The 72,089-nt window shown below is 41.8% G+C and overlaps 1 protein-coding gene and 1 long non-coding RNA gene across 2 annotated transcripts; one reads left to right on the forward strand and one right to left on the reverse strand.

Annotated features, from left to right (window-relative positions):
* The first annotated feature begins 16,508 nt into the window (after positions 1-16,508).
* Positions 16,509-36,920, forward strand: LOC140128972 (uncharacterized). The gene is made up of 10 exons (XM_072150645.1): positions 16,509-16,667; positions 16,768-16,829; positions 17,356-17,421; positions 17,609-17,677; positions 18,951-19,004; positions 20,369-20,425; positions 21,849-21,923; positions 22,942-23,007; positions 32,008-32,232; positions 36,760-36,920. The coding sequence occupies exons 1-9, from the start codon at positions 16,619-16,621 to the stop codon at positions 32,203-32,205; spliced, it is 696 nt and encodes a 231-aa protein (XP_072006746.1). The 5' UTR covers positions 16,509-16,618; the 3' UTR covers positions 32,206-32,232; positions 36,760-36,920.
* LOC140128973 (uncharacterized) lies at positions 31,924-54,187 on the reverse strand. The gene is made up of 2 exons (XR_011855219.1): positions 54,126-54,187; positions 31,924-32,262 (listed from the first exon to the last, which is right to left on the reverse strand). It is a non-coding gene; the product is annotated as an uncharacterized lncRNA (long non-coding RNA).
* Between the last annotated feature and the right edge of the window lie 17,902 nt (positions 54,188-72,089).

Here is a 72,089-nt window from a genome sequence, read left to right on the forward strand (position 1 = left end):
GGCTACAGCTACTCACTGTGCTGTATATAGGGTACAGCTACTCACTGTGCTGTATATAGGGTACAGCTACTCACTGTGTTGTATATAGGGTACAGCTACTCACTGTGTTGTATATAGGGCTACAGCTACTCACTGTGCTGTATATAGGGCTACAGCTACTCACTGTGCTGTATATAGGGTACAGCTACTCACTGTGTTGTATATAGGGTACAGCTACTCACTGTGCTGTATATAGGGCTACAGCTACTCACTGTGCTGTATATAGGGCTACAGCTACTCACTGCTCTGCATATAGGGCTACAGCTACTCACTGTGCTGTATATAGAGCTACTGCTACTCACTGCTGTATATAGGGCTACAGCTACTCACTGTGCTGTATATAGGGCTACAGGTACTCACTGTGCTGTATATAGGGCTACAGCTACTCACTGTGCTGTATATAGGGCTACAGCTACTCACTGTGCTGTATATAGGGCTACAGCTACTCACTGTGCTATATATAGGGCTACAACTACTCACTGTGCTGTATATAGGGTACAGCTACTCACTGTGCTGTATATAGGGTACAGCTACTCACTGTGCTGTATATAGGGCTGCAGTTACTCACTGTGCTATATATAGGGCTACAGCTACTCACTGTGCTGTATATAGGGTACAGCTACTCACTGTGCTGTATATAGGGTACAGCTACTCACTGTGCTGTATATAGGGTACAGCTACTCACTGTGCTGTATATAGGGCTGCAGTTACTCACTGTGCTATATATAGGGCTACAGCTACTCACTGTGCTGTATATAGGGTACAGCTACTCACTGTGCTGTATATAGGGTACAGCTACTCACTGTGCTGTATATAGGGTACAGCTACTCACTGTGCTGTATATAGGGTACAGCTACTCACTGTGCTGTATATAGGGCTGCAGTTACTCACTGTGCTATATATAGGGCTACAGCTACTCACTGTGCTGTATATAGGGTACAGCTACTCACTGTGCTGTATATAGGGTACAGCTACTCACTGTGCTGTATATAGGGCTGCAGTTACTCACTGTGCTATATATATGGCTACAGCTACTCACTGTGCTGTATATAGGGTACAGCTACTCACTGTGCTGTATATAGGGTACAGCTACTCACTGTGCTGTATATAGGGTACAGCTACTCACTGTGCTGTATATAGGGCTGCAGTTACTCACTGTGCTATATATAGGGCTACAGCTACTCACTGTGCTGTATATAGGGTACAGCTACTCACTGTGCTGTATATAGGGTACAGCTACTCACTGTGTTGTATATAGGGTACAGCTACTCACTGTGTTGTATATAGGGCTACAGCTACTCACTGTGCTGTATATAGGGCTACAGCTACTCACTGTGCTGTATATAGGGTACAGCTACTCACTGTGTTGTATATAGGGTACAGCTACTCACTGTGCTGTATATAGGGCTACAGCTACTCACTGTGCTGTATATAGGGCTACAGCTACTCACTGCTCTGCATATAGGGCTACAGCTACTCACTGTGCTGTATATAGGGTACAGCTACTCACTGTGCTGTATATAGGGTACAGCTACTCACTGTGCTGTATATAGGGCTGCAGTTACTCACTGTGCTGTATATAGGGCTACAGCTACTCACTGTGCTGTATATAGGGTACAGCTACTCACTGTGCTGTATATAGGGCTACAGCTACTCACTGTGCTGTATATAGGGCTACAGCTACTCACTGTGCTGTATATAGGGCTACAGCTACTCACTGTGCTGTATATAGGGTACAGCTACTCACTGTGCTGTATATAGGGCTACAGCTACTCACTGTGCTGTATATAGGGCTACAGCTACTCACTGTGCTGTATATAGGCTTACAGTTACTCAATGTGCTGTATATAGGGCTACAGTTACTTACTGTGCTGTATATAGGGCTACACTCACTACTCAATGTGCTGCTTGGTTACATGGTGTGTACCACACTTAACACGGACCAGAGGAAGCGAAGGAAAGAGTTGTTTCAGGAGCTTAGAAAAACATATAGACAGACATGGTAAAGGTTATAAGACTATCTCCAAGCAGCTTGCTGTTCCTGTGACTACAGTTTCACATATTATTCAGAAATGTATGATCTGTATGACTGTAGCCAACCTCCCTGGACGTGGCCTCAGTGGGGAGATGACCAAGAAGGACACTATTGCTGAAAACAAACCCTAAAAATGCAAGACTGGAATTCATAAAACTACATGTTGACAGGCCACAAAGCTACAGAGAGAATGTTCTATGGACAGATGAGACCAAAATCGAACATTTTGGTAAGGCACATCAGCTCTATGTTCACACATGGATAAATGAGGCATATCTAGTCCCTGCTGTGCAATAGGATAATGACCCAAAACACACAGCTAAAAACAACCAAGAGGAAAACATTGGACTATTCTGAAGTGGCCTTATATGAGACTGACCTAAATCCTATTGAGCATCTTTGGAAGGAGCAAAAAACTGCCATCTGGAAAAGGCCCCCATCAAACCCTAGACAGCTGAAGCAGTTTGCTCATCATGAGTGGTCCAAAATACCTGCTTAGAGGTGCAGAAGTCTCATTGACAGGTACAGAAATTGTGTGATTGCAGTGATTGCCTCAAAAGGTGGTGCAACAAAATATTAAGATAAGGGACCCTTTCTTTTTTTCATTTTCATAGTAATTTTAATTATTTCTACTTTTTTCAAAATCCAATTTTGTTCCAAAATCCATTGTGGGTTTTTCTTTCATTAAACGAGGGGTCCCAACAATTTTCTCCACGTATGTATATCGGGACCGATTTATGTTTATAGAATTTTCTTATAATTTGCACCAACGGAAAAAAAAAGAACAGTCTGTGCTTTATTTAACAAAGGTGTATGATAGCATCTTAGGGAAATTTCGTCTGCTCAACTGCTGCCAGCTGGCTGTACCGAATAGGTTTTGGTGTCCCTTTAATGTCTTACTGAGAATTCATCCTCTTCAGTAGCTCAGCCAATTTACATAAACAAAGTCATTGTGCCAAAGTCAAATGTTTAACTTTGTACCCTGTAAAATGGTACCTTCCACGTCAGCACATAAGCCTCAACGGTGAAAATGTTCCAGGCGCTAAGAGACGGAACATTTCAAGATTATATGTTAACCTCAATCGGCCGGATCCACAGTATAGGGGACGATATACGGACCGTCTCATTTTGTAGATGAAGCCAGTTTCCATTTATCTTGTACCTCACTCTAGTCACAACTTCCTCCTATTGGCACTGGATTGTAGTCAACAGTTGCAAAAAAAATTCTCTACATGGAAATGAAACATATGGACATAAAAGCAATCTGAACCCTAAGTAATGCAGCACTATTGCCTCTTATTCTGCTGAGACCAGAGCATAATGTAGAGGCATCAGCATGCGTCCCTGAAGAGTTTGGCAGATGGCAAATGATTTTACATTTTTGTGGTGTCTCTGGCAGGTGTTGGTTGAGTATCTAAACAATTAGCATTTCTATGTGAAGAAAAGCTTCTCAGAGCTTGCTCCTGACCTTAGAGCTTTTTTATATATAGGTATAATTTCTGAAATACTAAATTGGTTATATTTGGCACCTCAGTTGTAATAAATAGCAGGGTAATCAGAGCTGTTTGATAACTCCTTGTGATATCACACGGCCAGGAACAGATATCTGTCCGGTGGAAGTAAACCTAGAAACTGAAATGGGAAATTTATCTGTACCTTATTCACTTATATGGTCTGCAAGGTAAATGCAGACAACTAATATCACTTTTAGTCACTGTATAGAAATATCGGTGTCTTGGTGTTGTTGTATTCGGTAGTGTTAGGCGCATTCACACTTGCGGTTGTACATATGTCACCCATAGACAGCAATGGCCGCATGGAGCGATACAGTGCTGCACACATGCGGTACCGAACTGCTCTGTACATGGGGAATAGATAGAACATGTCCTTTCTTTCCCCGTGAATGCCATGCATTTCTAGGAAGAGGGGAGGGGTCACCCCTCCTCCTCTCCAGCAGGGCGGTCGTATGCCCGCCCGGCCATAGCCGTGTGGGTATACGTTCATCTAAATGCAGCCTTAATCAGTCACATTGTGGTTGTATTGTTTGACTTTTATTGCTCAACTTGTCACAATGCATTTGTAAAAATATTTTAAACATATAATCATTTTTGTATTATAAACGTATTATAATTGTTTTTTTCAATTATTTTTATGGTTAAATTAACATAGGGATACAAATTCATTAACTCATTAAGTGGCTATTACCGTATTTTGCGGCTTATAAGCCGCACCGGACTATAAGGCGCATTAGTCCGATGCGCCTTATATATGTAATAATTACATATATAAGGCGCATCGGGCTATAAGGCGCGGGGTCCGGGGGCGTGGCGGAGGTCCGGGGGCGTGGCGGAGACCCGACGGGACGCGACGCGACGCCGAGACGCGACGGGGAACGCGGGGAAGGTGAGCGGGGAAGGGGAGGGGGAGGTGGAGGAGGGCAGCGGACCATACTTACATAGGTCCCCGCTACCGGAGACAGCAGATCTCCAGCGGGAACTGCAGACCACGCGGCAGAAGTTGTTCATGCCGCGTGGTCTGCAGTTCCCGCTGGAGATCTCCGGTCTCCGGTAGCGGGGACCTATGTAAGTATGGTCCGCTGCCCTGTGCCCAGCGCCATACATAGGGCGCACCGGACTATAAGGCGCACTTTGGATTTCCACGGAAATCCAAGGCTTTTAAGTGCGCCTTATAGTCCGGAAAATACGGTACATTTTTATAAAATTAGCTACAGCATGGAGGTGCTCTGGTATTGCCCCCATAACACTTCTGACTCACTAGCATGATTTTGAAATTTGATTTTGGAAGGAAGGAGGCCATGGATAACAATTATAAGAAGATCACCACAGTCATTCATTACCTGAATCTATGGGGCATAAGAAAGAGAGGCTGAGCCACATAGTAGACTTTTTTGCACACACAAGGGATCAACTCAAATAGCAAATTCAGTTATAGTTCAAGTAACTGTTTAATTTTCTTCCAAAAACTGATTAACAAAAAAAAAAATATAATATATATAAGAAAAAAACCCAGTCCATGTAACTCCATCCACCAGCATGGCCAGTCAATGTCACAATTACTAATCCCTGGCTGTGTAGCACCAATAAAAGCTGGCCTGGATCAACTGCAGGAAGCAGCTAAGTTATGTATAAAAAATGTCAGAAATCTAAGGTTTATGATCAAATACTAACCGTCTCACTGCACTGAGGCCAGTGCCTTCTCACATACCCCACCCCCCCACCCCTCTGCCAAGGTTTTGGTACCTTTAACCACCACACTGTGCGCTCAAAAAAGGGTGAACCGGCCATTTTTACCCTTTGTCTACTGCATCAATTTGCGTGGGGCATAGTCTGACATTAACCTAAAACTCCTTCCCAGTAAATACGGTAGTACCTGAGGTGGTCTAGCGCTCATTTTATGGACATTCTTTCTTAGTGATGGCTGGGGACAGTTTTCTGCTAAGACAAACTACTGGCTGCTCTTAACCATTCACTACTTAAAGGGAAAATGTCATCAGCAATTGGACTGATAAACCACTATAATATTGTCAAGCTGCAGAACAGCTTCTAGTTTTTGTTTTTTTTTCATTGTCTACTGTGTTGGCATCATTCAGAAAATCAACTTTGAAGTGAGGGGCAGCTTGGTGGCACAGTGGTTATCACTACAGCCTTGCAGCGCTGGGGTCCTAGGTTCAAGTCACATCCAGGTGAATATCTGCAATGAGTTTGTATGTTCTCACCATGTTTGCGTGGGTTTCTTACGGTTCCTCCAGTTTCTTACCACACTATAAAACATACTGGTAGGTTGATTAGATTGTGAGCAGTGGGTGCTGCAGAATTTGTAGGTGCTATATAAAATAAAAAGAAAGAAAAGAAGAAAAGCTGTAACTGGGTTGTATAAAATCAAAGGGGAGGAGAGTTGAACACTGAAGTCAGGGTGGGGAGTCCTAAACACCTACTCCTCTGGGATAGAAATCATTGGGCTTCAGGAGATCTGATCTGTGGTGTCTCTGGATGCAGGACCACCAATTGCTGTGAAGGCGGCCTTCTGAGGAAGAGAGAGCTTGACTTCAGTTAAAATCTCCACCTTCTTTACTTTATACAGGTGTGTGGCAGGATCTGATCTTACTTTAGCTTCTTATGCCCTGGCTTATTTATATATATAGAACAGCCCCCCAGGAATACATAGATATATACAGCAAACCGTCCCCTCCAGCTTTGCTTAGATACATATAGCACCCCCCTCCCAATGCATAGTAGATATATACAGCTCGGCCCCCTCCCCCAGGAATACACTGCATTGACAAATATATAATTTTTTTTTTTATTAATACACAGCCCCCTGTACAATAATCAAATTGTACTCACCTGATGCACACTGACCTCATTCCCCAGATACGCACCAACATCATCTTCTTTTGGGATGTCAGTGTCCGAGGGCAGACGGTGCATGATGTGACGTCACTGCACCACCAACTCCAGGGCACCAATATCTTGTGCACTTTCTGGTCTATAGTAGAGCAGGTAATGTATTCCTCGCTCTACCATAAATACAAGTCTCACCGTAAAATCCGGCCCTCATTAGAAATAACTCAGGGCCCATCACAATTGCATATGGTCTTACAATGGGTCTGAGGATCTCAACCCCATAGCCTTACTGAGCCACTGAGGTCGTGCTGGAGCATGTTGAAGAGAGCAGAACGTTCTTCATAGGTGCTCTATGTGAACCAGAGTAACAATATTGAATCAGTGTCCCTGTTCTCTGGCAAATGCCAATTGCCCTGCACAGTGTTTATCACAGCACAGCTTTTGGGTGCCGGGCCCTCATACCACACTCATGGAGTCTCTTTATGGCAGTTTGAGCAGCACATGTTTGCAGGGCTCTGGACACTGCTTGTCCTGTTCCTTTTACCCAAAAGAGGAGGTAGTTGTCCTGCTGGTAGTATTCACTCTGCTATAGATAAAACACTATTGCATATTGAACATTCTTGTTAAGAGAAAAGCTGGGGATCCAGACCCGGTTGTACTGTGGGTAATTTGGGCTGCCATGTGACCACCCGAATCGCCCACATTTGGATGGGGCCCCTTTAAGGGCAAATTTGTGGGGGCATCGGGTGGTGCGCCAGGTTGGGTGGCTGGGTCCCCTGACACTGCGGGCTATGTAGCAGCTGCTTTGGTTTCTACCCTGTAGTTACACTCCTGTAAGTGTTCCTAGTTTATCATGCTTGATTGTGATGGTAGATTGTTTTGAAAAGTAATTGACCATTTAAAACAAAATCTCACATAAATCAATGGTACCAGTAATATTACAAACATCTTATGAAATGAAAGTTCATCTTTCACCCAGTGTGTCCACTATCTGGGTTGGCTTTAGGCGAATCCCAAGGGCATCACCCAAGTGTCTAAGTCAGTTTACACTCTTTAAACCCTCTACAGAAATCTGACCTTTGCTGCAACAAGGATACAAAGCTGCGGCTTCTCAGAGTAGTTCTGATGTAGCTGAGGGCTGAGTATGTGAATGCTTTGTTACCTTACATTCCCAGATCCTGAGCAGATCCTTCTTGGAGGTAACAATTATTAACCTGAAATTATTTGTATGATGGGAAATCCTGGGTCTCTCTTATACATTTCTGCAAGTGATATTCAGATAAATGGAACAGTCCTGGAAATTTATGGATCTGTCTCAATATTTCCCCAGAGTCTAACTCCATTTCTGGAGATTCTATATTGTGCCTGTGGCAAAGTGTAACAGATCATTAGCAAAATACCACTGTATTGCAGTATATATTAGGAATTATATGTATTTGTTCACTGGGGCCAATGTATTGAGACTGGTGGGTAGTGTGCCATTCTCTGTCATCAGCTGTCACTATTGCTACAGCTAAATAATGCAGAGATTATTTGTACTTTTGTGAGTGGGGGAGCTTTATATTTGGGGGCTTTATACGCTGGAAACTTTAAGTAGCACACAGGTGCAGTAAACATTAGCAGTTGCATAAGAGGAAGAATATTTTGGCTGCAAACGATGTTCTCTTAATGTCATATGTCAATATTTGGAACTGCCGATGGCACTTCTGTGAATATTTTCTGTTTGATGTGACTTTAAGAAGAACCTGTTTCCTCTGCTGATGTCTGCTAGAGTACATCCTTATATTCTGTGTAAAATAACACAGAATCTGAATAATCTTTTCGAAGAAGTGTAAAATTATAGCTCCGCTTGTTTCTCCTTAGAATGATGATTAAATTGATAACTGAAAATACCAACAGGGAAGCCAGCTGAATAGCTGGATACTAGTTGATCTGGGTTGGGGGTTCACTTACCATAACACTTCAGGCTATCATCAGGCAAACAAGAAATATTGTGCCCCTACACCACAAGTTATAAAATCGTGTCATTCTAAATATACCATTGTTTAATGGAACCTGTCAGCAGATTCATGATGCTCTGACTGTCTGAATGAAAGAATATGCTCCTCATTATATTGAATACTGAATCCTAGATGTCATGTGTTTATATAAAAACATAGGTTGGCTCATATCATGTCTTGTATAACAGTTTGCTGGTATACAGTGTTTGAAAAAGTCATAATTTTTGGTAATGCACTTTTTTCCCCTCTTGCCATGTTCACACCAGTGTTTTCCAAAGTGGTCATGATGGGGTAGGAACTCCCTGGCCTGCTGTCAGATATATGTCCAGCAAACAGAACAACCACAACCAGAATTGGCGCAAGCTGTCAGACGGGGTAAGCACTGGCAAACTTACCCTGTAATGCCACTGCAGACTACTGACCTTACTAAAGCAGATAACTAACACTGATAAAGGTGAACCCCCTAATAGGAACCTAACTAACAGACCCTCAGAGACCCTGCAAGGTGACTGGAAGAACTTACTTTGTCAGCGGCTGGATGGTGGAGTGATTAAGTCAGAGACAGATCTGTTTACACATAAGAACACAGAGGGACAAACAACAGATAAAGACAAACCAAGATGGCAGCAACACTCAGAATCTATTAACTAGAGATGTTGAGTAAATGTAACAGAGGTCGGACACAGAATAGCAAAGAAATAAATAGCAGAAAACAGAAAAAGGTATAAGGAAACTAGTAGAACCAGCAAACTGAAATTGAACTGGGCAGTTATATCAAAAAATTCCTGGACGCTGCCTCTAGCAGCTGACTGGATTGGCTGTCCATCACTCTAGTAAGCCTTGCAGACAGGCAAAAATCTGGGTGTGGCTTAATCGAGCAGCAGCAACCTAAACCCCTGTTCACCCACACAAAACAATGAGGAAAATCAGCCCCCCTTTAAGCCGCATTCCACAGACAGAAGACACTGCTGGCACGGATATTGCACCTGCTAAATTTACTGTAAACTCCACCTGGAATTTTAAGGAGCATCTGCAGCTTCTCCCTTCCCATGAGCATGATTGATAGATCTCTCCTTATACACAAATAGGAAGAGACAAGTCAATCACTCTCTAAACACAAGTAGGAGAGAATCTACTGACAGGACCGTTTGAAAAGTGTTATTTGTATTAGTTAAATGAGCATTTGATGTCTAGTGATGCCTATTCCCCATTTTCAGAACCCATGTCTACCTCTTTCTTACACAGGCTGTACCCATGTGTGACTGCCGTCACAGGTGTCCAAAGGGAGTTGGAAGAAGTATTGTTTATTACATGACAAGGAGATAGTGACAATGTGTAGAAGGATTATTATGTGATGTAGATGTATTATTGCTCTGTGTCTTTCATGTTGACAAATGGCTCAGGAACACTATGAAATCTATTACAAACACAGTTCTATTACAAATCTCACAGAAAGTTGTAATCCAACGTGGATTGCGGAATCACTTTAATCCACTTAGAACATACCAACGCTGTGGTATCTATAATCCAAAAGAAACAGATGTTTTAATACTGTAATCCCCTAAAGACATGTTTAATGTGTTATTAAAGGGAATCTGTAAACGTGATTAACCTACCTGAACTAACTGCTATGTTATCTAGGGCTGTGCCCACACATGCCAGCCATGCCCATGCTTTTATGGTCCAGCTGCTCTTTCCACGCCAAAACTTCACTTTATAAATACTCAAACTAGGCTGAAGTGCTTTGGCTTGGCACCTTGGGGCTCTGACTCCACATTTCGCTGGTGCCAGGAGTGACATAGCGGAAGAGGGAAGGATGACAGAAGGTGCTAGGTGGTGGAAGCAGAGGGTGCTGTTATTGCTGAGGAGCTCAGAAGGAGCAGCTACATAACATCATGTAAGGTACAGGGCCTTTCTGCTGCCTGAGGACGAAACTTGAAAACGCTGCCCCACCCGTGCCTGATGATGCTACCTCACACACTAGTAGTCAGTGACACAGATGTTAGAGACTATTATCTAGTATCTTACAGGTGAGGATCTGCTCCATCAGGAAGGGGACTTCTTTACGATTTCTCCCGACCATGGTTTTTCTCCACTGAATTCATAACATCAAGTCAAACATCTTCAGCTCTATACAGCACATCTCCTACAGATATATTATATACAGACCCCTCTCATATTATCATTCAGCCCCCATACACAGACGCCCCCTGCTCGGGTCTATTATATATAGTCCCCTCTCTATTACAAATCAGCCCCTACATACAGATGCCAAAATGATTAATACAGCCCCCTCCAACCAGTATCCTGCCCCCAATGTACATGAAACAAGTAACCAGTTTCAAAACAAGAAAATGAATATTTCCCTGTAGTGATGCTATGACGCGCGCTAGACGCTCTCTTATTCTCCCGTCTGTGTCCTGCACTCCATACTAAGCAACGCATATAAGTTCCGTTGCTCAATCCATTTATCGCATCTGTGCAGGGCGGCTCCAGGTTTCAGTAGGCCGGTGGGCAACAAAGCCTCATTGGGCCCCTTTGCAGTGAACTCATTAGAAACAACAGCTCCTATGGAATAATTATATACAGTCTCCAAGACAGAACACTAAGAGAGTAAACCCTTGGTGCTCCATGACATATTATTAAATAAAGGAGAGCTAGTGTTAGTATATACAGTCATCCAAGGCTGGCACCAGCAATCAGCATACCTGGACAACTTAGGACTACAACTCCCAGCGTGCTCTGAAGGAGAGGAAAGAACAGGGGAGACCTGCAGAACTCCAAGTACCAGCCTAGAGGAGAGGAGGTATGAGAGGAGATATGGAGGCCTAGGTTATGCAGGACTACAACTCCCAGCATGTCCTGGAGGAGGGAGAGGCCTGTCTCATGCTGGATTACAACTACCAGCATGAACTGGAGCATAGGGGGTGGACTGGTTCTGCAGGACTACAGCTCTCAGCATGTCCTGCAAAACAGGGTGAGACCTGACTCCTAAAGGAATACAACTTTATCCAAGCCCTGGAAAAGAGGGGCAGACACAGGGAACAACTACCCCCACTATGCTGCAGGAGCTTTAGTTGGAACTTAAGGCTCTTACCTTCACCTTGTATGTGTGTAGGGCATCCTCGCTGATATTCCTCAGGCACAGGCTGCTCCACACCTCGTTCTCTTCCCAGTGCAGACAGAGGAGCCGGTGTTTGCACAGAAGTCGCTGCTCCGGAGGTCTGACAGCTCCGTGTAGAAGAAGACGAGCTCCTGCACATGGCTCGCTCAGGAGACGCCGAGGCTTTCTAGTTCTGGGGGATACAAACGTTACACTCACTCATCACCCAGCACATGGCCCCTGCCCATGTTATTACTGCTCCTCTCCCAGGCTGTATTACACGTGCCTGCCACGGCGCCACCACCTGTCACCTCTGCAGCCCAGATGGGCGACAGTGAGCAGTACAAGTGCTGTGGCCCCCCCTGGCATCGGCAGCCCTGCGTCTATGCCTTAAAGCCACAGGAGCAATTAATTTTTTTTGTTAGATGATTCCGGCGGCCGTGGGCACATGGAACATGGGAACATGCCGCTCCCCCCAGGGCTCTCACATCTGCCGCCTGACGTGAGATTTTCATCTCGCCTCATGGCAGATGCAACCCTGGTGAGTTAGGGCGATTGTTGTGACAGATTCCCCATAAGTGTAATCTAAGAGGATATTTATATTTTGTTGCTGGGGGCCCAGCCAAAATAATGTGCAAAGATCTGTCTCCAAATCTGTGATATAGGGCCCATGTGACTTGATCAAGTAAAGTGTCTTTTTAAACAGCAAGTTCCTTTCTAAAAGCTGAATTTTATGGACCTTGAAATGATAAAGCTGAGCTGCAGTTGTGAAAAATTTAGACCCATCATATGAGCTTCAGACCAATATAACTGAACAAAAGGATAGGAAGAAATTCAAGTGAAATAGGTGTTGGAACTAGCTCATGTGACAGTGTCTACTCAACATCTCAGGAGTAACAATATATCTTAATATACAAACGATCAGCATCGGACTGGAGTATCTTGGGCCCACCAGAGGAAATCATTTTTGGGGCCCACTCTATCTTTTTACTAGAAAGAATACCAGACTACTAATGGAGGGGTAAAACGCACAGATAACTTTGTACAGTTTTAAACAATTTGGGGCAGATTTATCATTAGAATCTAAGAGCAGAACTGTTCTAGTTGCTCGAGGCAACCAATCAGAGCCCAGCTTTCATTTTCCCACAGCAGCTTATAAAATCTGAGCTCTGATTGGTTGCCCTGATTCATGTTAAAAGTCAGAGCACATGTTAATACTTACATAATACAGATGTGTTTCATGTGTTGTGCTCAAAGCATTTAAATTGCAAACGTATCATCAGAATGCAGCCTTTGACTGTGTTCACACTCTGCACTTGAACTACATTTTGGAAGACAATTCCAGCACAGTGCATAGGAGATTCTTCCAATTACATCTGTGTTTACACTGAAACGCTTGCGATCAGGAATGTGCATTGTATACATACGATCAGGAGACATAAATAATTCAAATGCAGTGTGTGAACGCAGAAACCTAAATGTGGCCTATAACCCTAAGCCCACTGTACCCAGCCCCACTAACCCTAGGCTACTGACCCACTAACATGTACAGTGCCCTCCACAATTACAGAGGTTTGGGGGTGTAAGAACAAGTACCTACCTCCCTCTGGTGCACTGGTCAAGCGCTATGCCCCCATCACTCCATCTCTGTATGGATAGAGGTACAGCAGTGACATCACAACCAGAGCTGCAGCGGTTGCAGGACCTGGCTGTGACTACACAGGCTGCATGCAGAGGCTGCAGGGGGAGCCCAATGCTCCCTGTATACATACAGGGACTGGGGGCACTGCCCTGGACCGGAGCACCACAGCGGGTAAGCACAACTGCTTTCTTGTCTTTACAGCCTTCCCACTTCACTGGGAAATAAATATACATATATGCACATAGACTTGTATAAATACATGAAAATAGAAACTAAAGCAAGCTCAGCGATGTGCATTGAGTGAATAATTGTGAGATAATGGGGCTCATTTACTAAGGGTCCGGTGGAGCGCATTTCCGAGTTGCGCTGCATTTAACAGGGGATTTTGGCACACGCGATCGGCCAACTGCACGTAGGCTACATTCACATTAACTTATGGAACAGAGAGAATAGAACATTCCTATCTTTCTCCTGTGTATGGTGCGGTACGGTGCCGTCAATGGGGACATATATAGAGCCACAAGTTTTTGGCTGTATATACGTCCCCACATCAGCAGTATGAATGAGGCTTAAGGCTGATTGCACCAGTTTTCATATAAAGAGGACCTGTCACCACAAATTAGTGCCCCCATCCAAACATACCTACTAAATCTTCTTATGCTTCCCATTTCATAGCCCTGGCTTTAATGAAACTTTAGTTATCAGCTATTAAGCATATCACACATAACACATGGCGGCCTGAGAAGAAAGAGAAGTGCCTGGAGGGCCCCTTAATGTATAAGGAGTCCAAGTAGTGGTGATCTATAAGCTGGACCGCTGGTTTGTCAATCAGACATCAAGTATGTTATGTGTCATATGCTCAAGGGGCGATTACTGGAGTTTGATTAAAGCCAGGGCTATGAAATGGGCAGCATTAGAAAGGGTCTGGGGAGTAGATTTAGTCGATTTGTTTGACCACTTATTTGTGGTGACAGGTCGTCTTTAAAGAAAGAAATTGTGTAGATAGAGGGTCAGCAACTCTGGTACATGTGCAAAGAGTGACATGAAAACCATAAATTCCCAACACGGAAGAGCCTGTAGCAGTACAGACAATAAGGGCTATAGATCACTTGGAATATTTCAAGGGGTCAGGCTCTATAATAACTAATAAGGCTTCTTGTACCATTGATAGTTACTTCATGTTCCCAGTCAGGTATTTCTATCCTGCACTGCAGCACTGTGGTGGACTGGTGTAATAGCAGAAACAAGCCAACAAGTACAGATATCATTGGGAGCAGAGATCATCTCGTCCCAGTATTCGATGCATTGCCGCCCGTGCTGTTACTGTATTTTAGAATGTTAATAGCAAACCTACCCCATTCTAGTGTAAGCTGCCTCCTTTCTAGCTAGGTCTATTAGGAGGATAGATAAGAGCTATTTTGGACTGTGCTGTGAGTCCGATAAATTTAAACTAACTTTCAAAGAAAATAAGGTTGATATATAATTTTCTATTTTTTAGTTATATAACAGAAACTGGAAACCTGAAAGAGAAAATGTAGATCAGTGAGTGCACTGTACAGATGTATGGGGGCAATAGAATAAAACTTTCTAACTATATAAATGTAAGCAAGCACCTGTCTTTAGATGTCGTGATGAGTGGTTACACAACACTAAATGTCTCACCATAGAACTCCTTGCCATGGATTTCTGGATTCACCGTTTTGGAGAATCTGTGTGACTAAATAAGTAAATGGGGACTGTCTGATGACAACTGCCTCTTTTTAGAGTGATTACTGTTTGTTCATACTCAATGGGACAACGATGTGGCTATGGAATAGTGATTCTTAAAGGGAACCTTTACTCACATAATGACAGCATTTTTAATACTTATTCCCAGTCTGCTTCTATAATAAATACTACTACTTCCACTCACTTTTAAAACTATAGAACAGTTTACCTGGTTCCCTGCCAGCATACTGCAATGAATCACAGGGTCACCTGTTACGAGGCTGCGATCATCATCATCTGCTCTGATAGATTTTCCTCTTTCCTCCCTCCTCCCTATTGTCTCCTCCTCTGTCCTGTCGCTATTAGCTGACCCTCCACTCTAAGCAAGTCACTGTTAGCTTACATCTTTAAAAAAGAGAGAGGGAGAAGGGTGGAAGAAATAGTAGTGCATAGAGGAGTAGAGGAGATGATGATGATGATGATGATGGCACTAGGGACACCTCTCTGCCCTGATTGCAACTTGCTGGCAGGAAGCCTGATATACTTTTATCAACTTTTATAAGTGAGTGGAAACAGTTATGTTAATTATAAAAGTAGATAGGTAAATAGTATTAAAATGACTATTTGGAACTCTCTTTAGGTGAAAAAGTGTTTCCTGATGACAGGTTCCTTTTAAATCATGAACCACAGAACATGCAAATGCGGGAATCCACCGATGGGTCCCCCACCCCCACCCTGCATAACATGCATGACACCAACAAAACAACAAAGCCATGAAATTTTTGTCAAAAAGATACAATAATCTTTATTAGATATTAATCAATAAAATACATAACATTATCAGAATTCATGAAATAGCAAGAACACTGGAAAAAGACATAAAAACATCATAGGGACATGGGCAGAGCCGATAATAGTCAGATATAAAACATATAAATTGAAATATAGCAAGCTACAAATGCTGTTACCAATTACAGCTATCTGTGTGCAAGGAGTGCCAGTAGATAAATAATATGATGGTCACAAGCTTATACAATTATATGAGAATACAAACATTAAACAGTAAGAAAAATCACTGCTCAGCCATATTGGATTGCTCTGTGTCTACCAAGATGACAAACACCCCAGCAGCGCACATATTGGCACGTCACCTTCGTAAAGACGAGTACTTCTAAGTGACGAGTATTGTATCTTTTTGTGTTTGTTACCATGAAGCATGGTCCTTTGTACTGTAAAAACTAAACACAACTGTTAACACAATAACGAATAAAATTACATAAGAAGAAACATGGATTGTATATTGTGTAGGAAAAGAAGACATAAAACAGAGACCTTACTGATGATTTTTCATTGTACTGTATATATATATATATATATATATATATATATATATATATATATAGTGACATTATTGAGAATAAGAAGTTAAATGACTCAGTTAACTAAAAAAAATAGGAATATAATAATTTGGGGCTGAAGCAGGTGTGTGAAAGACAAATGCGAGATTTGCCAACTATTGCAATAAATACGTATAAGGAAGTGAAAACAATTTCAAAGTTTGAGTGGCTGAAGATGAGAAAGATGCTGACTGTTTCTTTTGCCAAATGTCAACAATGACGGTAAAGTCAACATCCCGGAGCTGTGCCTTCAACGTATAAAAGAAGTGGCTCCGCTCAGTGTAGCTTACCTGTGGTTTGTACTGTAAGGAGAAAACCAATATCCGCAACTATGAAGATCGCCATTGTCTTCCTGATTCTGGGTTTAAGCAGTGGCTTGGGTAAGAGATCTGTAATGTTTTTACAGTGTTTTATATGAATAACATGTCTAGCAACCTTATTTGATGGGTAGAGTCCTTTAAATATGTAATGTCTTTTCAGCTGATGCCGATCAGGGTATTTCAGGTTATGAATACCCATCGGAATGTACCGGACATTTGACTGTAAGTATACATTTTCTTCTTCAATAACATTGCTTTTTATTTCTAGAATGTTACTGTAAAATAGGCAATGCTTGAAAGAGGTTGACAATATTAAGGTTTTTTTCTTTCTTTTTTTTGTGACAAATTAATAATAATAATATTAAGTGACAAACACCACAAAAGAAACTAGACAATCAAGAGGAACAGATTATTTCCTTCCTAAATAAGATTGTTTCCTAATCCTACATCCAGGGAAACATTTTACTTTAAGATGACATTGAGTTCATTATGAAAAATTTCTTTTCTTTAATTACTAAAATGATTAACATGCACAAGAAAGCCAGGAATAAGAGAACCAAACACAGACATGAGGTTATTATAGGTGTTATTATATTTATATTATGGTTTATTTTAAAATAAAGGCAAAAATCATCCAGAAAATTAAAAAAAAGATTTCAAGTCCACAGTGTAGGAGAAATGATAAATTGAGCTAAAAAGCTTTCATCTCAATCATACAGAATACTTACGATTTCTATCTTTCTTCTAGCTCTGTAATGCTGAAACTTTGGCCTTTCTGGTTCTGAAAATTATCTGCAAATTTGAAGAAATTAAGGTAGAGTAAATTCAGGGTTTCTTTTATTATATTACTGTGACTGTATATTGTCAGTTAGTTGTAGTTGCCTATAAAAGTTATTATTTTATCTCCTATGTTTAAAGAGATTATAATAGATGTGTTTACATATTGCCATTGCTTATTGATGTTTCTTAACTATTGTTCTGTTATTTTTATTTCTTTTCAGGCTTATCCCCCGTCGCAGGAAAAAACATTCGCTATAACATGTCTTATGCAAGAAGTCATTGATATTATGGTAAATAAAATTGAAACTATACACTTACTTTATCATCTAACCATAGAGTGTTTTATTTTACTGACAGGATCCTATATGTATCAGTATATGTGTAATGTGAATGGAATATTAATAAGAATGGAATATTAATAAGATAACCAATATTGAATGCAAAGCATCCCTGCATATCCAGAGTGCAGTATAACTCCATGTATAGTAAAAGGGAAAAACTAAATAAAAACTGTACATGGGACCTTTGTTTGGAGCCTATGAACTGCACATGTTCTTGTGCATAAGGGTTTAGAAAAAAAAGAGTTAGACACCAGCCACCTACTGCTCCAGATATATCACAGGGGCTGATGTGGATGATAAATCTGTTTCACTATTACACTGTCTAGTCTGACTTCACACCTCCTACTAGTTGTATTAGGTTTCATGTGCAAATGGCACAATTTAGACCAAGCCACATTCTTTTTGTGGAATCTTTATGTGCAAAGAGCAAATGCGACAGAAATTCTGGTGCCGAGAAGATCTTCCCTGAAAAATTTCTATAGTATTTCTAATGACTAAATGTGTCAATGTCATAACTAGTTTTACCAACCCTATTTCTATCTACATTGCAAGCTTCAGACTAATGTCACATTAGAATCCAACAGCCATGGGTTCCTGCAAGCCAGTGCCAGATATCAGTCTACAGTACTTTAAATGAATATCAATATAAGCATTCATGTGCTACCATTACAATATCCAAAGCTGACAAAACTTTACTAAATCTTCAACATAGCAAGTAAAACAGGGTGCATAGCATTGCCTTAAAGGGAATGTCTTGCTTCACTAAATTTATAAAAAGTTATAGTTTTACAATTTTTCAATTTGCTTCCTGTATCAATTCCTCAAGATTTTGAAGCTCTCTGCTTGCAGTCATTCAATAGGAAGCTTTGTTGTTTGCTTCACACGGACAGAAATCTGTCAGTAGAAATGCAATGTCACCCACGACCACGCTACCAATGAAGATTCTTATTCAAAGACTGCAAGCAGAGGTTTAGAAAACCGTAAGAAATGGATGCAGAAAGTGTATATTGTACTAATACACAACATAATACAAGCAATAAACAGGATAGACAAGAATATGGTCCCCATGCCTAGCTAAGGGTAATCTGCTATAGGAATAAATTCTGGAATTATAATGATCAACATAATTACATATTCCCCTTTCTACACGCTACCAAGAATATGTTGCTATGGAATATATAATGTTTATGCAATCCTCTAATATATCTTTTCTCTGTTGTAGTGTCTTGTGGCTGACTTAACAGGATGTCCATACAGTCAAATTGTGGACCTTGTGGTACGCTATTTGTTTTATGTTATTCTTTTACTTGTGCTATTGGTCATTCTCCAGAAGTACTGTACTGTATGGAAGGTGGGATACACTGCTCCTGTCTATTCTCGCTAGTAAATACCAGCCATTTATATGACAAATTTAGACAATATGACAAGTTGATGATTGGGGTCAATATCAGGGATAAATACTAGTGTAATGTACATTATATCAAAATGATAGCCTAAGAGCATTATGTCTTCCAAAATGTCTCTCTAGACACTTTTTTTCTAAATTAAATTAAATATCTTGGTGATTTATGGGGTCCAACAACCAGAATTCCCACAAATCATATGTGTTCATCATCTGATACACAGAGAATAGAAAAGGAAGAGGACATTTCTGCTCTAAGAGATTCTATCCACCACTTGATCCATTCTCTGTATATGATCTGCTGAAAGTTGCAGAATATAAATCATTTTGCAGAATTATTATGACAATTACCAGTTAATTCCCTTCCAATTTTCTAACTTTATAAACAAGTTTCCCAAAAAATGTATGTATGTTCATAGGCAGTGCCTGGTGCTGCAGCTTTAACCTGTCACCACATTATACCCCAATAAACTGCCAATCCTCTCAGGTAGGCAAGAAATTTCCTTTCTAGAATTCACTTTTTTTTTACTAGTTTAACTATGAAAAATCTCCTTTAAAGTCATGTGAAATGAGCAGAGAAGAGTCATATTTCATGTGAAATTATTTAACTTTAGAGTCTGCAGGGTTAGCATCAGTTCAGATTATTTTTGGTTCTATTGTACCAAGATACATGTTTTGGTGTTATATTAAAAATATGGATCCAATCCTACAGATTATCTTGGTTCTGTGATTTACAAAACCGGAGATACAGGCAGGTTTAGGCATTGTTGGAAGTGTGTGCTGCAGAAAAAAAATGTAATTCCTACCTGTGATCTGAAAGATAAGATTCTTATCTTTTATATTTCACCAGATGTATGTTCCTAAGTATTATAGAGCCCAGGAAAGAAGCATCTGAATTGAACTTCCCTCTGCAGTGACTCTAAACTTGACTCATCTCAGGCAAATGTGACTTTTCTCAGCTCATTTGCATGTGTCTTTGGGGGATATTTTTTTATAAGTTGATGGGTGAGATTTCATATAAAAGAGGGAATTCTAGAAAACTGATATTTCATGCCCTTCCTGATCAGGCTAGAAGGTTAATGGAATAAAAATTAATGACAGTTTCAATCTGCATCAGTAGTAGCTGTTTGATCGAGGAAAAGGGTTTTTCTAGTTAAAAAAGCTATTTTTCTACAAGATTAAAAAATGTCTTTAGTGTTCGAGTTATCTAAGTCATGTTTTTCCTTTCCTTCTTTTAGATGAGTTGCCTGCACATTGATGAACACAATAAACAACTACTTTACTATATGTTGTTGGTAATGACGTCCTCCAGCTTCTTCACGTGTTACACTAGTGTGGTCCATGAGGAAGCATGTACAACCCAGTCAGGCAATGCTGCATGTTTTCTTTAGTTTTCAGGAAACCTGTATTGCTACCATGACCAGAGTTAGGCACCTTACACACCTACATTAGGGGTTTCCATTACACTCTACATTTTAATAATGTAAAACTGAACAGAAAGCTCTTCAGCCCTTACAAGAGCTAAACTAATACTTCACTTTTCTTGTCACTACTCACATACACAGAGGTGCGATTACACAGATCTCCAAGCCTGTAATGGTAAATAAAGATTGAGTAACTGAAACCTATGGGGGACATATATCATTATTTTTGGGTCATTCCTGGGCATTTTTTTGCACTTTTTTGGCGCAGTTAACAGATTTGCTAATTTGTGATTTTTTTTTTAGGTGCAAACTTAGCTATAGCACTTAGGCTGCATTCACACTACAGTATGGGGGACGTATATACGGCCGACGTATATGCGGCCAATATACGTCCCCCATACACTTCTATGGGCTCGCGGCGCCCTACGGGAGCGGTACGGTGCTGCACCGCTCCGTAGCCCGGGAAAAGATAGGACATGTCCTATCTTTTCCCGTAATACGGCGCCGCGTCCATACATCGCTATGGAGAGGGGCGGGGGTGAGCTGCGCTCACCTCCTCCTCCTCTCCCCGCGCTGCCGTGTGCCCGCCGTGCTACGGTGCGGCGGGCTCACGGCAGTGTGAATATAGCCTTAGGAGTTTTGAGTTCCTTATTTCACATAGTGAATGGGTGTGCTGCAGATGTTTGTACTGCATCTATCTTTATTAAAATGTCTCCGCTTCCCACCATGAAAAAATATTTCACCACAGTTTTAAAATATAAAATGTCATCATGTTACCATTAAATTAACTTCAAGTAACTATTTCATCATTTTCTATAGGATGTCATTATTGTAAATCTTAATGTAAAAATATTAGCAGACTCCATTTCCTGTGCATTATAATAAAAAAGGGAACGACTCATTTGAGCTTGAAAATATAACTTTTGTTTTACATATCTTTTAGTCTATATACTTCAACAAAATGTAGTCTGAAAATTGCACATGCATTTCCTTTTTTTGTCCAAAATTAAGCGAGAAATGTTCTGTCACACCTTTTCTCACCCTCGCTTCATTATTGGTCACGAGTGAGCTCTACTTTGTAGGGGAATAATTTGTGACAAATTAGGCGCAATTCAAAATGCATTTACTAAAGCAAAACATCAATTAACATAAATTACACGACAGGAAAAGGAACAAACCAGGGGCACATAAAAAGGCACATTTTTTAATCACTGTCCCCATGTGTCTCAGTTGGTCACTACACTACATGTAATTTTCAACTGAAAAACTGATCAAATATTTTTATTTATTACAGTACAAAGATCCTAGAGGGGCTGTAAACTTTGATGCAACAGGAGATGACCTCAGGGAGGCAGTATGTTGTGCTGTGGTAATGTATATATTTATATTCTTGAATCAAAATATTATATGTTTAGGATTGTTGCAGGGTTTTAACTCTTGTATTCCTTTATAGTAATACTAAATACAAATATTATTGTCCAATTATATATCTTAAAGGGAACCTGTCACCAAGAGTGTCATTTTTAGCTGGTGACAGGTTGATATAGCCTATGCTATGCTGATTTTAAAAAGGCCCGTGTCAGTATTCTAAATAATTTCAGTACTTTATATATATTTAATTGCTGGGCTCTCGCACATAGTGAGCCCTCAGGGTGGGCAGCTGTAGCCTGTGTGTGCCTGTGTCTCCTCATGCATTGTTCCTCTCCTCCACACCATCTCCTCCCTCCCTGCCTGCTCAATGCACATGACAGGGAGTGGGGAGGGGTAAGGGAACTAACCCTCCAGAGGGACTCACCACAAGCTTGCAGCAGGGAGCCAGGTAATGTAAATTAAACTTGGAATATGGTCTGGTTCCGGACATCCCTGGCTGTCCTGGTCGCGCAGCTGCACTCAAACAGTGGGTCCGATCATCTCTAATCACAATGTCACACGTTGGGATCAGCAGGTGTAGCATTGTCATTATCTTCTGATCCCAACATGTAATATTGTCATTTATGGTTTTGTATTCCTCCATTCAGACCTTATTCCAATTCCTTGCTAGTTCCACAATATTTGGTTTTGCTCTTGATTCTAGTAATTAGTGTTTGACAAAAGCCATTAGTCTGAAATGTCCTGTGTTTGGATTGTCTTGCCACAATAAAGTCCTTTATAATCTATTCCAATATTGACAGCGATGGGAAACCTAGTTCTATAGCACCCGCTCAATTTAGAAGTGCGGCCGTGCACCCTACAAAGTTATTTTGTAGTTTATTTAAACAGGAGATTATTTATAAACATGTAAGAATATACAATGTTACCACATACAATAAAATTGGTAAATAAGTTAAATAAGTTAAAAAAAGTAAGTAAAAAATGAATATTTTGTTGCTTTCTTCTTTGTTTTCCAGGCAAAAATTATGGCTCGTTATGGTATAGATTTCCTTGGCCTACTGACCAATCTGGTTCCTACACTGGTAAATGCACTTTTATATCACATTTTGATTTTTCTATAATAGAAATCAAAATCTAGAATGATACACTGGGGGCACTTACTCAGATGCAGGCACCGTGACTGTGGCATGGTCTCTTTCCTTCTAAAACAAACTTTACAATTATGCTAATGAGAAAATAGGGCTCACAGGCTGTTACACAGTCGCACCGTCCCTTGCTCCTCCTTGAATACAGTTCATAGATAACATAGTCTTCTCAGCAAGACTTCTGTTCATTAATTTTCTTCTGTCAGAGGTAAATATTAACTTAAAGTATTGTTTTTGTAGTAACAATACATACCTAGAACAATTTTGCACAGAAATATTATTTATAGTTAGGGCAGTTTCTAGGATACTTGGTTATTACCGCAGGTTTTAGAAAAACAACCCCCTCCAAATAGATAATTCTTACTATATAAAAATTTAACATAACCTGCAGTAGGACATCATAATATTCACCTTGTTTTCTACCAAACTGCATATTACACCTCAGCTGCTGCAGAACCTCATAATACAGACCTCAGCAGCTGCAGAGCCTCATTATACACACCTCAGCTGCTGCAGACCCTCATAATACACACCTCAGCTTCTAAAGAACATCATAATACACACCTCAGCTGCTGCAGAACATCATAATACACACCTCAGCTGCTCCATAACCTCATAATACACACTTCTGCTGCTGCTGATGATTAATTAAAGTGGCTTGGCCCTTTAATAAATGTTGTGCTGTACCACATACAGCAGAAGGGGACTGGAGTAACTATGAGACTTTTTGAAAAAGTCTCATTTCATAAATCTTTGCATGTAGTTACAATAGCAGTAGTTCTATGTTTACACCAAATTAATAAAGAGGTGTATATAGTCCTGTGAGACATTTAAGCAGTGGAAAGTTTTAGAAAACCTTAATGAGACAATGGGGCACATGTAACAAACTATTGTCTTGCCTTTTTCTTTTTGAGACTTTTCATGGTGCTTGAGCTCATTTGCTACTTTTTAGTGTCCAAAACCGTCTCCCATCAAAGTTTGCTATTGTCTAGTCTTCTGAAGTGTTCCCTGAGTAAAAAAAAAAAAATTAAAAAAATCACAAATTTTGGTACAAATCTACACCTACCCTGGACCTGGCGTAGCAATTAGCTTGGAACCGAATGCAACTTTTGGAGACTTTTTGCGAGTTTTGTATCGCAAACTTACTAAAGTCCAAACACTACATTTATCAATAAGGAAAAACCACTAAGATGCTTCCAACCAGCAGAGAAGCCACGAAAAGTCCCAAAAAACAGACAAAGTCAGACTTATGATATATGTGCCCCAATTACTAAATGCTGTGCCTTATGCACCACCAAGAATTGTGATTATTCTCCCCTATACGTAGGCTCCATAGCAAGGGGGCATGGATGAGGGGCGGAGGCAAAGGTAAGGCTGGCACCTGCACAATCCCTGCAGCCAGCAAATCTTTACAAGTAAAAGTGTACTTGGTACCTGGTAGGACCTGACGCAGCTGCCTTGCCTAAGCGGAGAATAAGCACGGGTGTATGATAAATCTGCCCCACCGTATTTGAATTGCATTTTGAAAAGCAATGTAAAGGCTATGGGGAGGAGATTTCCCTGATCACATATGCATTTACACCTAAACCTTAACAAAACATGTGGTCCTCATTCTTGATTATAAGCATTTCATTGTAAACGTGCAAGATTGGGCCAAGCTCCTCCCTTACCGCCTTGGAATGATTTCAAAAACGCATTTCATATCCTGTATCTGAACACAGGCTTAGATGTCTGAGCTTCTCTCATGAAAAATGGTACAAATAATGTTCTGTTTATATTTTTAGAGTACTTTTATATGTTAACCCCTTAAGGACGCAGCCATTTTGTAGCTTAAGGCTCAGCCCCATTTTTTGGATTCTGACTTGTGTCGCTTTATATGGTTATAACTTTTGAACACTGTTACTTATCAAAGCGATTCTGAGATTGTTTTTCCCCACATGTTGTACTTCATTTTATTGGTAAATGTTGGCTGATAAGTTTTGCGTTTATTTACAAAAAAAGAAAAAATGATGAATTTTTAGAAAAATTAGCTATTTTCAGAATTCAAAATCACTGCGTTTTCAGGCAGATAGATTTACCACCTAAATAACTTGCTGGATAACATTTCCCATTTGTCTACTTTACATTTTCATAATTTTTGAAATGTCTGGATAATTTATTTTGATGTCACACGGCTTACAAATCGAATTGACCCTTTTGGGGATAAATACAGTTTTGAATGATATTTTACATATTTAACATCAAAAACCCCCTATATAAACAACCCATTTTCAAATCTGCACCCCTCAAGCTATCGGAAACAGCTTTTAGGAAGATTGTTAACCCCTTGAGATCTTTATAGTAATTGAATCAAAATGGAGATGAAATTAAGAATGGTCAAATTTTGTCAGTTATACGTACATTTAGCCCTAAAATTTACACATTTCCAAAAGAGAAAAAGAGAAAACCCACCATACAATTAGTTCTTCAATTTCTCCCGTGTACAGAGACCCCCCCCCCACATGTGGACGTTACTTGTGTTATGGGGGCACAGCGAGGCGCAGAAGGGAAGGAGCACCCTGCACCTGCCAGCATTTTATTTATCTGGTTGCCTCCTTTTGTAGGCTATAAAATTTTCGCTTTTTCGTTATTGGAGCCATGTGACGGCATTTTATTTTGCGCTATGAGATGCTTTTTCCAGTGTTACCATTTTGGGGTTGGTATCACCTATTGTTGAAAATTTAGGAACTTGTTTTTGTGGGATGGAGCAGAAAAGCATCAATTCTGTGGATTTTTTTTTTTGTGTTCACCGTTTAGCCTAATAATCCTGTTATCTTTATTCTATGGCTCGATACGATTACGGGGATACCAGACATTAATATATTTTCTTACGTTTAACTAAATTTGTCAAAAAAAACCCCTAATGTTGGAAAAATCTATCATTTTTGTATTGCCGTCTTCCAAGTGGCATAACATTTTTAATTTTTTGGCTACGGAGCTGGTGATGGCTTGTTTTTTGCGGGAAATGTTGTACTTTGCAACAGTATCATTCTGGAGTACATATGTTTTTTTATCACTTTTTATTGCATTTTTTGTAAGATTGAATAGGTAAAAATGATCATTTTTGGCGGGTTTTTAATTTTTTTTTTAACCCCTTAACGACTTGGCCTTTTTTAGTTTTTTCACTTCCATTTTTCACTCACCAACTTCAAAAATATATAACTTTTTTATTTTTCCACATAAATTGCTGTGTTATGGCTTATTTTCTGCGTAACAAATTGCACTTCATAGTGACGGTATTTAATATTCCATTGCGTGTACTGGGAAGCAGGAAAAAAATTCCAAATGCAGTGAAAATGGTGAAAAACCACATTTGCGACGTTTTCTTGTGGGCTTGGATTTTACAGCTTTCACTCTGTGTCCCAAATGACATGTCTACTTTATTCTTTGGGTCGGTACAATCACGTGGATACCAAATTTGTATAGGTTTTATAATGTTTTCATACATTTAAAAAAAATTAAAACCTCCTGTACAAAATATATTTTTTTATTTTGCCATCTTCTGGCGCCAATAACTTTTTCATACTTTGGTGTACGGAGCTGTGGGTAGTCATTTCTTGCGAGTTTTGATGGAGTTTTCATTGCTATAATTTTTGGGACTGTGCGACCTTTTGATCACTTTTTATTAATTTTTTTATATTTTTCAAAATGGCAAAAAATGCCATTTTCGACTTTGGACGCTATTTTTCATTACGGGGTTAAACGCAGTGAAAACCGTTATTATATTTTGATAGATCGGGCATTTTCGGACGCAGTGATACCTAATGTGTTTATAATTTTTACTGTTTATTTATATTTATATCAGTTCTAGGGAAAGGGGGGTGATTTGAATTTTTAGGTTTTTTATTAGAATTTTTTTTTTAATCTTTTTTTTATTTTTACTTTTACTATTTTTCAGACTCCCTAGGGTACTCTAACCCTAGTTAGTCTGATTCATCCTATCATATACTGCCATACTACTGAGTGGCAGTATATGTGGATTTTACTCCCCAATCATTACAATGTGCAATTAGCACATTGTAATGCGTGGGTTAAAACGAAGTAGCTTCGGGTATTCGGAACACCCGGGGCTACCATGGCGAGGGATCGCCGCTCCCCGTAACGTCAACGGGAAGCGACGATCTGCGACTTTTAGAAGCCGCTGGCAGCATTGCCGGCGATCGAGGTGAAAGCACCCGCAATCGGTGCTAGCACCGATCGCGGGTGTTACTGGTAAGTCTTTTGCCACAGTATCCAGCAAAGACTTACCGGCTATGGAGAGGGCTCGGCCCGCGAGCCCTCTCCATGCACCGGGACCCGGCGCGCCGTTGGGAAGGGGTTAATGGCGTTCATCGTGCAGATTCAATAATGATTTTATTATTCTACGGGTTGTTACGAACGTGGTGATACTATATATGTGGGGGTTTGGGTTATTTTGGGTTATATGCCTCTTTATATGTTATGGGGCTTATGGGCATTTTATTTATTTTTTAATGAATAACTTTTTTTTTTTTTTTTTTACTTTTTCCACCATGGGACAATCATCTGATTGCTTGTTCATGATAATACTCTGCAATACTGATGTAATGCAGGCTATTAGCAGTGTCAGCCTAGGCTGACTCTGTGGGGCTTATTTACTTACCCGGTCTGCCGCCATTCACTAAGATCGTGCGCCCAAGTTCCTGCAGGTGTCGCTGCTGTGCTGAGGTCCACCGGAGTTCACCTGCTTCTTCATGGTGCATGTAAGTGCTTGATCTTGCGACACATATCACTTTTTTAATTCTGCGCTTTTTCCAAATCCGTCGGGTTGTCCAACGACCACGCCCTGCCCCCCCCCGCCCCCCGGTTTCTGTCAGGTCGAAATTCTATCGCGCGCGCCAAAATCCCATCAGAATTCGGCGGAAAAAACGGAAAAATTTTGCCTGACGAAAATGCGCAATTCGCACCCTTAGTAAATGAGCCCCTGTGCCTTTAAGATGACGTCACTGACGTGCCATCTTTCAGGCACTGCCAGCGGGCACATCTGGGGTCCTGATCGGAGCCCAGAGATGCCATAGCAATGATCTGCGCCCCCCGAAAATGGCGCAGGGGTAGGGGGGGGGCGATCGTGGGGGGAAGACTCCCCAAAGGCATGTTAAATGCCGTGGTCGCACTGACTCCGACCGCGGGTGTTACACTGGTGTGTCGGCTATATGTTACAGCCAGCACTCCGTGTTTGCTGATGCCGGTTCGGCTCCGATACAGAGGAAGGGGGTAACTATATATTACGTAGTCCTGTGCTCTGGAAATAGATTATGACACACTAAGCCCACATTTACATGTTGTGTTTACATTTGCAATACATATGATACACTAATACTGCAGACACATACATATATACAATACATATGATACACTAATGCTGCAGACACACACATATATACTTGTAAAACAGGAAATGAATCCAGCGCTTGACCCAGGTAAGTAGTAAAACTTCTTCTTTTATTGAAATAATGCTTGTGACAATACAGCTTAAAATGCACGAACCGCCTGTATCTTGAGTCATCAGCGAGCTATGACAGATGGTGGTAACCTGGCTTCGCCTACGCGTTTCTAGTGTCCGCAGACACTCTTATTCATGGCTCACATATATACAATACATATGATACACTAATGCTGCAGACACACACATATATACAATACATATGATACACTAATGCTGCAGACACACACATATATACAATGCATATGATACACTTATGCTGCAGACACATACATATATACAATACATATGATACACTAATACTGCAGACACACACATATATACAATACATATGATACACTAATACTGCAGACACACACATATGTACAATACATATGATACACTAATACTGCAGACACACACATATATACAATACATATGATACACTAATGCTGCAGACACACACATGTATACAATACATATGATACACTAATGCTGCACACACATACATATATACAATACATATGATACACTTATGCTGCAGACACACACATATATACAATACATATGATACACTAATGCTGCAGACACACACATATATACAATACATATGATACACTAATGCTGCAGACACATACATATATACAATACATATGATACACTTATGCTGCAGACACACACATATATACAATACATATGATACACTAATGCTGCAGACACAAACATATATACAATACATATGATACACTAATGCTGCAGACACACACATATATACAATACATATGATACACTAATGCTGCAGACACACACATATATACAATACATATGATACACTAATGCTGCAGACACACACATATATACAATACATATGATACACTAATGCTGCAGACACACACATATATACAATACATATGATACACTTATGCTGCAGACACACACATATATACAATACATATGATACACTTATGCTGCAGACACACACATATATACAATACATATGATACACTATTGCTGCAGACACACACATATATACAATACAAATGATACACTAATGCTGCAGACACACACATATATACAATGCATATGATACACTAATGCTGCAGACACACACATATATACAATGCATATGATACACTTATGCTGCAGACACATACATATATACAATACATATGATACACTAATGCTGCAGACACATACATATATACAATACATATGATACACTAATGCTGCAGACACACACATATATACAATACATATGATACACTTATGCTGCAGACACACACATATATACAATACATATGATACACTATTGCTGCAGACACACACATATATACAATACATATGATACACTAATGCTGCAGACACATACATATATACAATACATATGATACACTAATGCTGCAGACACACACATATATACAATACATATGATACACTAATGCTGCAGACACACACATATATACAATACATATGATACACTAATGCTGCAGACACACACATATATACAATACATATGATACACTAATGCTGCAGACACACACATATATACAATACATATGATACACTAATGCTGCAGACACAAACATATATACAATACATATGATACACTAATGCTGCAGACACACACATATATACAATACATATGATACACTAATGCTGCAGACACACACATATATACAATACATATGATACACTAATGCTGCAGACACATACATATATACAATACATATGATACACTAATGCTGCAGACACAAACATATATACAATACATATGATACACTAATGCTGCAGACACACACATATATACAATACATATGATACACTAATGCTGCAGACACATACATATATACAATACATATGATACACTAATGCTGCAGACACATACATATATACAATACATATGATACACTAATGCTGCAGACACAAACATATATACAATACATATGATACACTAATGCTGCAGACACAAACATATATACAATACATATGATACACTAATGCTGCAGACACACACATATATACAATACATATGATACACTTATGCTGCAGACACACACATATATACAATACATATGATACACTTATGCTGCAGACACACACATATATACAATACATATGATACACTATTGCTGCAGACACACACATATATACAATACAAATGATACACTAATGCTGCAGACACACACATATATACAATGCATATGATACACTAATGCTGCAGACACACACATATATACAATGCATATGATACACTTATGCTGCAGACACATACATATATACAATACATATGATACACTAATGCTGCAGACACATACATATATACAATACATATGATACACTAATGCTGCAGACACACACATATATACAATACATATGATACACTTATGCTGCAGACACACACATATATACAATACATATGATACACTATTGCTGCAGACACACACATATATACAATACATATGATACACTAATGCTGCAGACACAAACATATATACAATACATATGATACACTAATGCTGCAGACACATACATATATACAATACATATGATACACTAATGCTGCAGACACACACATATATACAATACATATGATACACTTATGCTGCAGACACACACATATATACAATACATATGATACACTAATGCTGCAGACACATACATATATACAATACATATGATACACTAATGCTGCAGACACACACATATATACAATACATATGATACACTAATGCTGCAGACACACACATATATACAATACATATGATACACTAATGCTGCAGACACACACATATATACAATACATATGATACACTAATGCTGCAGACACACACATATATACAATACATATGATACACTAATGCTGCAGACACAAACATATATACAATACATATGATACACTAATGCTGCAGACACACACATATATACAATACATATGATACACTAATGCTGCAGACACACACATATATACAATACATATGATACACTAATGCTGCAGACACACACATATATACAATACATATGATACACTAATGCTGCAGACACACACATATATACAATACATATGATACACTAATGCTGCGGACACACCCACACACATATATATATATATATACACATGATGGACTAATACTGCTGACACTGGATCATCAGTCTCACAAGCAGATGTAATTGCATATGGAATTGATAATTACATAAGGAATCGTTCTCAGGCAGCCAGAAACTAATCGTCCTTCCACTTGTTTGGTTTCTACATTCTATGCTGTGATGTGATCCCGGCAAACATGAGAGCTGGGAGTGCAGGAGAGGGAGAGGCACAGTTGTGTCTTCTTTCCCAGTCCGGCAGCCCTCTGTGGCGCTCTCTGGTCAGTGCCCCAGGTGTTTGCAGGTCCTGCCCGGTGGTAAGAATGGCCATGTTTATACTTTATATAGTTTATAATGATGTGTTTTACACTTTACAGGCTCTAACTCTTGGCCCACTTCTGGCAGTAGTTCTAGGCATTGTTGGTGGACTAGTGACTGCTCTCTCTGGTACTGTTGCTGGTATTCTTGCTACCGTCGGTGGTGCAGTTGCTGGCCTCAGTGGTGCAGTTGCTGGCGTCGGTGGTGCAGTTGCTGGCCCTGGTGGTGCAGTTGGTGGCATTCTTGGATTACATTGAATTTGATCATCATTCCCTTGAATAAAGGTAAGTTCTTTTTTCTTCTTTATACATATCCTGGACACAAATAGGAAAAAATAAGCAGGAAAATATTCCTTCATCACTCTGTCTTTTTATTTATCTTTTCCTTCATCATAAAGAAACACTTTCATACTAACTAACATAGATAAATAGACAGATCCTTTTGAAAACAGCAGCTACAGAGAACACTATTAGTTGGTCTAGTTTGCTGTTAGGATTGAACTTTCTGCGTCATTCCCCACTACCGGTCCCTGTATGTCAACAGGAAGTGTCCCCAGAAGTTTGACCGCATCTGGTCCAGATGGTGCGAGACTCCACATACAGCCTTATAATCACATGTGATATATACTCCTCTCCATGATGACGGAGACTGAGCGTGCTGGTGTGTGTGTGTGTGTGTGTGACTGATTGTCTATGTGTCAATAGTTATTTGTGTTGTATCAAGATGTCTGGTTACAATATCTGCTGTCACTTATCGCGGTATATCCCTTAGTTAATATTGGAACGCAATAAGATCCTGTTCATTACCACGGATGCTATTCAATTATTCTGTATTGTGGGGAAGAAAGTATGTAACAGACAATCTTGTTCTTTGGTTTGTTTATTGCAATTGTTAAAAAAAATTTTTCCAAAAAATTTGCAAAAATAAATACTTTTAAAAAAAAGGATTGAACTTTCTGGTGCTCAGGATATTTTCTGTCCCGTCATGCTCCTTAGTTACCGAGGACATGTCCCTTTTTCAGTGAATGTGATTCAGGGCATCATTCAGGTGTAAATGACTGCAGTTTCCTGGCGTAGACAGATTGTCTATTGTCTATTTCTACTGGTCTAAAGACCAACACATGAATACATCTCCCTCAATGCATCTTGTGGTAACAGCATGAATAATATAATGTTCCCTCTAATTAACCCCTTAAGGACGCAGGGTTTTTCCGCTCATTTCTCGCTCTCCAACTTCAAAAATCCATAACTTTTTCATTTTTACGTGTACAGACCTGTGTGAGGGCTTATTTTGTGCATAACAAATTTTACTTTCCCGTACTGTTATTTATTTTAACATGCCGTGTACTATGAAGCTGAAAAAAAATTCCAAATGTGGAAAAATTGAAAAAAACGTCACGTTCTTGTGGGCTCAGTTTTTACGACTTTCACTCTTCGCTCCAAATAACATGCCTACTTTATTCTTTGGTTTGGTGCGATCGCGGTGATACCAAATTTATATAGGTTTTATTGTGTTTTAATACATTTTCAAAAATTAAACGAATGTGTACAAAAAAGAAAAAAAAATTTTGCCATCTTCGTGCGCTAAAAACTTTTTCATACTTTGGCGCACGGAGATGTGTGAGGGGTCATTTTTTGCGAAATGATGCAACGTTTTCATTGCTACCATTTTGAGGTCTGTGCGACATTTTGATCATTTTTTATTTCATTTTTTATGTGATGTAAAAAGGTATAAAAGTCGCATTTCGGACATTTGGGCGCCATTTCCCGCCTCGGAGGTCACCGCCGCTCATAACCGTTTTTATATTTTGATAGATCGGGCATTTTGGGACGCGGCGATACCTAATATGTTTGTGATTTTTACTGTTTATTATGTTTTATATCTGTTCTAGGGAAAGGGGGGTGATTTGAATTTTTTATATTTTATTAATTTTTTTAATTTTTTTTCCTTTTATTTTCCTTTTTTTTCACTATTTTTTGACCATCTAGGGTACATTAACCCTAGATAGTCAGATCGCTCCTACCATATACTGCAATACTTCTGTATTGCAATATATGGCATTTTTGCAGCACATTCATTACAATGAGCCACTGGCTCATTGTAACAAATCTGCAGATGCCAGATAGTCTCGGGTCAAACGTTCGGGGGCGCGGCGATCGTAATAAAGATGGCGGCGCCCGCGAGCCGCCGTCTTTTAAACACCGCCGGCGACTTTGCCGGCAGCGTTGAAAGGGTTAATAGCCGCGATCGGTGCAAGCACTGACTGCGGTTATTAGCGGTGGGGGTTTGCTGCAATATGCAACAACCCCCACCTCTGTATGAAGAGGACTCAGCCCGTGAGCCCTCTTCATACATCCCTTATACCTCTGCCCCGTAGAGCTACGGGTTAATATAGGCCAACTTGTTATTATTTATGTACAGCCTGCTACTACTTTATACAGACGGTCCCCTACTTAAGAACACTCGACTTACATACGACCCCTAGTTATAAACGGACCACTGGATATTGGTAATTTATTGTGCTTTAGTCCCAGGCTACAATAAACAGCTGTAACAGTTATCACAGGTGTCTGTAATGAAGCTTTATTATTAATCCTGATTCTTATGACAACCCAACATTTTTAAAATCCAATTGTCGAAGAGACCAAAAAAGTTCTGGCTGGGATTACAATGATAAAATATACAGTTCCGACTTACATACAAATTCAACTTAAGAACAAACCTACAGACCCTAACTTGTATGTAACCCGGAGACTGCCTGTACACAGCTCACCTAATAACTTTATACATAAGAATATATATAGCACCCTGCATGGATATATATTATTACTATTATATATATTATTTTATTACAGAACCCCCTCTTTATTTATTTAAAGACCCCAGTGTACAGTCTTTGATTATTCAGGCCCCCCAGTTTAATTATTATCCACCCCCCCCATATATAGATCCCGCCAGTTTAATTAAAGACAGCAGCCCTCCCCCCAGTTTAATCACTAATCGGCCCTAATCTATATATCTACAACCTATTTATATATTAATATATAAAGATATGATTACGTTACAGACCCCCTTACATTTATTTAACCCCTTAAGGACGCAGCCATCTTAAAGCTTAAGACTCAGCCCCATTTTTTGGATTATGACTGTATATGGTTATAACTTTTGAACACTGTTACTTATGAAAGCGATTCTGAGACTGTTTTTTCCTCACATGTTGTGCTCATTTTAGTGGTAAATGTTGGCTGATAAGTTTATTGCGCAAGAAAAGAAAAAATGCTGAATTTTTAAAAAAAATTTCACTTTTTTGAAATTAGAAATCATTACATTTTCAGGTAGATAGATTTACCACCAAATAAGTTGCTGAAATTTAGATTGGTCAAATTGTACCGGTTATACGTTAATTTAGCCCTAAAATTTACACATTTCCAAAAGATAAAAATAGAAAACCCACAATTTGTTCTGCAATTTCTCCCAAGTACAGAGACCCCCCACATGCGGACGTTACTTGTTTTATGGGTGCACAGTGATTGCTTGTTCATGATAATATTCTGCAATACTGATGTATTGCAGGGTATTAGCAGTGTCATCCTATGCACATGCATAGGCTGGCACTGTACCAGTAAGATGACGTCATAGACGCCATCTTTCAGGCACTGTCTTCAGGCATTGTTGGGGTCCCGATTGGACCCCAGAAATGCCATAGCAACGATCGGCGCCCCCCAAAAACGGTTCAGGGGGGCGAAAGATCCCCCAGAGGCATGTTAGATGCCGCGGTCGCGCTGACTGCAGCATTTAACAGGTTACACACCCGCGATCGGAGCTCACTCCGATCGAGGGTGTTACACTGGGGTGCCGGCTAGTTACAGTTACTGGGGTGCCGGTTAGTTCCCGTGTTTCCCGATGCCGGTTTGGCCGAACCGGCATCAGCTCCGTGGCGGATATATCCGCCACAGAGCGCTAAGTCACTGCGCTCCAGGGCGGATATATATCCACCACGGAGCGCTAAGGGGTTAAAGACCTCTATATACAGCCTTTCCTACACAGCCTCCCACAGTTTAATTATAAACAGTTTCCCATATGCAGCACCCCCTCAGTTTAATTATATACAGCCCCTCCTCCAGTTTAATCACTATCTGGCCCACAAATGTAGTCACCCAGTTTAATTATAGACAGTGCCCTCACCCCAATTTATTAACTCTGCAGCCTCCATATATGGAGTTCTGCTCCCTAATTTATTTTTATACAGCTTACCATAAGTAATACTCCAATCACGTTCCCATGCTGGTGACTGGAGTTTGCCAAGTCACAGTCATTGTCCAAGGATGCCAGTGGCGTGCAGGATCTGTGCTGCGCCGCTCTGCATATCAGTCATATGTGGGATTTTTCTAGTAGTCAGCAATGGGTCACAAATCGCCCATATAAGAGTAGGACATTCTAACACCTAATCAAATCTTATCAATTTGTGTAATTGCACATGTCCACACTGTCAAAAAGAAACTAAAACATTTGTAAAATTTATCAGGTGTCTCACAAATTGGCATATCTATAAGTCTGTTCTGAAATGTTGTTATACTTTTGTTTTAAGCCATCTTGTTATTGGGTTGAGCTTGCGATGCATTGGTTAAACTAGTGTGTAAAGGTGAACCACACCTATTTTCCTTCCCACTTTAAACAGGTTTCGTATGTAGTATATAGTACTTCAAATTTGTGAAAGTAAAACAAACCACTAAGCTTTGTTATTGTTGAGTCCTGGGTCTATAAAATGTGAAACTTTCAGAAAATGAACTGAAACTATTTTTCTATTCCAGGAACTTCCATGAAAGAAATGGAAGATGATTAAAGAATGAATACACACAATAATTTCCAGATGATTTTTCCTTCACTCAATGAATAACTTTCTCTAACTATCAATGATTTACTTTCTCTAATCATAAAAATGAATAAAATAGATGAGTAGAACTGCACACAACTGTGAATGTTTCTTTGAAGTGACTAATTCCTAATCTCAGATGTTCAGGATATTGCTACTAATGTTAGAATATCAAAGTTATACACACAGTATGAGAGTTCTGTGGCAGGAATTTACACTAAGCTCAGGTCAGATGTGTCAAACTGCTGTGAGGTATAACTGCTTAGATCTTAGGTTAGTATCACACCTTATCTCAGTATTATTGGAGGTCAACTGACAATATCACACTTTTTGCCATGTTGCTTTAGAATCTACAAGGAAACTTTAACAATATAGAGAAGGGTTGCACAATCGTTTTTGACCCAAGGGCTGCATTGTCATACTGCTACTTTTCAGGGGGCCGCACTAGTAACCAAAACCTTAAATGTGCCAAAACCATAGTGCAGTGTAAATACCCCCCAAAAACCACTACTGCATAATACTGCATTCGCAATAAGTAACATAGACCTCACAGCAGACTACAATACAGTGCACAAACAAGATAATATTCATGATGGAGGAAATTGTCTGAGCCCATGCAGCAGGTAATTGTGAATAACCCGATGCATGCAGGGGCTCTGGTGGACCCCAGTACTGTGCCCTGCATGCAGCCAAGCAGGTATTCATATTAATTATCTCCTGCACTGACCTATTCTAGCCTTTTATTATATAACTACTATAATACTGCCCCCTATATACAAGTATATAACTACTATAATACTGCCCACTATGTACAAGAATATAACTACTATAATACTGCCCCCTATGTACAGGAATATAACTACTATAATACTGCCCCCTATATACAAGTATATAACTACTATAATACTGCCCACTATGTACAAGAATATAACTACTATAATACTGCCCCTATGTACAAGAATATAACTACTATAATACTGCCCCTATGTACAAGAATATAACTACTATAATACTGCCCCCTATGTACAAGAATATAACTACTATAATACTGCCCCCTATGTACAAGAATATAACTACTATAATACTGCCCCTATGTACAAGAGTATAACTACTATAATACTGCCCCCTATGTACAAGAATATAACTACTATAATCTTGACCCTATGTACAAGAATATAACTACTATAATACTGCCCCTATGTACAAGAATATAACTACTATAATACTGCCCCCTATGTACAAGAATATAACTACTATAATATTCCCCCCTATGTACAAGAATATAACTACTATAATATTCCCCCCTATGTACAAGAATATAACTACTATAATACTGCCCCTAACTGGGCATGAAAGATTAAACATATATGATGTCATATCCCTTTAACTGGGCATGAAGGAGTGAACATACGTGCAGTCATATCCCTTCAACTGGGTATGAAGGAGTGAGCATACAGGACGCCATATCTCTTTAACTGGGCATGATGAGTGAGCATACAGGACGCCATATCCCTTTAACTGGGAATGGAGGAGTGAGCATACAGGACGCCATATCCCTTTAACTGGGCGTGAAGGAGTGAACATACATGCCACCATATCCCTTTAACTGGGCATGGAGGAGTGAACATACATGACAACATATCCCTTTAACTGGGTTTGAAGAAGTGAACATACATGACAACATATCCCTTTAACTGTGTTTGAAGAAGTGAACATCTATGATGCCATATCCCTTTAACTGGGCAAGAAGGAGTGAACATACATGAAGCCATATCCCTTTAACTGGGCATGGAGGATTAAACATACATGCAGCCATATCCCTTTAACTGGGCATGGAGGAGTAGACATACATGCCACCATATCCCTTTAATCGGGCATGATGCAGTGAACATACCTGACATGATATCCCTTTAACTGTGAATGAAGGCGTGAACATACATGCCACGATATCCCTTTAACTGCGAATGAAGGAGTGAACATACATGCCACGATATCCCTTTAACTGGGCATGAAGGAGCAAACATACATGCCACAATATCCCTTTAACTGGGCATGAAGGCGTAAACATACATGCAGCCATATCTCTTTAACTGGGCATGGAGGAGTGAACATACATGACGACATATCCCTTTAACTGGGTTTGAAGGAGTGAACATCTATGATGCCGTATCCCTTTAACTGGGCATGATGCAGTGAACATACACGACACCATATCCCTTTAACTGGGCATGAAGGCGTAAACATCCATGATGCCATATCCCTTTAACTGGGCATGGAGGAGTGTACGTACATGATGCCATATCCCTTTAACTGGGCGTGAAGGAGTAAACATACATGACAACATATCCCTTTAACTGGCATGGAGGAGTGAGCACACATGACGGCATATCCCTTTAACTGGGTTGAAGGAGTGAACATCTATGATGCCATATCCCTTTAAATGGGCATGGAGGAGTAAACATACATGCAAGCCATATCCCTTTAACTGGGCATGATGGAGTGAACATACATGACGACATATCCCTTTAACTGGGCATGGAGGAGTGAACATACATGAAGCCATATCCCTTTAACTGGGCATGGAGGAGTGAAAATACATGACACCATATCCCTTTAACTGGGCATGAAGAAGTAAACATACATGCCGCCATATCCCTTTAACTGGGCATGAAGAAGTAAACATACATGCCGCCATATCCCTTTAACTGGGCATGAAGAAGTAAACATACATGCCGCCATATCCCTTTAACTGGGCATGAAGAAGTAAACATACATGCCGCCATATCCCTTTAACTGGGCATGAAGAAGTAAACATGCATGAAGCCATATCCCTTTGACTGGGAATGAAGAAGTAAACATACATGAGGCCATATCCCTTTAACTGGGCATGAAGAAGTAAACATACCTGACGCCATATCCCTTTAACTGGGCATGAAGAAGTAAACATACCTGACGCCATACACGTACATACATCTCCTATACACTTCTATGGGCTCACAGCCCTGTCCGGGAGCAGTACAGTGTAGAAAGCTATCTGTGCGCTGTGTATTCCTATGTGGAGGGCGGGTGTGAGCTGCGCCCATCCCCTGCTCCTCTCCGCAGTGACGATGTATGCCTGTAGTACTGCGGTGTGGCGGTATACATTGTGTGAATGCCGCCTTACACTGCTTTCAAGTCAAAGTTGGAAGTTTCACTCATTCTGTTCTATGATGGGAGCAGAACAATTGAAATAAAAAATCCTAACATAAAAGACCAAATGCTAAGTACAGGCGGTCCTATACATAAGGACACACAACCCCTACTTACAGACAGACCCCTCTGCCCACTGTGACCTCTGGTGACCTCTCTGGATGCTATTACTCTAGCCCCAGATTGCAATGATCAGCTGTAAGGTGTCTGTAATGAAGCTGTATTAATAATACTTGGTCCCATTACAGCAAATAATTTGAAAATCCAATTCACTTGGGCAAAAATGTATTTTGTCTGGATCTACAATGATAAAATATACAGTTCTGACTGGAGTAAAAATTCTACTTAAGAACAAACCTAAAGAACCTATTTTGTATGTAACCCTGGGACTGCCTGTCTGTGTCAATGCTTCCAATGCACTCATGAAGCACTACTACTGTATCAGCCAAATATGTTAGTGCCATTTGGACTAATACTAGTGTTATTCTCTCTCTGCCATTTCTAAGTGCAGGGCCGGCTCCACGTCTTTTTGGACTCTTAGGCAGCAGATTTTGTTACATCACAATGTAATGTATGTAATGGAGCATTTTACAGAGGTGATACAATATTACTACCTAGCACCAATTCACAAGACACATCCCCGGCCGCACCCAAGCTTAGTAAATACAAAATCAGACATATGCATAATGTACAGTAATGTATGGCCACACACTCATTACACACAGCTACATCAATACACTTGTGCCACATGTAGTCACACATATTTAGTACACATGAGCTGTCAATCAACTTGGGACTCTAAACCACCCACATCCGTTATGGACTAGTGGTTTGGTACACCAAATTGCTGTGTTCTATCCTTTAAAAAACCCAAACATTTATACTAACAGTCAGCCCAGAGGTCTCAGCACCCGGCTCAGTGCACTCTGTCTTTACTGTGCAAGCACCTCATTGCACTCACATCCGGGGGGGGGGGGGGGGGGGGGGAGCAGCGATTCCTGACAGTCACAGTATACAGTAGCATATGTACAGGTATACACTTATGTATGTACAAATATATTCCCATAACATAAGCACACACAAATCTAATTACAAGCTATTTATTACACATATATGCATCCAAATATTGCATTGAATGTCTATGAACACTCTCTGAGTTTATATTAGACAAACTTTTCACTTTGCGTATTACACACTTGTGTTTTACACAGATACTTGCATTCCAGCAGGATGGTTGGGTGTAGCTGAGGCTGACGAGAGGCTGCAGAGCTTCTCCCTATTCCTCCGGGAGCTTGCGGCAGCTTGGTACAGTGGACAGGATGTTTAGTTCATCTTGCAGTCTGCTGTCTATCCTTTGCTGGGGGTGATGTGCCGCTTGCACAATACAACTATGTGATGAATGGGAACTACTGACTCCGCTCCTATTTGCTCACCTGGGCTCCTACTTTCCCTCCTCCTACTTCTGGAAGATGAAGTTACTTCATACCAGCCTGAATTCCGGGAACTGCTGAAGTTATGCAGTGCTAAATAATAAGGTGAATCAGTGGAGCGCTGAGACGTCCCGACATTCACACATCCTGCAGTGCAGAGGTGGGGCCTCTAAACAGAAGGAGTGAACATACATGAAGCCATAGCCCTTTAACTGGGCATGAAGGAGAGAGTATACATTCCACCATATCCCTTTAACTGGGCGTGAAGGGGTGAACATACAAGACGATATATCCCTTTACCGGGCATGAAGTAGTGAACATCCATGGCAACATATCCCTTTAACTGGGCATGAAGGAGTGAACATACATGATGCCATATCCTTTTATCTGGGAAAGATGGAAGGAACATACATGCCACCATATCCCTTTAACTGGGCATGGAGGAGTGAACATCCATGCCACCATATCCCTTTAACTGGGCATGGAGGAGAGAACATCCATGCCACCATATCCCTTTAACTGGGCATGGAGGAGTGAACATTCATGCCACCATATCCCTTTAACTGGGCATGAAGGAGTGAACATCTATGCCACCATATCCCTTTAACTGGGCATGGAGGAGTGAACATCTATAACACCATATCCCTTTAACTGGGCATGAAGGAGTGAACATCTATGATGCCATATCCCTTTAACTGGGCATGAAGGAGTGAACATCTATTGCGCCATATCCCTTTAACTGGGCATGGATGAGTGAACATCTATAACACCATATCCCTTTAACTGGGCATGAAGGAGTGAACATCTATGACGCCATATCCCTTTAACTGGGCATGGAGGAGTGAACATCCATGCCACCAAATCCCTTTAACTGGGCATGCAGGAGTGAACATCTATGACGCCATATCCCTTTAACTGGGCATGGCGGAGTGAACATCTATGCCACCATATCCCTTTAACTGGGCATGGAGGAGTGAACATCTATAACACCATATCCCTTTAACTGGGCATGAAGGAGTAAACATCTATGATGCCATATCCCTTTAACTGGGCATGAAGGAGTGAACATCTATTGCGCCATATCCCTTTAACTGGGCATAGAGGAGTGAACATTCATGCCACCTTATCCCTTTAACTGGGCATGGAGGAGTGAACATTCATGCCACCTTATCCCTTTAACTGGGCATGGAGGAGTGAACATTCATGCCACCATATCCCTCTAACTGGCCATGGAGAAGTGAGCACTTAGGCTACCATATCCCTTTAACTGGGCATGGAGGAGTGAAAATCTATTGCGCCATATCCCTTTAACTGGCTATGGAGGAGTGAGCATTCATGCTACCATATCCCTTTAACTGGGCATGGAGGAGTGAACATCCATGCCACAGTATCCCTTTAACTGGGCATGGAGGAGTGAACATCTATGCCACCATATCCCTTTAACTGGGCATGAAAGAGTGAACATCTATGACGCCATATCCCTTTAACTGGGTATGCAGGAGTGAACCTACATGACACCATAGCCCTTTAACTGGGCATGAAGGAGTGAACATCTATGACGCCATATCCCTTTAACTGGGCATGGATGAGTGAACATTCATGCCACAAAATCCCTTTAACTAGGCATTGAGGAGTGAACATCTATGCCACCATATCCCTTTAACTGGGCATGGAGGAGTAAGCATTCATGCTACCATATCCCTTTAACTGGGCATGGAGGAGTGAACATACATGACACCATATCCCTTTAACTGGGCATGAAGGAGTGAACATCTATTGTGCCATATCCCTTTAACTGGGCATGGAGGAGTGAACATCAATGCCACCATATCCCTTTAACTAGGTATGGAGGAGTGAACATCTATGCCACCATATCCCTTTAACTGGGCATGGAGGAGTAAACATTAATGCCACCATATCCCTTTAACTGGGCATGGAGGAGTGAACATCTATTGCGCCATATTCCTTTAACTGGGCATGGAGGAGTGAACATCTATGCCACCATATCCCTTTAACTGGGCATGGAGGAGTGAACATTCATGCCACCATATCCATTTAACTGCGCATGAAGGAGTGAACATCTATTGCGCCATATTCCTTTAACTGGGCATGGAGGAGTGAACATTCATGCCACCATATCCCTTTAACTGGGCATGGAGGAGTGAACATCTATGCCACCATATCCCTTTAACTGGGCATGGAGGAGTGGACATCTATGCCACCTTATCCCTTTAACTGGGCATGGAGGAGTGAACATTCATGCCACCATATCCCTTTAACTGGGCATTGAGGAGTGAACATCTATGCCATCATATCCCTTTAACTGGGCATGGAGGAGTGAACATCTATGCCACCATATCCCTTTAACTGGGCATGGAGGAATGAACATTCATGCCACCATATCCCTTTAACTGGGCATGAAGGAGTGAACATTCATGCCACCATATCCCTTTAACTGGGTATGGAGGAGTGAACATTCATGCTACCATATCCCTTTAACTGGGTATGGAGGAGTGAACATTCATGCCACCATATCCCTTTAACTTGGTATGGAGGAGTGAACATTCATGCCACCATATCCCTTTAACTGGGCATGGAGGAGTGAACCTACATGACACCATATCCCTTTAACTGGGCATGAAGGATTGAACATCTATGATGCCATATCCCTTTAACTGGGCATGAAGGAGTGAACATTCATGCGACCATATCCCTTTAACTGGGTATGGAGGAGTGAACATTCATGCCACCATATCCCTTTCACTGGGCATGGAGGAGTGAACATTCATGCCACCATATCCCTTTAACTGGGCATGGATGAGTGAACATCCATGCCACCATATCCCTTTAACTGGGCATGGAGGAGTGAACATTCATGCCACCATATCGCTTTAACTGGGCATTGAGGAGTGAACATCTATGCCACCATATCCCTTTAACTGGGCATGGAGGAGTGAACATCTATGCCACCATATCCCTTTAACTGGGCATGGAGGAGTGAACATTCATGCCACCATATCCCTTTAACTGGGCATGGAGGAGTGAACATCTATGCCATCATATCCCTTTAACTGGGCATGGAGGAGTGAACATCTATGCCACCATATCCCTTTAACTGGGCATGGAGGAATGAACATTCATGCCACCATATCCCTTTAACTGGGCATGAAGGAGTGAACATTCATGCCACCATATCCCTTTAACTGGGTATGGAGGAGTGAACATTCATGCTACCATATCCCTTTAACTGGGTATGGAGGAGTGAACATTCATGCCACCATATCCCTTTAACTTGGTATGGAGGAGTGAACTTTCATGCCACCATATCCCTTTAACTGGGCATGGAGGAGTGAACCTACATGACACCATATCCCTTTAACTGGGCATGAAGGATTGAACATCTATGATGCCATATCCCTTTAACTGGGCATGAAGGAGTGAACATTCATGCGACCATATCCCTTTAACTGGGTATGGAGGAGTGAACATTCATGCCACCATATCCCTTTCACTGGGCATGGAGGAGTGAACATTCATGCCACCATATCCCTTTAACTGGGCATGGATGAGTGAACATCCATGCCACCATATCCCTTTAACTGGCCATGGAGGAGTGAACATTCATGCCACCATATCCCTTTAACTGGGCATTGAGGAGTGAACATCTATGCCACCATATCCCTTTAACTGGGCATGGAGGAGTGAACATCTATGCCACCATATCCCTTTAACTGGGCATGGAGGAGTGAACATTCATGCCACCATATCCCTTTAACTGGGCATTGAGGAGTTAACATCTATGCCATCATATCCCTTTAACTGGGCATGGAGGATTGAACATCTATGCCACCATATCCCTTTAACTGGGCATGGAGGAGTGAACATTCATGCCACCATATCCCTTTAACTGGGTATGGAGGAGTGAACATTCATGCTACCATATCCCTTTAACTGGGTATGGAGGAGTGAACATTCATGCCACCATATCCCTTTAACTGGGCATGGAGGAGTGAACATTCATGCCACCATATCCCTTTAACTTGGTATGGAGGAGTGAACATTCATGCCACCATATCCCTTTAACTGGGCATGGAGGAGTGAACCTACATGACACCATATCCCTTTAACTGGGCATGAAGGATTGAACATCTATGACGCCATATCCCTTTAACTGGGCATGAAGGAGTGAACATTCATGCCACCATATCCCTTTAACTGGTTATGGAGGAGTGAACATTCATGCCACCATATCCCTTTAACTGGGCATGGAGGAGTGAACATTCATGCCACCATATCCCTTTAACTGGTTATGGAGGAGTGAACATTCATGCCACCATATCCCTTTAACTGTGCATGGAGGAGTGAACATTCATGCCACCATATCCCTTTAACTGGGCATGGAGGAGTGAACATTCATGCCACCATATCCCTTTAACTGGGCATGGAGGAGTGAACATCCATGCCACCATATCCCTTTAACTGGGCATGGAGGAGTGAACATTCATGCCACCATATCCCTTTAACTGGGCATTGAGGAGTGAACATCTATGCCACCATATCCCTTTAACTGGGCATGGAGGAGTGAACATTCATGCCACCATATCCCTTTAACTGGGCATTGAGGAGTGAACATCTATGCCACCATATCCCTTTAACTGGGCATGGAGGAGTGGACATCTATGCCACCATATCCCTTTAACTGGGCATGGAGGAGTGAACATTCATGCCACCATATCCCTTTAACTGGGCATTGAGGAGTTAACATCTATGCCATCATATCCCTTTAACTGGGTATGGAGGATTGAACATCTATGCCACCATATCCCTTTAACTGGGCATGGAGGAGTGAACATTCATGCCACCATATCCCTTTAACTGGGCATGAAGGAGTGAACATTCATGCCACCATATCCCTTTAACTGGGTATGGAGGAGTGAACATTCATGCTACCATATCCCTTTAACTGGGTATGGAGGAGTGAACATTCATGCCACCATATCCCTTTAACTGGGCATGGAGGAGTGAACATTCATGCCACCATATCCCTTTAACTGGGCATGGAGGAGTGAACCTACATGACACCATATCCCTTTAACTGGGCATGAAGGATTGAACATCTATGACGCCATATCCCTTTAACTGGGCATGAAGGAGTGAACATTCATGCCACCATATCCCTTTAACTGGTTATGGAGGAGTGAACATTCATGCCACCATATCCCTTTAACTGGGCATGGAGGAGTGAACATTCATGCCACCATATCCCTTTAACTGGTTATGGAGGAGTGAACATTCATGCCACCATATCCCTTTAACTGGGCATGGAGGAGTGAACATCCATGCCACCATATCCCTTTAACTGGGCATGGTGGAGTGAACATTCATGCCACCATATCCCTTTAACTTGGCATGGAGGAGTGAACATCCATGCCACCATATCCCTTTAACTGGGCATGGAGGAGTGAACATTCATGCCACCATATCCCTTTAACTGGGCATGGAGGAGTGAACATAGGAGACAGTTACATTAGAGTTACATTCACTGTATAATAGCTGTTACAGATCTCGCAGTCTGCCTCCAGGCACTATGCTGGCACTATCCTGGCACTATGCTGGCAGTATCCCGGCACTATGCTGGCACTATGCTGGCAGTGCTGGCACTAGTGGAGAAATGCTACCAATCCCTTCGGAGATGATGCTGTTGCTCCTGCTGCCTTTGCAGCTTTCTCCGTTTCCTGGGCCACTCAATGTCATCTCAATGTGGATGAGAACTCTGTCAGTTCTCTCAGCCTCCACTAGGTGCGCCTGTTCTCTCATGTCCTAGTGGTGGAATCTCTGAAGCTATGTAATCCTTATTGAGCACCTGACAAGTGATGCTGACAATACTCAGTGTAATTGCACTGTACATCTTTTATTAACCCCTTAAGCATACCTCCTAACTTTTGGACGAGAGAAAGAGGGACAAAAGCCCCTCCCCCTTTTTTTCTAAACGCCCATTGTCCCACCCACAAGCATAGTACAATATCGAACGATGCCTCTTACTTTGGCCACCCCACCCCCATGGACCCTTATAATACCCCCTAATGCAAATCTGCAACATATAAAACCCCTCTTTAATTTTATCCTCCCTTTACATTTAGTTTTCGACTTTTATTTATCTCCCCAAACTTACACATAAATCTATCTGTACTCAAACCCCCACCCCTCCTCACATGGTGTGGTCCCAGTTCTCTATCCTCCTCATAATGTATCCTCCTGTCCTCCAGCCTCCTCCTGTAGTCTCCTGTCCTCCAGCCTCCTCCTGTAGCCTCCTGTCCTCCAGCCTCCTCCTGTAGTCTCCTGTCCTCCAGCCTCCTCCTGTAGTCTCCTGTCCTCCAGCCTCCTCCTGTAGCCTCCTGTCCTCCAGCCTCCTCCTGTAGCCTCCTTTCCTACAGCCTCCTCCTGTAGCCTCCTGTCCTCCAGCCTCCTCCTGTCCTCCAGCCTCCTCCTGTAACCTCCTGTCCTCCAGCCTCCTCCTGTAGCCTCCTCCTGTAGCCTCCTGTCCTCCAGCCTCCTCCTGTAGCCTCCTGTCCTCCAGCCTCCTCCTGTAGCTCCTGTCCTCCAGCCTCCTCCTGTAGCTCCTGTCCTCCAGCCTCCTCCTGTAGCCCCCTGTCCTCCAGCCTCCTCCTGTCCTCCAGCCTCCTCCTGTAGCCCCCTGTCCTCCAGCCTCCTCCTGTCCTCCAGCCTCCTCCTGTAGCCCCCTGTCCTCCAGCCTCCTCCTGTCCTCCAGCCTCCTCCTGTAGCCCCCTGTCCTCCAACCTCCTCCTGTAGCCCCTGTCCTCCAGCCTTCTTCTGTGACCTCCTGTCCTCCAGCCTCCTCCTCCTGTAGCCTCCAGCCTCCTCCTGTAGTCTCCTGTCCTCCAGCCTCCTCCTGTAGTCTCCTGTCCTCCAGCCTCCTCCTGTAGCTCCTGTCCTCCAGCCTCCTCCTGTACCCTCCTGTCCTCCAGCCTCCGCCTGTAGCCTCCTGTCCTCCAGCCTCCTCCTGTAGCGCCTATCCTCCAGCCTCCTCCTGTAGCCTCCTGTCCTTCAGCCTCCTCCTGTAGCCTCCTGTCCTCCAGCCTCCTCCTGTAGCCTCCTGTCCTCAAGCCTCCTCCTGTAGCCTCCTGTCCTTCAGCCTCCTCCTGTAGCTCCGGTCCTCCAGCCTCCTCCTCCTGTCCTCCAGCCTCCCCTCCTGTCCTCCAGCTTCCTCCTCCTGTCCTCCAGCCTCCTCCTGTTCTCTATCCTCCTCCTGTGTCCTCCAGCCTCCTTCTCCTGTCCCCAAGCCTCCTTCTGTCCCCCAGCCTCCTCAAGCATCCTCCTGTCCTCCAGCCTCCACCTGCCTTCTAGCCTCCTCCTGTCCCGCAGCAGCCTCCTCCTGTCCTCCAGCAGCCTCCTCCTGTCCTCCAGCATCCCCCAGCAACCTCCTCCTGTCTTCCAGCAGCCTCCTCCTGTACCCCAGCAGACTCCTCCTCTATTCTCCTCCTGTGCCCCAGCCTCCTCCTGTAGCCTCCATCCCCCTATTCTCTTCCTGTAGCCTCCACCCCCCTGTCCTCCTCCTGTGCCTCAGCCCCCCCCTGTTCTCCTCCTGTAGCCTCCAGCTCCCCCTGTCCTCCTCCTGTAGCCTCCAGCCCCCCTGTCCTCTTCCTGTGCCCCAGCCCCAGCCCCCCCCCTGTCCTGCTCCTGTAGCCTCCAGCCCCCCTGTCCTCTTCCTGTAGCCTCCAGCCTCCCTGTCCTGCTCCTGTAGCCTCCAGCCCCCCTGTCCTCTTCATGTGCCCCAGCCCCCCCCCTTGTTCTCCTCCTGTAGCCTCCAGCTCCCCCTGTCCTCCTCCTGTAGCCTCCAGCCCCCCTGTCCTCTTCCTGTGCCCCAGCCCCCCCTGTCCTGCTCCTGTAGCCTCCAGCCCCCCTGACCTCTTCCTGTGCCACAGCCCCCCCTGTCCTCTATCCTCCTGCTGGCTCCTCTCCCTGTGGCCCCCTGTCCTCCTCCTGTAGCCTCCAGCCCCCCTGTCCCCTCAGTCTCTTACCTGCAGTCATTCAGCTTCTCCCGGGCTGGAGTCTGAATGACTCGCGGAGGGGGTGTGGCCAGCCGGGGGCGGGGCTAGCTCCTCACATGATTGGTGCAGACATCATGTGAGGAGGTAGCAGGGGCTCGTCCCGCCTCCTCCCGGCCCCCATGCCTCGGCTGCTCTGCAGCTCTAAACTACGGGGTCTGGAGGAGGCGGGACAAAGCGGGAAAAGTGGGCGGGGCCCGGGACAACCTCTCCCCCGTCCGTTGCAGCGTGACAGAGCCCAAAAAACAGGACTGTCTCACTGAAAACGGGACGGTTGGGAGGTATGACCTTAAGGACGCAGCCATTAAATAGCTTAAGGCTCAGCCCCATTTTTTGGATTCTGACCTGCGTCTCTTTATATGGTTATAATTTTTTGAATTCTGTTACTTATCAAAGCGATTCTGAGATTGTTTTTTCCCCACATGTTGTACTTCATTTTAGTGGTAAATTTTGGATGATAAGTTTTGCGTTTATTTACAAGAAGAAAAAAAAAATTATGAATTTTTAGAAAAATTTTCGAAATCCGAAATCATCGCATTTTCAGGCAGATAGATTTACCACCTAAATAAGTTGCTGGATAACATTTCCCATATGTCTACTTTACATTTTCATCATTTTTGAAATGTTTGGATAATTTATTTTGATGTTGCGCGGCCTACAATTCGAATAGAGATTTTCCGTATTTTCAGAATTTACTCTTTTGCGGATAAATACAGTTTTGAATGAAATTTTACATATTTAGCATCAAAACCCCCGTATATGATCAACCCATTTTCAAATCTGCACCCTCATACTAAGTACAAGTAAATCCAAGCACTCCGTACGTGTTTTTGATGCCAGAAAGTGATATTTATTATATTTATACAGAAGTGATCAAAAGGTGTGACGTTTCGACCTACACTCAGGTCTTTGTCAAACACTGAAAGACATAAAGGCGATTGTACATAAATATTTACATAAATATTTACATATATACATAAATGCGTTGGTAGGATCATAAATGACCATGATGGTATAAGGTATGCGGAGTGAGGGAGGCAATATCCTATGCTGACACCAGGTAAGAACATGTAGCCAGACTGGACTTGTACTTGGATATTATCGGGGTGGGAACCCTAATCCTTAACAGCACCCAATATCGATGTGCGACCGCACGAATTAGATGACTACTTGACCCTTACGGTTCGGCACTCGAAGAAACTATGACCAGTTCGTTCTTAACTTACAACCAGGAAGAAAGAGAAGCAATACTATCCCAGGTTAGCATTGCACGGGATTTTCTGCAGACACCTCCAACAGAATTCAGAATACGTGACCTCGAACGAACCTCTAAGAGGTTAACAAACTATGAACTACACTGCGCAACCCTGGTAGAATATATCAAGGTTGAAAGGATACCACGTGGCCTGCGGGTACCACTGCGACCTACAATATTTAGTGACAACACTGAATATTGTAAACAATTTGAATCCATATTAAATAAATGTGCTTTTGATCTTATGACACTAACTGTCTCTAATCTCCATAAAGAAATAGAAGAATTGAAACAACAAGTCACCACCATAGAACAACAGTTATCGGATACACTTGCGGCAGAAGAATTCACACAACAGAAAGAACAACTCTCCAAACATCTCAGCGAACACCGAAAACTCGTCGAGGCTACCAAAAGACGCAAATTCCTCCGTGACACCGAGGATTACAGACAAAAACGAGTCTACAAATGGCACGACAACTACTCTTCCAGACAAGGTCGACATCACAGCAGACCATCATCCAGAGAGTCATCACTTTCGGACTCAGGTCCAGAGAGCTCCACATACCAACGTCAGCAGCATTTTTTAGACCAACACTCACGTCCAAGAGGAAGAAGACGAGGAGGGGCCACAGGCGGACCACCCAGGGAAGGACCCACGATGACAACACGCTCCCAGGTAGGAACTGTCCTAATCCCCAATCCCTTACCGTCAATATATCCTCCCACTCACTAAGTCCCGCACAGATAGAACTACTACAGAAAGGTCTATCCTTCTGCCCCACGTATCAGTTTGATACGTTTCAATTGGACATGGACCTCCAGAGGTTTTTCCGCACCATCAGACTCAAAGGATACTTCCAGGAGTCTGAGAACCCACGACATCCCTTGGTAGACAATACTGACTCCATGATAGATATCAGGAATCTGGGCCTGAGGAACAGAAGCACATTCATGCCACCCAAGTCCATCCCCGCCATCGAAACATACATCCACATGGTCACCAAGGACATCGAGAAGTTTCGTGGTGACCTCAACCGCGGTCATTACAAAACTCAGAGCAACATGTCAGCCATGGACAGACAAGCACTGCGTGCATTACTACAGAACAAGGAGGTTATTATCAAACCCGCCGACAAAGGCGGAGCACTGGTAATAATGGACAAACGAGACTATGTGGACGAATGCCTACGACAATTAAACGAGGAACACATATATCGCAAACTATCCAAAGACCCTACGCCCGATATCAAATCCCTGATCCAAAACACTCTAGACAAATACTTAGAACAGGGCCACATCTCAACAACCACTTCCCGTTTTCTCACTAATCCCCATCCAGTCATACCAGTCTTCTATACCCTCCCTAAGATACACAAACGGCTCAACAAACCACCAGGTAGACCCATCGTGGCTTCAACAGACTCCATTCTATCTCCATTATCCATCCTCCTGGAAAAAGTTCTCACACCTCTAATCCGCAGCACTCGGTCATTCTTACTTGACACCTCATCATTCCTCCATCTCATTCGCACACTTGATCCTATCCCCTCCTCAGCCAGACTAGTCACATGGGATGTGACTAGTCTCTACACATCCATCCAACACAACAAGGGCATTCTAGCCATCACCGAGCTACTGACTGAACACTCCTTCGAAGCATCCAAAATCTCCTTCTACACGGACCTCCTCACTCTAGTCCTAGAACAGAACTATTTCATGTTCCAAGACCAATTCTACCTTCAACTACAAGGGACGGCCATGGGCTCAAATGTAGCACCCCCTTATGCCAATTGCTTCATGGACCATTTTGAGAGACGCTTCATTTACAACCATCCTCTCTTCATACAGCACGCCATCATGTATAAGAGATACATTGATGATATCTTCTGCATCTGGGACGGCCCACCTGAGACACTCCTCCAGTTTCACCACCATATGAACTCCATTTACTCCGAACTACAATTCACATTACATCACGACCCAGTCACCATTAGTTTCCTGGACACCACCGTTACCCTCCACGACTCAGGGCTCCTGGTTACTGATCTTTACCGCAAAGACACAGACCGCAATAGTCTCTTACACTATACCAGCTGCCATTCCCCCACAACCATCCAGGCCATACCACGTTCACAATTTACCCGTGTCAGACGCCTAGTCAGCGATATCAATACACAAAACACCCGCCTTGTCGAAATGGCAGATAGATTCAGAGAAAGGGGATATCCGGAGCAAGTCATCACGGATAGCATGACAGTACGCCACACCACCCCCAACACCACTCCCCCTCACCCCAGAATACCATTTGTACATACATACCATCCAGTCTCCAACAAAGTACTTCGCATCCTCAGAAGACACTGGTCAGTTCTGACCAGGGCCCTACCAGAAATTCCAGAATTCCAGCAACCTCTCCTACCGTGTAGAAAACGCCCCAAAAATCTCAGGGACTCCCTCATTCGAGCTGACATAGGCTCCAACACACACACAACACGACAACAATTTCTCCGCACACCCAAGAAGGGCACATTCCCATGTTTATCTTGTTCACAATGCACCAACGTTCTCAAAGGCAGTACATTCTCCCATCCCCACACTGGTCAAACATATCCCATCAGAGACTTCTTCACTTGCGACACAAATTTTGTCGTGTACCTCATCAAATGCCCCTGTGGCCTAATTTACATAGGTGAAACCACCCAAAGAGTCGGCGATCGGATAGGGCAACACAAGTCCACCATCAGGACCAACAACTTACTATTACCTGTTCCAGCCCATTTCCAGAGTAGGCGCCATAACGTATCCCAACTACGGTTTCAAGTCCTTGAACATGTACCTAAACCGAGGAGAGGTGGAAACCGTATACTATTGTTGAAGAAACGTGAATCTTATTGGATTCACACCTTGCAGAGTCTAGAACCACGTGGAATGAACAGAGACTATGAAATTTCTAGCTTTATCTGATGTAAACTGTTATATGACTGTTGTTATTTTATGATTATACTAACATGCTTTCTATCTTTCCTTCCCAGAGACCTTAGAAACCATACTTTTCTACAGTGGTAAGATCTCCTACGCACAACCCGCTTTCCATCTCTTATACACTCAATCTACCCCACGTCTCATAGCACCATACCTTCCCCTTCATAGACACACCATACTCCGGAATAGACAATTTTACCTATATAACCCCACATCACATCATCCATATCATACTGCATTTACCATTCACTCGATAAGCCCGTGGTACTACTAGCGCAGCCATCACCATGGCAACGCGCTTACACACAGCCCGACATCTACAGAGGCGGACCTACTCACTTGAGTCAACTCCTCCCCTCCACGCCTCCATTATACTTACCCCATGACTCATCCGAGCTCCTCCTCTATTCACCGCCACTCCTACACGTCACGTGACGTCACATGACCATCACGTGATCACCGCATCACACTAAGGGGGCGTTCCTTAGCCCTTTTAAACCCTTACACGGCGGCACACAGCAGCAGACTGCCTACAGACACATAGGGGGTCATTTATTAAGGGCCCGATTCGCGTTTTCCCGACGTGTTACCCGAATATTTCCGTTTTGCGCCGCTTGTACTTAAATTGCCCCGGGATTTTGGCGCACGCGATCGGATTGTGGCGCATCGGCGCTGGCATGCGCGCGACGGAAATCGGGGGGCGTGGCCGAACGAAAACCCGACGTATTCGGAAAAACCGCCGCATTTAAAAACCGAAAATGTGTCGCATAAGGACCGCTTACCTTCACCTGGTCCAGCTCGGTGCATTCCGGCGCGATGAGTTTACTTTCAGCGCAGCAGCGCCACCTGGTGGACGGCGGAAGAACTACCTTATTAAATCCCGGCCGGACCCGAATCCAGAGCGGAGAAGCCGCCGCTGGAACGCGAATGGACCGGGTAAGTAAATTTGCCCCATAGTGTCAATACCGGACGCTCACCAGCACAGCCAGCCTAACCCTGTCTTCCATCCAGATCGGTAACTAGCCATGTTCTCTTATATTTTCAGGCTTGTCATAATAGCATCCACTATCAATCTACTGCTGCCTCCTACCCCATGCCTCAAAAGCCCCACTTTGCACCCAAATGTTGGATTCTCTTTACTATGATGATGTTGATGATTTATTGATTTATTTAACCTGTACCCGCTTAATGACTATGTGGTCCCATTCACCTTATGCAGCTAGACCCTGCCATTCAGGAGTCCAGTCTGGCTACATGTTCTTACCTGGTGTCAGCATAGGATATTGCCTTCCTTCACTCCGCATACCTTATACCATCATGGTCATTTATGATCCTACCAACGCATTTATGTATATATGTAAATATTTATGTAAATATTTATGTACAATCGCCTTTATGTCTTTCAGTGTTTGACAAAGACCTGAGTGTAGGTCGAAACGTCACACCTTTTGATCACTTCTGTATAAATATAATAAATATCACTTTCTGGCATCAAAAACACGTACGGAGTGCTTGGATTTACTTGTACTTGGATATTATCGGGGTGGGAACCCTAATCCTTAACAGCACCCAATATCGATGTGCGACCGCACGAATTAGATGCACCCTCATACTATCAGAAACAGCTTTTACAAAGATTGTTAACCCCTTGAGATCTTCAAATTTTTGCTTTTCGTTATTGGAGCCATGTGATGGTATTTTTTTCGTGGGATGAGATGCTTTTTCCAGTGTTACCATTTTGGGGTTGGTATCACCTATTGTTGAAAATTTAGGAACTTTTTTTGAGGTCACGAGTAGAAAAGCAGCAATTCTGTACTGGGTTTTTTTTTTGGTGTTCACCGTATAGACTAATAATCATGTTATCTTTATTCTATGGCCCGATATGATTACGGGGATACCAGACATGAATATTTTTTCTTACATTTTACTAAATTTGCCAAATAAAACCCTAATGTGGGGAAAATCTATCATTTTTGCATCGCCGTCTTCCAAGTGGCATAACATTGTTACGTTTTTGGCTACAGAGCTGGTTGATGGCTTGTTTTTTGCAGAACATGTTGTACTTTGCAACAGTATCATTCTGGAGTACATATGTTTTGTTAATTACTTTTTATTGCATTTTTAGTGGGATATAATAGGTAAAAATCATAATTTTTGGCGGGTTTTTAATTTTTTTTTTACGGCGTTCATCATATGGGTTCAATAGTTATTTAGTTTTATTCTACGGATTGTTACGGATGTGGTGATACTATATATGTGGGGTTTGTGTTATGATTTAGACTTTTTTGAGCGTCTCTTTATATGTTTTGGGGCTTATGGGCATTTTTAGTGATTTATAAAGTCATTTTTTATTGAAAAATTTTTTTTGGTCCACCATGGGACATGAACAAGCAATACTGATGTGTTGCAGGATATTAGCAGTGTCAGCCTATGCATGAGGCATACCAAAAGCCGCGGTCGCGTTGACCATGGCAATTAATGGGTTATACAGTTGCGACAGGAGCCCACTCCGACCGCGGGTGTTAGCCGGGGATGTCAGTGTTAATCTACCCCCGATGCCGGTTCGGCTCTTGTGCAGAGCTGAACCGGCATCATCTCTGCACAGTAGCTGTACTGCGCTGAGCGCTATTAGCAGGACTCAGCGCAGTACAGCTATGGCGCAGAGCGCTAAGGGGTTAAAATATGTAATATAAAACATAACAAAAACATAATACAAACATTATGTACAATGTATACAAAATATAACTCACCTGCTGGTCCAGCCCCATTCACACCTAGCATCCGTTTTTTATTTTTTTTATCTTTTAAAGAATGAGAAAAGCATAACGTTAACATAAGATATCATTAACATAATTGAACATAAACACGCCCTCAACCCCCCATCCACTCAAGTACAATGCAGAAACGTTTAGTGTCATGAAATGATACAGGCAGTCCCCGGGTAACGTACAAGATAGGGTCCGGAGGTTTGTTCTTAAGTTGAAATTGTATGTAAGTCAAAACTGTAGATTTTATAATTGTAGACCCAGACAAAAAAAATTTTGGCCCCAGTGACATTTGGAGTTTAAACATTTTTTGCTGTAATGGGACCAAGGATTATCAATAAAGCTTCATTACAGACACCTTGCAGCTGATTATTGCAGCCTGGGACTATAGTAAAGCATCCAGAAAGCTTCACCAGAGGTCAGAGGGGTCTGTCTGTAACTATGGGTTGTCTGTAAGTCGGGTGTCCTTAAGTAGGGGACCGCCTGTATTCTGATTCCCCAGTAAAATTGTGTAGATCTTGGATCAGTGAGCTTGAGTCTCTAAGATACGAGGGAAGTTTTTTAACCATCTCTTGTAGATATAAATCTACAAAGTGTGAGAGGGCACTGGTGAGCGATCCGATGCCTGAAATAATGGGACGTCCTGGAGGGTTCTTATCATCCTTATGTAATTTGGGGAGATGATAAAAAATAGCTGTCGTGGGGTGAGTGGTCTTTTAACAGGTGTTCCTTGGATTTTTCTTCAAGGTGGCATAGTATTTTTTGTCTGATAGGATTCTTGAATATACACTTCCCTGTCCTGTATGACAATGCCTTCCCCTTTATCCGCTTCCCTAATGATAATGTAGTCATTCTTCTTTGTTCCTCTTAGTGCTATCATTTCTTTAGGTGTTAGATTTTTTGTATTTGTTTGTTTGGAAAGTTTCAATGCTTGGCTCTTTATATGCGACTGGATTGAAGGGTGATTTTTTTCTGAACAGGTTGATGTATAACTATATCCCTATTATTTGTTGCCTCATCCTCTTTTTTTATGTGCTATGTGGTGATTTTTGATCGCTAAATACCTTTGTAATGTTAGTTTGCGAACAAATCGATTCAAATCGACGAAAAGGTCAAAATCGTTTGTTATACTAGCAGGGCAGAAATGTAGTCATTTAGCTAGAAGGTTTATTTCGTCCGTGGTGAGTTTGTGTGAGGATAAATTTTGTTTTTCGTCTTTTTTCTTTATTTTTTCAATTGTTTCTATGGTTTCTTGTACCTCCTCTACTTCCCCTATAAGATTTTTTTCTTTTTGTTGGTTTTGGGGTGAATAGGGGGAAGAAATAATTCATAATTTTGTGGCTGATAGTCAGGGGATCCTGGCTTGGATCCCTGATCTTGATTAATGGTGTAAAACAGTGGTGCCGAACCTATGGCACTGGTGCCAGAGGTGGCACTCTGAGCCCTCTCAGTGGGCACTCAGCACAGAATTCACCAGGCAGGAGATCCTCCTGCAGGCCCAGGTAGCCCAGGGCCTGACACACTCAGCGTTATTTTAAAGTGAAGCATCTGGGTCTACCTGAGACTGCAGGAAGATAAGTTGTGGACATGCGCGGATTATCATTGGCGCCATTGAAGCTCCTGCTCTTAGCGCAACAATTTTTCCTGGTTAGTGGGTTGTCAAGGGAACTCCAATGGCAATTTAAATTTTCCCTCCGTCTGTCAACGATATTGGTGTCCTCGGGACCGCTGAAAGCTGCAGCAGGGAGCGAGAAGAGTTTAATAATTTAATGCTAGAATTGATGTGTTGGCACTTTCAATAAATCAGTGGGTCTGGGTTGCAGTTTGGGCACTCGGTCTCTAAAAGGTTCGCATCATTGGTGTAGAGGGTCACGTGGGACCTGACTCTAAAAAAAGGAATATTGAATGTGGTGCTGGTGAAGGATAGGGAGGCCATGATGGAAGGAGTGTTTAGGCTTTCTGGCTCTGTCTCCCTTGGTGTAACCACAGTGTATTGGGGGTTGGCAATAACTGTGTTCTGACTGATACTCGAATAATCATGTATTTGAAGATTGGACATGTTTAGGGTTGAGTTGTCTATTCTGGTATTTAGTGTGAAATTATCTGTATTGTTTAAAAATTGGGGCGATAAGCTGAAAGGTAGATGTTCCGGATTATGTTTATCTTAAATTTGTTATGGTTTATTGATTTTTGTCCAGGTTTGTTGTCGAGTGGGAGGTTGTCAGCACCTGTTCAGCAACAGAGCAACCACAACCAGGCTTGGTACTAGCTGTCAGACTAGGTAGGTGATGGCAAACTCACCCTGCGACGTCCCTGAGGGCTAAGGCCCTGCCTAAAGCAGTTAAACCACCCTGATAAGGGCGAACCCACTGTCAGGAACCTAACTGACGGACTCTGAGCGACCCTACAACATGACAAGGAAGACTTACTTCGTCTGGAAGCTGCTGGATGGTGGAGCGGACAGGTAACCGGAATACAGATATAGGTCAGTGTTCACACTGATGCACAGAATACTAACACAGGGATAACACTGGGAGGTAAACGATACCGAGGGACAAACAACAGATACAGGAACACAGGCGGGATATACACAGGTCAGGACAAGATTTAACGGCTTACATACAGGTAAGGTCCAGATACAGACAGACAAGTGGAGACAGGACAAGATGGCAGCAAAGGTACAGAATTGGATACAAAACACAAAATACCAAACAAGATAACAAGAGCACTAGATACACAGGTAAGACTTTAAAATAACCAGCCAGGTATGATGGGAATCGGCAGGTATATAAGGCAGTTCCCGGACATGGCTCCAGCAGCCACTGGGGGAACTGTCCATCGGGCTAGTAACCCTTGCTGGGCAGGACTGAAATACAAGGAGCAGGGTGTGGCTCGGTTAATCCAAACACAGACACTAAGACACAGTTTGAACACAAATAAATGCCACCTGTTCTGCAAACTGCGGATAGTGCAACGTTTAGGCACGGAAGTTACAGAGGTATTACCACAAGACAAAGAAAGGATACATGCCAATACATTTTGTATTTTGTGTTACAGAGGTATTGTCTTGTCATTCTTGGAAGACAATTGTTTTTTGTACTGTTCAATCAATGTAGTTTGGATTTTATCTCTATTTTTGTTTTGTGGTTGATATTTAGAATTGCGGAATTGGTTTATGTTTCCGTGAGTATATTGTTTTCTGTTATTGGTGTCTGTAATAGTGCGCCCTTTGTTTTGGTAAACAGTCTGTTGTTTTTTAGTTGCTCTACGGTCTATCATTGTACTTGTTTTGTTTGGGGTACAGGAGATGTTTTGTAGGGTGCTTGGTTGCACCATTTTTTGGGTGGGTACTGTTTTTCCCGAGGTTATTATGTTTTCACTGTTTTTATAGCATAGGTTTTCCAGTTTTCATATTATTTTGGTGATGATTTCATTTTCTAACTTCCTAAGGCGAGCAGAAATGTTTTTAGTTATATTGTCAAAATCTGGGGAATATTTAAATTCTTCAAGGATTTTAATGTGTTTGTCAATATCAGAAATATATTTTTGACATAATGAGGATCTTTTATCAATTACTCAGGACATTAGTTCAAAAGAGCAATTTTCAAGAAAAATGTCCCATTCAGTGGTAAAAAGTGTCATTGGCGGAAAGTAGACAGGGATGTCTATTCTTAGACCTTTGGGGATAAGTTTGATTTTTAGATAAAATTCTAGAAACATACTATCTAAACTGTGTCTTAGTTCTAATTTAGCTACATCCTCAAAGGCTAGAAATAATAAATCATGGATTTCATATTAGAAACTTATCTGTCCCATGTGATGAGAAGTCCAAATTCAAAAGGTCCTTAAGCAAGGACTGTCTTGAAGATAGTCTGTTTTTGGAGAAATCCATGGTTGTGGGGCTTGATCTTTTCCTTTAGTGGAGTATCTTGATGTCCAAACAATTTATTGCCGAATTCCAAGAAACCGCTACTGTAGAGTGTTTTCCGCCTTACACATACGCCAAGTGGAGTGTGTTTTGCAGGTTCATGTATTTCTTGCTCAAATATCGATCGGCCATATGGTAGTAGAAAAATTGTACTCGAATATCATCCACACCCTAGGGATCAATGCAACTAAATGGTATCTTGAGAACCAAACTGATATGGAAACCAAACAAATAAAATTCATTACAGACATTACAGACAGTATTCTTTTTATATTGGAGCATAATGTTTTTGAATTCCAAGGTCAGCTGTACCAGCTATCACTGTATCGAAGATTTATTGATGATCTCTTTTTTATATGGTGTGGGGAAGGAAATGAGGCCCGCATCTTTGTCCAACATCTAAACCATAATGACTGGGGACTTCAGTTCACGTTACACTTTGATTCCAAGTCGATTATCTTTGGATTTGGAGATTTGGAGATCTTTAAAGACGAACAAAATTATTAAACACAAAAACACATTTTAACCCCTACGGGACTCAGCATCTTTTGGCCCTTAGGACGCGGTCCCATTTTTCAAATCTGACCTGTGTCACTATAAGTGCTTATAGCTTTGGAACGCTATGAGATATCCAGGGGATTTTGAGATTGTTTTCTCGTGACACATTGTACTTCAAATTATTTTAACAATTTGGATGAAATCTTTTGTGTTTAGTTATGAAAAAAAACTAAATTTTGCAAAAATTTGGAAAAATTCTTTATTTTCAAAGTTCTTAATTCTCTACTTTTGATGCAGACAGTCATAGCGTCCAAATAAATTCATAACTTACATTTCCCAAATGTCTGTTTATGTTGGCATGGTTTTTAAGATTCCACATATTTTACTAGAAGGTCCTGCTGAACTTTTAATTGACTGTGAGAGGCCTAAATAATAGCTAGAATTGTTAATGACCCCATTATGGAAACTACACCCCTCAATGTATGAAAAACCACTTTTGAGAAGTTTGTTAACCCTTTAGGTGTTTTATAAGGGTAAGAATAAATTGAGGTGTGGTCTACAAATTGTAGTATTTTTTGACAATACACTCATTTTGGGTGGAAAATTAAACATTTGTATAAAATGATCATCAATTTTTAGGAACTTTTTTGTGTTTTTTTTTTTTGGCCGCTTACCATACCGTAAAAATAGTATATTATTTTTATTCTGTGGGTCTTCACGATTATGAAAAGACCTCATTTATATAGTTTCTTTTTTCTTCCCATTTTTACTGAGTAGAAATTAATTTGGCGAAAATGTTAATTTTAGCATCACCGACTTTCATATGCATAACTTTTTTATTTTTAGGCTGACAAATCTGGTTAAGATTTTATTTTTTGAGAGAATGATTGTTCTTTTTAGTGTTCTTATTTTAGAGTGCGTAACTTTTTAAAACCACTTTTTAGAGCATTTTTTTTAAAGGGTATTAATGAAAATATCTTTTTTTCGGAGCGTTTTTGAGGTTGTTTTTGCGGGTCCAATAATGATTCTGTTTTATTATGCAGATTTCCACAGACATAGCAATACCAAATATGTGGGGGTTTTGTGTATTTTATTCAATTTTACTGAATGAAAACTAATTTGGAGAAAATTTTGTTCATTTTAGCATCACAATCTTATCATATGCATAACTTTTTTATTTTTCCACTGACAAATCTGGTTAGGGGCTTATTTTTTGCGAGAAGAGTTGTTCTTTTTAGTGGTCTCATTTTAGAGCGCATACCTTTTTTAAATCACTTTTTAGATAATTTTTTAAAGGTATTAATTATCTTTTTTCGGAACGTTTTTTGTGTTTTTTTTCCCTGGTGTTTACGGTGCAGGTCCAGTGATGATTTTGTTTTATTATACAGATTGTTACGGACGCGTAAATACTAAATATGTGGATTTTTTTGTGTTTGTGTTTTTATAGTTTATTAAGTATTTTTATGGGAAAGTGACATTTGGGGGGCTTATATTTTAATGTATTTACAGGCAGTCCCCGGGTTACATACAAGATAGGGTCTGTAGGTTTGTTCTTAAGTTGAGTTTGTATGTAAGTCGGAACTGTATATTTTATCATTGTAATCCCAGCCAGAACTTTTTTGGTCTCTGTGACAATTGGATTTTAAAAATGTTGGGTTGTCGTAAGAATCAATATTAACACTAAAGCTTCATTACAGACACCTGTGATAAGTGTTATAGCTGTTTATTGTAGCCTAGGACTAAAGTACAATAAATTACCAATATCCAGAGGTCCGTTTGTAACTAGGGGTCGTATGTAAGTTGAGTGTTCTTAAGTAGGGGACCGCCTGTATTTGTTATTTATTCTAATGTGTTAACTGTTAATGTTTTTCACTTTATTTTACTTATACGAACTTGAACCAGCGATGCTACAATACTTTTTCATTGTAGAGCAGTGTAAACTGTCTGAGCATGCAGGCGCATGCGCAGACAGTTTACAGTCAGACCCGGAAGGGATCTGACCGCTTCGGACATTGGGCAGCCCCAGAGCATTAGGCAGACTTTGGGGCTGCCCAGAAGTGGATCGGATCCCCGGTAAGCGGCACGGAGGATCTGATCCATAGCAGGAACACCCTTACACGCCGCGGTCATGCTCGACCGCGGCGTGTAAGGGGTTAACACCCGCGATCAGAGCCGGTTCCGATCGCGGGTGTTAGCGCGTGGTGTCAGCTGTGATTGACAGCTGACAACTGCTGCTTCTGGTACCGGCTCTGTTCATGAGACGTTCCCAGAAGTGCGTCCTGGTGCGCTAAGTATCTAGCCACCGGGACGTCCAGGTGTGCTTAGGAGTTAAAAAAGTAGATGGAAACAGCTACTTAAACTACAAACGTGTGCATTATAAAAAGAACATCCCAAATAGCCAATTCCGTAGCATTAGAAGGAACTGCACGTCCTTAAGTGACTATAAAGATCAAGCTAAATTCATCCAAAACAGATTCCTGGAGAATGGCTATCCCAAAAACCTGGTACGAGTAGCATAGGAAAAGAACAAAACAGCCACACAAGAAGAATTTCTTTCCTCCAAAAAACACTCTTCATAAAATGAAATATTTGCCCAGAATTTTATTACGACTTATGACAGAGGAAACCATGCCATCAGGGAAACACTACTAAAAAAATTGGAAAATTCTACAAAATGATCCGTATCTTGCTGAAATATTACCAAAGACCCCTATCATTACATTTAGAAAAGTCTGCACAATAAAAAACATTATAGCTCCAAGTAAAATAAAAATACATGGAAAATACAATAAAAATGATTACCTCCAAAAAGGCGCTTTTAAATGTAAACATAAAAAATGCCTATAGATGCCTATATATCAACCATAATTGATAAATGTACCCACTTCTCATCTAATATCACAAAGGAATCTTTCCCCATCAAACAACGCACGACATGACTCCATGATAAACTTGATCAATTGTATATGTGGGTTACAGTACGTGGGAGGTACCACCCAATCCCTTAGGTTAAGGCTAAATGGTCATAGACACAAAACAAAAAACATTTTTTTTAAACCAGAGTGTGTCCAAACATCTTCTTTTAGCCCATATTAGAGACTTCAATAACATCTCAATTGTCCCGATTGAACAAATTCATGTAGATGTTAAAGATCGGGTTGGTGCTCTAAACAAAAAAGAAGCCTACTGGATTTACAAACTGCACACCTTAACCCCTGAAGGCCTAAATGAGGCAATTGAAACTGCAGAAAACTAAGTGAAGGCATCCAACCACCAGTGGTACCTACCTGGTCCATGGCCAGAGGATTTGGGAGATACACATCTATCACATAATTACATCATGGTAAGTTAGTGTATACCTCGTGTCAACATCCGCAGCTTACATGGTAATCATCATAGATAATCGCCTCTCACTTAACTTGAACAAGTCACACCAGACCATCAACAAACCTAACCCAAATAATTTTATACGGTTAAACATGTCCCCCGTATAGATGCATCTTCATTGATTTATACATGCATCCATTTTTAGCTCTCTATTCATTTTCTATTACCGTATTTTCCGGGCTATTAGGCGCACCGGACTATAAGGCGCATTAGTAGTCAGCACCTTATATATGGAATAATTCCATATATAAGGCGCATCAGACTATAAGGCGCAGGGTACGGGGGCGTGGCGGAGGTCCGGGGGCGTTGCAGGAAAACGGAGCGGCGACCGACCCAGCAAGAGGTGAGCGGTCTCCGGGGAAGGGGAACGGTTGAGGTGGAGGAGGGCAGCGGACCCTACATACATAGGTCCCCGCTACCGGAGACAGCAGATCTCCAGCGGGAACTGCAGACCGATGCGGCAGAAGTTGGTTCGCGCTATGGCGCCTGTTGTCCGTGCCGCGTGGTCTGCAGTTCCCGCTGGAGATCTGCTGTCTCCGGTAGCAGGGACCTATGTAAGTAGGGTCCGCTGCCCTCCTCCATTCGTAGGGCGCACCGGACTATAAGGCGCACTTTGGATTTCTAAGGAAATCCTAGGTTTTTATGTGTGCCTTATAGTCCGGAAAATACGGTATGTACTTTTATTCTATATATAATTATTTATCAACGTAAGCTCACATTTGCCGTATAATATGTAATGCTCTAGATGGAATGCCAAATTTGATATATTTTATCTGGGCCAACTAAAAATTAAGATAGACATACTGCCTATCCTATGATAATGCAGTCTCCCTAAACTGAGGCTCTGACGTATTTCCTAGGGTGAAAATGAAGTTATGTTTGTTTGTATAAAAGCAAACTGATCAAAACACTTGTTGTTTTTATATTGGTTTTTAACCTGATGAAGGCATTAGTCCAATGCCGAAATGCATTGTTTTTATACACCTTTTATATACCTTTTGTAGCAAAAAAATAAAGAACGTTTTGATTTCGGGAAGATGCGCTTCTGAAGTGGACTGTCCTCGCTTGCTGCACATTGGATTCTACTATTAAACGGTTCGCACCATTGGACGTGGTTACCTCGTGACTACACAGCCACCGCAAGCTGCTCTTCCTCGTGAAGAAGACAGCATCCATTATATGCTTATATAACCTACATCAGAAGGTGCGCATGTTACATTCTCATTTCCAATAATTATTTATCACCTGCACTTGAGTCTCCTGCGCTTTGTGTTCCCCTATATCCTCTAGTCCATTTTCCAACTAAATATCTCACAAATTATGTCCCTGGAGACCCACTGTGGACTATCTTTGGGTATGTAGATACAGAAACTCAACGTTGTACCAAAGGGTGCCAGAGATTATTGACCACAATGGCGGCAGCGGGTTGTAAAAGCTTCCTCCAAACTTGTCTCAGCCCCACAGCGCCCCCTTTCAGATTGATTTTTAGATACGCTCAAGTATATAATGCTTGGAGATGCCCCACTAGAACTTGACTGAAATTGGATCAGGAATGTTAGCGTTAGTAACCTGGCACATAAATGTGGTAACATCTTATGATATACCATGCTTGGGCTGGGGCGGCGTAACCTCCTGGAATGAGATGAAGTGCCATGATTCTTTAGTTTTGTTTTGTGTTAATTATATTATGTGTTTCCCCCCTCCCCCCCATCCTTTCTCCCAGAACTGTATGAAACTATCCTGCAAGGCCTTCATTCTACCAGCCAATACATTATGGATTTTCACCTTTGAGCTGGAAAAGGATCCCGCTAACGGCTGGAGAGAACTGAATTAAATAGTGACCTTATAGAACCTAGTGACCTAATAGAACCTCTCCCTTACTTTTCCTTCCATACCCCTTCCTTCCCCTGCCCCCCTCTCCTGTGAGTCCCAGACCCAATGTTTGTATTGATGACCCAATGTTGGGGTCTTGTTCTCCTATAAAATTGGAAAAACTCTCAATAAATACAGTTAAAAAAAAAGAAAATGGAGAAATGATACAGCCTGATACCTGCACATTGGCATTGCACGTAAGAGTTGTACAGTGCCATCTGTACAATGTACACAGCCAGCGTTCATTTTCCATAGGGCGCTGTATGGCTTCAGCACCTGATCTGACAGATCAAACCCACCCATGTATTTATTGTAAGCTAGGATGCCATCTTGCTTAGGGGCAGTGTCGTGGAATCCAGCTGTGAGTGCACAGGTTGGTCAATCGGAGCTCTCAGGTAGATGGCATGATGCCACCAGACAAGACCCTTTCCACTGATGATTGGTGTATATTTCTCCCATTAACCCCAGTGATGCCCATTGTGACACATATTGCTACTATTGAATCGACCAGCCAATAGCAGACAACATGGGCCGAGGGGGGTAGCGAAACCCCTCTGGACCGCGTGGCAAAACGGATGGCTGTCAGGAACAGCTGCCATCTTCCCCGATCACCGTGTTTTCATTCATTGTGATCAGTATAAGTAAAATTGCTGCTATTGACTGGTCTGCATTGATCAGCCAATATCAGCGTTCATGAACTGGGGGGAGGGGACAAAGAAGTCCCTCTGGTCCACAGGGCAAGATAGATGGCCACCCGGAACAGCCGCCATATTGCCTCGATCACTGTGTCTGAGCCATGTTGGCAAGTTACTTTCCGCCACACCGTTCTATGACTGCACATATCGGGAAGGAGTTTAAAGGCTATATTTTTTTTTTTTTTTGGTAATGTGAACAAATAGGGGATTATTTTTTGCGAGACGAGATGCACTTTAAAAAGAATAAATTTTAGTGGGTAGCTTATTAATGATATTTTATTAACTATTTTAATGTGTAGAAAAAATCATCAATTCTTGTTTTGCATTTTTAGCATTTTTTGGTGGGGGGGCATTCACATTAGTATAAAAATAACATATTATGGTTATTCTATGGATCACTATGATTACAGTGATACCTCAATTATATAGTTTTATTTATATTTATCCAATTTTACTAAAGAAAAACTAAAATAGAAAAAATTGCATTTGTTTTAGTATCACCATATTTCCAGCCGCATAACTTTAGTATTTTTTGGTTGATGGATTGTGGGCTTATTTTTTGTGTGACAAGTTGTTAACTTCAGTGGTACCATTTTGGTGCTATTAAAGGTAGATCCGGTGGCACGTTCCTCTCATGTAGACTTGTATAGCCCTTTTTAGGACTAATACTTTCGTGACCCATAACTTTTATAAATTTTAATTCCCCCAATACTCAAATTTCCTAAAGAGGCTACTGTGGTGTATATTAGCCGGAGCTGACGCTATACGGCAAGGCTACTCAACGCCCCAGTAGCCTCTTGTGTTTCGGCTACCAATCCATCTTCAGCGCAGAGTTCCTGGTAGCTGCGCACACTCACTTGTGAAGCTGGGTTCTGCGCTTGCGCTGTAGCTCCGGCTTCAGGGCCGTGACTGCGCAGCCGGCGGCCTGCATTCTGCGTATGCGCATAACCCAGCTTTGCAGACGAGTATGCACAGCTACCAGGAGCTGCGCACTGAAAATGGATTGGTAGGCGGAACGCGAGAGGCAACTGGGGAGTGAAGTAGCCTCCATGCCTCAGTAGCCTCCTTAGGAAATTTGAATATAGTTTGAACTTTATTAGTTGTGTTTAGGGGATTGTGGTGTTTGGGGGGCTTCCAATTTCTTTTATTATTTAATTTTATAAAAAGAAAACTTAATTTATTGTTTTAACTTTTTGGTTATTTTTCCTGACATGATGGCTTGAAGAAGCGATCTTCTGATCTCTTGTTCAAGCTCAAATAGAGCTAACACAGTGCAGATTTATTGCAATGTGTAATGTAATCCACTGAGCATGCTGGGCTCCGAAGTAGGGCCAGCACTGGAGGAAATTGGGCAGCCTCGGGGCACTTGCCGGACCCCAGAGCTGCCATCGGAGGATCGGACCCCCGCTTGGTGCTTACTGAGAAGCCCTTTACACACTGTGGTCTTGTGAGGAATCTCCGGTTGCGGGTGTTACAGCAGTGTGTTAGCTTGAAGCTTTAACCCATTCTGTATAGTGAGCTGACACATACCATGCGCCGTAATAGTACGGTGAGCATCATTAAGTACCTTCCCACCATGGAGAGGGGCTAAAAAGGAGATTATTTATAAACATGTAAGAATATACGATGTTACCACATATAAAAAGTTTGGTGAATAAGTTAAATAAGTAAAAAAGTAAAAATCTAATCTTCTGTTGCTTTCTTCTTTGTTTACCAGGCAAAGCTGCTATATGATGATAGTAAAAATTTCCTTGGTGTACTGACCCATTTGCCTCCTTAACAGGTAAACTTCTATATAATAGGCATAAAAGGCGGGCATCTTAACTTCTTCCCACTGGGCATCTGTGAAAAGTCTAGTTCCCTGGTCAGGAAGACAGGATACGGCACCCGCATTGTCATTTATCTTGCCAGCCTGGTACTTGATGGTGAAGTTGAAATTGGCCAGCCTGGAGGCCCACTGTTGCTCCAGTGCTCTGAGCCAGGCAGGGGTTGTTGTCAGTGAAGAATGAAGCTTCCAGATAGTCCTTGAACTTTTCTGTCATTGCCAAGACTAATGGCATGAACTCCAACTTGAACGAGCTATAATTTTGGCTCTCTGAGGGAATGGATGGCGTAGGCTATGACTCTTTCGGTTCCGTTCTGGAGCTGGGATAAGGTGTATAGTATATTTGCTGGCATAGGTGTAGAGTTTAAAGGGCAGATTGTAATCTGGATATCCTAACACTGAAGGCTCCGTCAGCCTTTGCTTCAGCAGCTAGAATGCAGCTTCTCATTCTGGTGTCCAGTCAATAGGTGCTCGGGACCATTGGCCTTCTTTAGAAAGTCCCTTGAGGAGTTCTGGCAGAGGTGCCACTAGTTGGGCAAACTTCAGGACAAACCACTGGTAGCAGCTGGAAAATCCCAAGAAGCTCTTGACATCCAGGATGGTAGACGGTGTAGGCCAGTCATGGAGAGCTGCGATCTTCTCAGGATCTGGCTCAATTCCATCAGCACTCACACATGTCCAAGGTATTTTACACTAGGCTGTAACAGATGGCACTTGGATGTTTTAACTGTCAACCCATCCTTGGTCTGGATTTGGAAAACGTCAGCCAGATGTTGGAGGTGATCCTCATAGGTATTGAAGTAGATGATGATGTCATCCTGGTGTGGTAGGATGGTCTCAAAGTTCTTATGTCCCAAATATCTCAATATTAACTGCTGAAAAGTGCCTGGTGCATTGTCACCTCCAGTTGTGCCAGGGGTTCAAGCATTATGCTCATGGCATCTGTCAGCATGGTGACTTGTTCTGTCAAGGCAGCAACTTCTTCGGACACCGGGGATGGTGTCACCAGCTGGGCCGGCGAAGAGGCTAGAGCTGTATCCTCCACATTCACTGGTTCTGACTCCTCTTTGGTTTCACCAGGCATACGTTCCCCTTGGATGTCAATGGCAATATTCTTAAACTCTAGGAAATGAACCTGAGAGTGTTGAAGAGGCAACATATTTAGTTAACATTTGTGATGTTTATCCGGAAGCCTGTCAACAATTATGTTCCCGCAGGGTTTGATCTGAGTTCTCAGCCACTATAGGGTCAAGGCGGCGAAAGAGCAAAGTCTCTAATGGATTCTTTGGGCTTCTATCTTTTTTCCAAAGAATTTTTGTTACAGCTCGGAGACAGTACACTTTTCAAAGGTGGTGCAAAGCCTATTTAGAATCTGGATCACATTTTGGCATTCTGCCTGGCGCTAGGACTAGACCTCACGGAGAGAGGGTCCCTTTAACTGCCCGGTTAGGATCCCCACTTTCTGTTCCTCAGTGAGAGGGTATAGATGCCGAGAGGGTGTGTAACTTCCTTTCATAATGCGGCAACCACTGGGCCCCGTGGTAGTATGGCATGGCCCGATGCATCACTGTGGTAGTGTGGTGCCCAGAGGGGGACTTGGTGTTGTGGTACAAGGGCTTGCTGGAGCTTATAGTAAATTTGTGGGGTGCTAGGCCTGTGTCCCGCACACTGAGCCCATACAACCTCTTGGGGAGTGATGCAAGTCTGTAATGACCAACGGTTTATAACTGGAATAAACTGGAATCTTTACTGTCAGATAAAAGACTATAATCCATTGCACATTTCAGGGTACAGACTTGCAAGAGAGATGTTAAGAGTGTTGGTCACAATTCCCTTTTTCACATAGTCTTTGCCAGCTTTAATATTTGCTATGGAGACATAACTTACAGGGGTTTTTATAACAGGTTGCTACTTGCAACGGGTACAGTCCAATCCTATATTACTCTGCTATGGATGGGCCTACGCAGTTTGGCTTGCTGTGGGAAATAACATTTGTAAAATGTACACTCACCAAATACGTAGAAGTCCGGGAATATGCGCATAAGACTACTAGATGCCGGAGAATTATAAAGTCGGCCCGCATGCGCAGAAAGAGGACTTAGAGCTGTGACATCTTAAGTCTGACCCAGATGAAACCAGTGAGCTGGCGAAAAATGTTGGGGGGCTAATAGAGCTTTGTGTTTTAAAGACAATATAAGTGTGAAAGGGAAATGATAGAACAACTGATCAATGTAAAACTCTGAACTGCAGTCGGAGCTAGCTGCAAATAAAACATAAAAGCCTAATAGCGACAAAACAGTTGTCTATACTAGATAGAGTACAAACTTTTAGTGTTAAATGAGTTGTTAACACTAGATAGTGGAAGTATGTGAATACATAGTATCAATTTTAGGATATTAGAAACAGTGGATAAACAATTGCCTACTTCTTCATGAACAACACTGCCATCTAGTGACTACATAAGGTCACTGCAAAGTATTGTATGTGTAAAACAGTCTATAAAATGGTTTGTGATCTGCAAAAATTAAACTTGCGTATCGCTGTAAACCAACATAAATAGACTTTAAATTAAGTATATACAATAAACAAAATTTTTCTAGCAACAACTGAATCAACTCCACACAAATATTGTTTTTTTTTTAATCTTTATTTATAAAGAAAAACTCTTTTATTGACGAAACATTAAAAGTTATATTTTATCTAGTACCTGGAAATGGAATGGTTCGTATTTGCCTTTGGAAATATTTTGATAATTTTCTTGACCCTGCAAGTACCTATGTCCCTAAATTCTGCTACGGTAGTTATGTTCATAAAATAGTTTTATTTTAGGACCCAATTTTACTTTTGCACAAGGCCTCACTTTATCTAAAACAGGCCCTGGTTGCAGGAGAGGAAGAGTGGGGCACATCCGGCACCTGACGTAGACAGTTTCTGCTAGTGATGCGCCGTCTGTCTCTTCTTATTGAGCTGGATCATCAGTCTTTGCATATGGCAAACATGAGAGCTGGAAGTAGAGCCTCTCCCCTCTCTCACTGGCCTGGCTGATGAAGGAGAGAGAGTGTGAAGCACAGCTAGTGTGTCTTCCCAATCTGGCACCCCCTGTGGTGCTCTCTGGTCAGTGCCTCAGACGTTTGAAGGCGTTGTCCGGCAATGTTTATAGTTTATTGTGACCTGTTTTTACTCTTTACAGGCTCTAACTCTTGGCTCCCTTCTGGGAACAGTTACAAACGTTGATGGACTAGTGGCTACTCTTATTGTTAATCTTGGTTCACTTCATGATGGCACCAGTGGCATCTGAGATCCATAGTTTAAATTTGATCATCATTCCATTGAATAAAGGTAAGTTCTTTTTTCTTCTTTATATATATCCTGG

Source organism: Engystomops pustulosus, chromosome 4 (genome assembly GCF_040894005.1).
Source record: "Engystomops pustulosus chromosome 4, aEngPut4.maternal, whole genome shotgun sequence".
In the NCBI taxonomy this organism is placed as follows: Eukaryota; Metazoa; Chordata; class Amphibia; order Anura; family Leptodactylidae; genus Engystomops; species Engystomops pustulosus.

Excerpts from the sequence above, each read along its gene's own strand:
- LOC140128972 (XM_072150645.1), top strand. The coding sequence starts at position 16,619 with ATGAAGATCGCCATTGTCTTCCTGATTCTGGGTTTAAGCAGTGGCTTG. Across the intron at positions 16,830-17,355 it reads AATGTACCGGACATTTGACT|CTCTGTAATGCTGAAACTTT; the intron begins GTAAGTATACAT and ends TCTTTCTTCTAG. Across the intron at positions 17,678-18,950 it reads AAGAAGTCATTGATATTATG|TGTCTTGTGGCTGACTTAAC; the intron begins GTAAATAAAATT and ends TCTCTGTTGTAG.